Raw genomic sequence first — 66,849 nt, 5'->3', positions numbered from 1 at the left:
AGACCCAGACCGACCCCACGGAATGACTGCCACATCCACGACTGCACCCCCATGGGGCTCCGCCCACACCCCTGACCACCCCCACGGGGCTCACCCCACACCCCCGAACTGCTCCACACTTTCCAACCCACCCAACCCCCGCCCCAACAACCCCCCCAACCCCCGACATCAGTCGCCCCCCCAACATCTCACACCCCACACCCGCCCAACCTCCGATCCCCCATGCCCGGCCTCCAATTCCCCCCCCCGACCTCCGACCCCCCCCATCCAGCCCCCAGACCTCAGAGCCCCCCCGAAACCCCCTGGGCCTCAGAGCCCCCACCCCCACCAGGACCTCAGACCCTGCCCGCTCCCCACAGGCTTCTGACCCCCTTGGACCTCCGTCCGACCTACCCCCTGACCTCAGATCCCCCAACGATAACCCCCCCAACCTCAGAACCCCCCCACACCCCCCCCACAACCTCACCCCCATCAGACCTCCGATCCCACCCCCCCCAGACCTTTGACCCACCAGTCCACCGGACCTCCAATTCCCCCAAACCACCCCCCAGACCTCGGAACCCCCTACTCCCAACAGACTTTTGACAACCCCCACCCCCCACTCCTCATGCACTTCTGACCCCCCCGCCACTGGACCTCCGACTGACTCCCCTGACACTCCACCCCAGGACTGCCCCCGGACAGCCCCACCCCACAAATCCTATCCACTTAACTTAGACACTTACCTTCTCCCTGGCCTCTCAATTTCCTCGGCCCTTTGAACTTACCTGCTTTACGGCAGCAAGTGCCATGAAAAAGGGGGCGTGGCCTCCTTGAATCCGCCAGAGCTGCACTTCGCCGGGGCCTGCGAGGTGTCTTTCGTTGCAGGCCCCAAAAAGCTCCGGTGAAAGGAAGGGTCAGCATAATTTTCAAGACCAGGACAGTGTACATTTATTTCTTCTAATTCCTGCGGACCAGTCCCCCAGTTGGAAGTTACGTCCCATGATGTTTCTTTGTTGTTAAATGTGTAGCATGTAATATGTTAGTTGTTAAAGGTTTTAGGATGAGAAGAACTTGCTGTCATTTCAGCACTGTTGTAAATAAAGCTTTACTATGTAAAGTTTTCTTATTTCCAAGGGGAAAGTGTGGTGGCCTTTGAAGCAATACAGTGGGAAAAATTTTAATTTCTTTAAAAGGTCTGTAGAATATGTAATTGTTTTTAAGTATGTTTCAAAGGACTTTTAGGAATTTGTATCAATTATAAAGGGATCGACTGTAGTTTTCTTGAAGACCCTCGACCTGGAAGCAGAACCAACAGGAAGTTAACATGCAGATGTCGTGTGGCTGGCAGACATAAAGGAGAGCTACAAGCAGGAGAGCTGGAAGGTGAATGTGGTCAGCACACAGACGCAGACAATAAGGGCTGGATTCTCATCCTCAAGGCATCTGGAAATTTTCCAGCTCAGTCCACCAGCCTCAGGAGAAAGTCTCTTTTCATTATTGGGGGGACAGGTGCGGGCTGCAGTTGGGCCAGACGACCCAGGAAAAAGTTTGGAGGCAGCCACAGGGTCTGCTGGGAGCAGAGGCGGGCTGTGTAAAAGGCCTGTCTCAGTGCTGTGGGGCTTTGTTCAAATTATAAAAAAAACAGAAAGGCCTTCCAACCCTCGCCCATCATACCCCCTACACATTTCCCATGCCACATTCATGCTATCTCATGCCTCTAACCACCCCCATTTGGCCCTCATGCTTCCCATGCCAAGCTATGTGCCCCAAACAAACCCTATGGTCCCTCATTCTCTCTATGCTAAGGTATGCCCCCCAATCCCTCTGGCTCCTCAGGCCTCCATGCCAAAGTATGCCCCTAAACAACCCATATAGCCCCTCTTGCCCCTCCATTCCAAGCTATGATGCTCCCATGCCCATTCACACACTTTCCACTACATAGAAGCAATGAATGCTATAGTGACAGTAGGATGTGAAAAAAAAGCTTTTAAAAAACTGTCATTCATTGACAACTTTCCACTTTCTTAAAAAAACTCCTTTTTATTACAGGGCAATAAAAGTGTCAATCATCCAGACCCTTTAAAGTATCAATAATTGTATCAGAAAATGTAAGCACTTATAACCTCTTTATCTTACAGAAATAAACATTGTGAAATTGACTGCACAGATCAGAGACCTAAACCAGTGTTTCAACAGGATAATGGATTTCTGGGCTGTCACCCAAGAATACATAATGAATCTACCCTCAATCTGTTCCACCTACAAAATCACTTGAGAGCTGACCTACTGGCAATTCAACTACAAGAACAATTGCAGCTTGCTGAGAATCCTTTGCTTTTGCCCAACTTACACTCCATCTGCAGCATCGATTCAGCTAAGAAACTACAGGCCTGCTACCAAAGAGACTGAAATGCTTTCAACTTGTAATTGTATTGTTTTTCCTCATCTGTATCTATTCTTTGGCCCTGAACTTCCATGGAGTGGCAATCAGAGTTAGACTGCCACTCTGCTCTTAGTTTGTTACCTTAAAATCTAGCTGCTCCTTTCTCACCTGGCCTTCCGACTCAGGCCAGGTGAGAACTGTCTAGTACAGCAGCTTCCCAATGCCTTGTGTCAAGGGCAGCAGAGTCGAAGGTAAGGAAGCCATGCCCTCTTTTTTATGGCACTAATTTTAAGGTACAGCTAGTTTGAGAAGCCAGGGAGAAAGTAAGTTTGTAAGGTAAATGGGTAGGATTGGGGGGTGGGCAGGGGGGATGGAGGGGACAGTTGGTCAGGGGTGTGTCAGTTGGTCCGGAGGGCAGTTCAGTTGGTCAGGGGTCAGGTGGTGGTGGGGTGGGTGTAAACACATAAACTCTGCTCGTGACAGCTTTTATACTTGTCTGCTAGCATTTTCAGATTGCATTGAGATATGTAATACTAATGTGTAGGAACAGAATAAATTAAAGATTCTTTGCCAAACACTTTAATGTAGAGCAGTTCAGAACATTAACATTCATTTTATCATGTATTGTGAAAGGTGTGAACTTTGCTTAAAATTAATTAACACTGTTTAATGATTAAGGATCAAATATCGACAGAATCCAGTTCTGAGAATGCGTGGAAAGATGACAGGTTTTCCTAAAAATGCCCATGAGGAGAAGATCTCTTCATCCAGCCCATGAAAAATATATCAGTATGACAACATGAACAAATAATCGCACAAAGAGATCTTTGTTATTCCAAATTCTTCAAGCTTACAGGAGTACTTCTATTGTTATCAGAATTCTATGTTTTGAGGTTAGAGCTCTCCTGCTGGATATAGTTGCACTTCCATGGAGCCCTAGAGAAAGTTTAAGAGACATTTGGACAGTGAAATTTAACTATTAAATCATTTCAAAACTATTATTTCAAAATTTGAAAAAAATAAAACCTTGCATTGTATACTATCATCTGTAACCTCAGGATATCCCAAAGTACTTCATAGTGAATTAAATATACTGACTGTTGTAACGTAGGAAAGTATGGAAGCCACTTCGCACTTAAAAAGGTCCCATGAACAACAATGAGATGAATGACTTGATAATCAGTTTTAGTGATATCGGGCGATATTGGATGTTCCTTCAATTCTACCATGGAATCCTGTGCCCATCTGACAGGGCAGAAGGAACCTCAGTTTGATGTCTTATCTAATAAACAGTATCTCTGATAGTGCAGCACTTACTTAACTATTGCTTAACCATACTGTTCATAATCTCTATATCTTATTCAAATATGAGATCAACTTCTGACCCTTCATCCTCTCCATCACAAAGACTGCCTGCTTCAGCCCTGGCTCAGCCCACCTGCCATGAACCCTAAATCCACGCCTATGTTACCCACAGACTCGATTATTCCAATCTTTATTTTTTGACTGGCCTTGCAATCTCCACCATATGTAAACTTCAATCCATCCAGAACTCTGCTCTAAGTTGCCATCCCTCACCAGGTCCTGCTCATCCATTATCCCTATCCTTGCTGTCATGAATACAGTGGCTGAACTCCCCTAATTAATCCTCATGTTTAAGTTACTTCATGATCTCACCCCTCCCTGTACTTAACTATGTAACCTACTGCAGCCCTGCAATGCGAACTCCCTATCAATTCTCTGTTCCCCTGACTCTGCCTTTGCCCCCAACCCAGCCTGTCTTTGGCAGCCATGCCTTCAAACATGTGGAATTCCCACCATAATTGCTTCACCTCTCTGTGCCTTTAAGATCCTCCTCAAAACCTAATACTTTGAGCAAGAGTTTGGTCACATTTCCTGATGTTGCTGTTCTTTGGCATCCATTTGTGCCTGATTATCCCTTAGCGAAGGCACTTCAGATGTTTGATATGTTAAAAGTGCTACGTAAACACAAGTTTATTTTGTTGTATAAATAAGAAAATTAATCAAGTTAAGCGGACAGAAAAAGTATTATGTCCTTTAAGGCGGAGGATTGAGCCATAAATATGCTACTCTTCCTTCATATGTGCCAGAGTTCAAATGTCCCCAGGTGAAGTTTAAGAACCATCTGCAAATATCTAAACTCAGTTCCTTGTCTGGCTCGTTGAATTAAAATAAATCTATTCCTCATTCAAAAAAAGTGTACAAAACAATTCAATACCTTTTCCAGCTGCTTTTTCTGCATTGCTAAAACTCACAAGTTAGATGGCTATTGACCTGTTTATTCACCTTCATATTTGAAATGGTATTTACATGTATGATAACTGGCAATAGAAACACCAGGTACCAATAATATTCTTGATCAGTTCTGTACATGTTTCCGGCACAATAGAGAAGATAAAAACAAAAAACTACTGCGGATGCTGGAAATCCAAAACAAAAACAGAATTACCTGGAAAAACTCAGCAGGTCTGGCAGCATTGGTGGAGAAGAAAAGAGTCGACGTTTCGAGTCCACATGACCCTTCAGCAGAAGGTATTAGTTGTCAGTCTTTCCACCCCACCCCCACTAGAGCTGTACCTTGAGTGTCCTGCCATCCATTCTTAATTAGCACTTTTCTTAGATAATATCACCACCTTCAACACCTCTTTGATCCTTTTGTCTGTGACATCTTTTGATTATCTGCTCCTATCACTGCTTGCTTGTCCCTACAACCACCCCACCTTCAACTTCTCTCCCCCCGCCCCCCCCACCTTAAACCAGCTTATATTTCACCCCTCTCCCAACTATACTCAGTTCTGCTGAAGGGTCATGTGGACTCGAAACATCGACTCTTTTCTTCTCCACCGATGCTGCCAGACCTGCTGAGTTTTTCCAGGTAATTCTGTTTTTACAATAGAGAAGATGTCTGATACAATCCCAGAAAATACAAGTGCCATGTTCTGTGTGATACACCAGCAATGTAAAGTGGTTCCAGCAAATCCATCGCCACTTGCAGCTTATCGCTCTGTCAATACACCCCCAGCTGCTTTGTCACTGGTGTATTTCAGATGAATAGAAACAAGTATGGTATCCAATATATAAATTAAATTTGGCTAATGTCAGCAAAATTTTCTTGCATTCATCACTGTAATTTATTCATGAATTTTGAATTAGTTTCTCTTTAATTCAAACTGAATTATATTTAACATTTTTATTGATCCGATTATTCATAGGTTGCTGAGATACAATTTAAATAACTTAAATGTATGTATTTCAAAGATTAATCAATGGATTTTTGTAATATTGAATATTTGCATATAGACGAACAAAAATGAATGAAACTAACTCTGAGAAGAAATAATACTAAGTGGATTAACTGGAACCTTAGTGGAATGTTTTGAAGAGTTAACTAATGTGCTAGATAAGGGAGTGTCAATGGATATTATTTATATGGCCTTCCAGGAGACATTCAATAAAGTTCAACAATATTTCAACAAAAATGAGAGAACATGGATTCAGAAGTAACATATTATATTCAAGACAGAGATCAGCAGATTTTTGGATACTAAGCAAATTAAGTGATTTGGAGATAGCTTCAGGAAGTGGAGTTGAAGTAGAAGATCAGCCATGATTGTGTTGAATTGCCAAACTAGCTTGAAGGACCAAATGGCCTACTTCAGCTCCTACTTCTTACTTTCTTATTGATGTGGGTAGGGAATTGGAACATAGGAACAGGAGTAAGCCATTCAGCCCCTCAAGCATGTTCCATCATTCCGCCAGAACTGATGAAAGGTATCGATCTGAAATGTTAACTCTGATTCTCTCTCCACAGTTGTTATCATATCTGCTGATTATTTCCACCAATTTCTGTCATTCTCCTTATTCTCTCCTGCTCATCTAGCTCAAATAACTTATCCACACGGACAAAATTCAATCCTTCCAAAATTTAAGAGAACTGAATCATAAACCCTTGGCACTTACAATTTTTTAACAGTAAATACCCAGCTATATATGCCTGTCTTGATAACAAAGAGCCCTTAAATAAAGAACCAATCAATCCTCTAAACCTTTTCCAGGGCTTTGATACCTCGTGAATGGACCAAAGTTCGAAACAGTATTATGGATGTAGTTAGACCAAAACATTGCACAAGATAAGGTTCTGATACAACATGTTGCTTTTGCAATGGCCTCACGATAATTGTCATTGTCCTTCAATGACCCTTGTACTATAATCGTCAGGAGCTTTTTGACTTAGCTACCTTTTAGGGCACAACCCAATTTCAAGCATTTTAACTTGGTTGGAATAATGGCACTAATAAGAAACTTTGACACAGTTAGCAGTTGTTTGATATCAAATCACTTTATGAGTAACACATTCTACAAAAATAGAAGGCACAAACAAGATTAATACATCACTTCAGTAGGAATTTTGCCTTCATAGGAAATTATAGATCATAACATGAAAGCCCTAAAGCACAGAACAAAATTTAATCATCAGCATTCCAATTAGTAGGATACCCTGAAGTTTATCATTTTTAATCACTCACAGGGTGTAGGCATCACTGTCAAGGCCAGCATTTATTGCCCATTCCTAATTGCGCTTGAGAAGGTGGTGAGCTGCCAACTTTAACCATTGCAGTCTATGCGCTGTAGGTACATCCACTGTGCTGTTAACTAAGGATTTCCAGGATTTTGACCCAGCGACAATGAAGGAATGATGATTTATTTCCAGGTCAGGATGGTATGTGGTTTGCCAGTGGTAGTGTTTCTATGCACTTGCTGCCTTTGTCCTTCTAAGTGGTAAAGTTCACGTGTTTTGGAGATGCTTTTGGAGAAGTCTTGCTGCGTTGCTGCAGTGTGTCTTGTTGCATCCATGGTGTGCCATTGGTGGAGGGAGTGAATTAGGTGTGTTATACAAAAATAGATTCTGCAAGACTATTTCAGTCTTTAAAATTGCAGTATGCTGTACTTGATCTTATAAGTGTCTGTATTATATTCCATAAAGGTTATGAGAAATGCATTGGCCTTATTTGGATGTAACCATTAATTCTTCCCAAAGATTTTCTTTCTATTACTTGTTTACAATCCTGATACAACCAGGATGTTTAGCCAAATATTACTGGATGATTTCTCAAAGTATGAAAGTGATCTTGAGTTTTAAAGCAGATTGCTGAGGCATGAATATGACAGCTCTGAATTGTTATATAGAAAATGCAACAACTGCAAAAAAATATGACCGGAATACTCAGTACAAAGTAGAGTTTAATGAGTCCCCCCTATCCAATGTGTTTTTTCACTAACAGTGTTCTAGACATGTACAATTGTGATGTTGAACTGCACCATTAAGACTGGAAACATCACTGAAAGTTAAAACTCTGCCTCCAGGTAATGACTTTCCTGTAGTGATGCTTGGGATTTCTCCAGGAGTCAAAGCACGGTTCCAGATTGTGAATCCAGCCAAATTTCCTACAAAGGACTCAGTATAATCAAAGCCTCCTCCCATATTATCCTGCTCCTGGCCTATTATAAGTGTTCCACCAGCTGGAATCTCATAGCCTTTTTGGAATTTGGAACCAGCTGCTGCCAGACGTCTGTCTATGTAGTACCAGTACTTACCCTCAAAGGAAGACCAGATGATGCAAATGTGATGCCACTGGCCATCTAACAGTGGTATCACAGGAAGTTCCCTGAATGCTGGATCTCCGATTACAAAATGCATGGTGGTTTGTTTGCTTGTATTTCTGCCGTACAGTACCAATTTGTTGTCATTATCCTCTGTTGCATATGACAATATAGTTCCTAAATAGTTTGACTTGGTTCTGAGCCAAGAGCAGATAGTCATTTCAAATAGCCCAGTTGAAAAGCCTTTGCCAAAGGTTGCATAGTTCTCAGTGGAAGAATTAGGAAAATGCATCACTGAATTCACATTGCAGACTGCAACAAGAGAAACAAATTAATATTCAAATGTGAGAATTACAAGTAATGTATTTGCACATCTAAGTGATAAATATTAATTGGTCCTTACTTTTCAGACCTTATTTGTGGTACCTTAGCACTAAGTATGCCGCAGTTTGTTGCACATGATACCAGATATTATCATCCATCATGATGCAATTGAATTATTTACACAATCTATAATATTTCAAATTTTAAGTGTAAACAGGTTGTGGGCTTTTCCAGCCTTTGCAGAAAGTTAAACTAAATCCTGCTTTCTGTGAAGAAAGGTACAGAAACAATGTGTTTTGAAGACCTTAAATCTCTTAACTTAATCAACTACACAGGAACTCTGCCAAATATGGGTCAAGCTTGAAACTAAATATACATTTCATGTAAATACAAATTTACATTTTCATGATAGATACAGAAGTAAAAAGAATGACTTTATTAATTAAGAGCACAATCACAACCATCAAAAGTGAAGGTTTTATTGGTGCTCAGGGAGAGTCTGTCTTGCCTATGTTAATAAATATTGAGAGTACACTTTAGAGCAGCAAATAGAGGGAAAGAGATTAAGAATAAGGTTTATGGGCAGGTTGAAGGTTTGTCGTAGTATCAGAGTTGTAAGAATGGAGAACTCTAAGGTAGGCTCCTAAGGAAGGCTGGAATAAGAGTGTGTATAACATACCAATTAAACAAAGAGTCCTTGATGTGTTTTAGAGGACCCTTCCCAATCTGACATTTTGTAATCAAATTGGGAAGTCTCCTAAAACATATCAGGGACTCTTAGCTTAATCAGTATGTTGTGCGGACTCTACCCTAATAGGCAAGGTTAAGGGGTGTGTAATAGATGTTCCAAAATTATGAAAGGTATTGAGAGGGTAAATAATCAGAGCTTATTTCTTTAGTGGTGAATTAGTAACAAGGGCCCAGACCTTGGATTATTAGTAGAACAAATGAGAAAGTTTGGAGAAATGTTTCACAGGAAGATTATTATAACATGAATGCTTGAGACAGAGAAAATAATATAAATACTTAACCAATCTTTTAAAAGTTAAGAAGGAAGAATTTAAAGACATATAGCAAAAGGGCATGGAAATGAAATTAGGATAGATAGCTCTTGCTGAAGAGTTGTCATAGCCTGAAGCCAAAAAGGCCTCTGTTTGTGTAATAATTTCTGTTTTTATGGTCCTCTGATAAATCAGCATCTTTGATCTTAATTTTGTAAACAATTTCAGAGACTCTTAATTGCCAGAAAGATTTGTATTAGTAAACATCATCCGCATCAATATAGATACAACCATTCACTTTCTCTATTATTCTATTCATTCTTAGAAATAAAGATCCATTAAATCCAACTCAACTATATGCAATCATCATGCTATGTAAAATAATGTTTTTGTAATAACGTCAAATTGTAAGGAAGAGGGCTATTTTTGTTTGTGTTTTTGAAAATCTAACTTTTCTCTTTGTATTTATTAAGTCTGAGATTTTGGTTTAATTTAGTGCCTATCTATTTACACTATTGTCAAATGTTAATCTTTCAATTGGACAACAATCTGCTACAAGATGCTCAGTGTAAGGTGCTACGACTTCACCAAAGATTCTTAAATCAACTTACTGCACTGAAGCTACCAGTCTCAGACCGGTATCTTGTAGAGTGCAGTATATGGTCAGTGGATTCAAGTTCTAGTATTATCTTATTTTCTTTCTAGATTGTCATGAAGCAGAGAAACTGTGCATGCTTGCAGGTTTGCCATATGAATAGAGCTCTGCTTACTGGGGTGCTAATGTCTAACATTAGTAAAATATGGGTGGGAGTATTCAAACTGTCGTAACAGAAAATAAATCATACAAACCTTTAACAGTTCCCAGGTGATCCTATGGATTGTCTACTCTGCTTTTCCTCAGGCTGAAGCTACACAAATTGAGACTCATGTGTAAGGTTTCCTCCTAACAGGCTTTGACACCAAGACATGGTGCTATTCAGGTATCAATGCACACCCAAAACTGCCTTGTTTTTCTGTTATATCAAAAACCTGCATTCTCAGAAATATAAAACTGCAGATTTATGAATGGGTTTACTTTTATAAAGTGCCTTGGGACATTTTACTATGTTAAAGGGATTAGATACATGTAAGTTGTTATATCTACTCTTTTAGAACATCATCTTCAGCTATGTGTGTAGATTGTGGAATTCAAGTTATACAACATGGAATTGGACAAACATCTGAAGAAAAAACATTTGCAGGGCTACAGAGAAAGAGCAGGGGTCTGGGATTAGCTGGGTTACCCTTTCAGAGAGCTGGCATGGACATGATGGGCCAAATGGCCTCCTTCTATACTGTAATCATTCTTTGATTCCAGGAATCAGAGTTCTCTGTATGCATTGTTATGCTTTGTGCATTCTGAGTCATCCTATTTATACACCATTAGAAACCTATATTTTTGTGGTGACCTTTCAGTAATTTCATGGCTAATAGCTTTATCAAATGTTTTTATGCAGAGCTTTTATGGCAGAGGACTACACTACTGGAATTAACAACTTAAGCAGCAACCACGTCAACTGTTAGGAATAGTTTTGATGGGTGGTTGAAGGGAAATAAAGAACAGGAATAAGGCAGGCACTTGGGATTAGGACTACTACACTGGAGGATCAACATTAGTGCACATTGGTTGGGTCAAGTGGTTTCTCTGTTATAACTTCTATATAATACATTTTTTGTCAAGCCTCCCAGTATTTTCTGTTCAACTGCCCCACTGTTCTAAAATCTGTCACTCTCTTGCTAAGAAGGTTGCATGTATTTTCCATTTACTATTGACACACTTTATCTTAAATTGTCCCCTAAGCCTCAAATCCTGTGTCCGACAGAAGAATTGTCCTGAACCTAAACTCTACGAAGCTCGTTAAATGATCTCGACCAGGTCTCTCCTCATCCTGCTCTTCTCTGGGGATGACTGTCTCGGTTTAGACAACGTGCCCTCATAATCCCCCCCACCTCTAAATTCATTAATTAGCATTGGAGCTGTTGTTTCGACTGGAGGTAATAATCTATAAACTTTCTGTCATACCGAGAACAACAATGAACATCGCATTTCCAGATGTGGCATCACCAAGATCCACATCACTTCCGACTTACAAGTCACAGGCTTGAGCAGATATTTCGAAACTTTCCATGTTTTGTTTTTTTCACCACATGTGCACGTTGAACCTGTGATTTTAACAACGCATTCACCAAAATGTCCCCATCTCTTTCCTATTCATTTAGTAAGCGAACCAAATTTCATGACTTTACACTTATTCATGTTGAACTATCTTAGTCTCTGCTTACTGACATTGGTCATGAATAGTTGAACGATATTAATATACATTCCTCTGCATTTATAGAAAGTTAATTTAGATGTTCCCTGGAAGTAATTTAGTAGCCACATGCTCTGGACCTCTGACCTTTCGCCATTCTGCAGGCTCCGGTTTCTTAAGAGGGCTGCTATTCTGGGGTTGGAGTTGAGGTAAATTGTTGGGATGGGAAAATACTGAAGAGTCAGCACTTAAAGTATTAGTTTTAATGAAACATCCAATCATTCTAATGTTACCTAAACGAAATGTCCCGGAATGCACACAGCAGTGCTGCTATGTTCCCTAGCAAATTATGTTGATGTTTCAACAAAAAAAAGTTCCTCATTTGTGTTACATTCCCCCTTTGCAGTCTTTTAAATCCTGGTTTAAATATTTTTTTTAAAAAAAGTGTTCCAGCGCGAACAGGGACAGAAGTACTTTTAGATATCTTGTTATCTTTGAAGGCTTCGATTTTATGGGGTGGAATTATATTAAACTAACCCAGGCGAAGGTCGACACAAGTACATTTGTAGAAATGCTCAGGAATGGTTAAAGTTTTAATTCAGGATGGTTAATTTTTGCTCAAATCAAACTTTGCTCTGTAAATGTTGAATGGCCTGACCCTCTTTTCAGACTGCTGTTGGAATTCAAACATACTTGACCCTTCTTTTTTGGAGGCCAGCTGCTTGGCCATGGGCGCCTGCTTAAGCGGTCCTGCCCGGTGCTCCAGCGGCTCGGTCGCTGCTGCCGACTTCACTGGACGAGGCTTCGTCGAGAGGGCGTCGTTGTGCGGGGCACTTTTCACCCGCTCCTCGAAGCTGGCTATTTTAACGCCTTGACCCTTAACCTCGTCGCGAATGCTCTCCATATCTTTTTGCAGTTTGCCCCCGCCGGCGGCCAAGGAACGGATTTCGTCCCCCTGACCCTCTACCGCGGTGGTCAGCTCGGACACGATCGAGTTCTGCTCCTTCTTGTCTTTGGACATTTGTTTGCTTCGCTCGCTGAGGATCTTCTCCAGGGTCGACATCTTCAGATCCATTTTCTTGATTTTCTTCTGCAGTTTCTTCATCCAGGATTTTAAGCTGCCGATGCCGCTGTCTGCAGCGGTGCGGAATGTGTTGAGGGTGACAGTGATGTTGTTGTGCTGCTCTGTCAGCCACTGGAGTCGGGTCTCCACATTGGAAGAAATATTGAAGTTCTCCGAGATGATTTGTAACCGGGTCAAGCTAAGTTCTTGAAATCGCCGAAACTGTGGGAATAAAATTTGGAGGGATACACATTAAAAGGAAGTTTCACCAAAAGCCACCCTAAATATATATATATTTTTTAAAATAGAGAAAATTAGACCAATTGATCAGAATATATGGTTGAAATCCCATTATGAAAGCAATTCCGTTTCCGTCCCTTGCCAGTGATTGACTGGGATGGGGAGGGTGGAGAATGGCTCTGGTCAACCCACACGTTCAAAATATCGAACGGGGCAAATCTGAACCGTTTGCCATTTGTCGAGGTGCAAGGCGACCTGAGCAATTCTACCCCCCACCCCAGCCAGGGGAACTCTATGCCACAGGTTTGCTGACCAAAACCAGTCCCGCCGCGGCAAAGTCTGCAGCCAGGTGTGTTCCCCGGACTCACCTGCTCCTCCAGCCGTCTGAGCCGTTCAAAAAACGGTTTCCTTTGCTTCGCACTTTCAGCTTGCTGTGAGCGGCTGACATGCAGGTTACAGCAAACCCACGTTATGAAAATCCAGTGGAACTTTTTGCTGAAAGCCATTCCGAGCGGCCGAACAGCTTCCCCTGTATCCCTCTCAATAAGGGAAACCTGCGAATGAGCCGCGGTGGTGTTGCTGCGGGCCAGGGGTGGTGGTGGGGGGTGGGGGGTGTGCTTTATATTTGGCAGCTGGATCGTTTACATGATTGGTGAGTTTTATCTTCCCCCCCCCCCCCCGGGGTTCTGTTACAGGGGAGAATGGAAATAACGGCAGTCAGTTAAAAAAAAGATGAGATTTGCAGACTCTCTTTTCCAAAATGCATTGAAATAGTTTCCAACTGGCCACATTGTGTTTCGGCAATGAGATCCGATCTCCTTGAAGTTTTACAACATTGATCGGCTGTGCCTGAATAGTTTTTCAGGTGTACCAAGCAATGCCTGTAGATTGGATAGTGAAAACAGAAAATACTTGAAGTCCACAGATAAGTCAGCATCTGTAAGAGGAAAGCAGGTAGTGAAGCTTTTTGGGGAGAGGGTTACACTTCGGCGTCTGATCAGGGGCTTCCAGCATTTTGAGTTTTTTTCCTTTTTATATTCTGCAGCTCGCTATTATTTGCGTTTCGCTTGAATCACAGTGCTTCGAATCGTTTAGGTTAAACAGATTCGACCAGTCAATATGAGCTACTAACGGAGCAACGGGGAGATAGGTAATTGTTGAAGCAATGTTTTCACCTTACTTACAGAGCACACACTTGTTAGAAACCCTTAACCTCTGTAAGTCAAAGGGTGGAAAACCAGACGAGATTTGTTTTTTTCCAGTTGAAACTTCCTGCATTTGACCCTCTCGAATTCGGTTTCCTTGCAATGATGCGGATGTAGCCGAGTCTGGAAAAACGATGATTGTTCAACGAACTGTTTTGCTGGACATTCATATGAAGCAGACTTGTGAAATAATAGAACAATTGTCATCTGTACTTATTCAACCACTCAGACTTCCTCTACAGTCCTTTGCTATTACACCTCCACCGGTCCACGATTTAGCCAAGAATATTAACTATTGGATTTACCAGTGTCCTAGCGGAAAGAACATTATATGGCTGTGGCTAGAACTGTAAATTGGTAAAGTGGCGGGGCGGCGAGTAAAAATAACCAAACCTCAAGAAAATCAATTAAATTAGCTTCACAGCATCGGAATAAAATGGGTGTGGGGAGCAGAGGCAATAATTCATAGTGAGCATCCAGATGTAGCAATGACAACTGAAACATGGCTTAACCGCCCAATTAAAACGGAGATGAGCAGGAATTCCTTTTTTTTTGTTCATTCAAGGGATTTGGCTTTCGCTGGCTGCGACAGCATTTATTGCCCACCTCTAATTGCCCTTGAGGTGGTGATGGTGAGATGCCTTAGTGAACCGAGGCAGGCCATGTGGTGTAGGTACACCCACAGTGCTGTTGGGAAGGGAGTTCCAAGATTTTGACCCAGCGACAATGAAGGAACTGCGATATATTTCCAAGTCAGGATAGTGAGTGACTTGGAGGGGAACTTGCAGGTGGTGGTATTCCCATCTATCTGCTGCCTTTGTCCTTTTAGATGGTAGTGGGTTTGGAAGGTGCTGTCCAAGGAGCCTTTGTGAATTCCTGCAGTGCATCTTGTAGATGCTGCTGCTACTGTGCGTCGGTGGTGGAGTGGACTGTTGGAAACTATTTCAATGCATTTTGGAAAAGAGAGTCTGCAAATCTCATCTTTTTTTAACTGACTGCCTTTATTTCCATTCCCACCATAACAGAACCCGGGTGGGGGGGAGATGTTTGTGGATGTGGTGCTAATCAAGTGGGCTGTTTTGTCTTGGACAGTGTCAAGCTTCTTGAATGTTGTGGGAGCTGCACTCATCCAGGCAAGTGGAGAGTATTCCATCACAATCCTGACTTGTGCCTTGTAGATGAAGAACAGGCTTTGGGGAGTCAGGAAGTGAGTTACTCGTCGCAGGATTCCAAGCCTCTGACCTGCTTTTGTTGCCATTGTATTTAGATGGCTAGTCCAATTCAGTTTCTGGACAATGGTAACCCACAGGATGTTGATAGTGGGGGATTCAGTGATGGTAGTGCCATTGAACGTCAAGGGGCAATGGTTAGATTCTCTTTTGTTGGAGATGGTCATTACCTGGCATTTGTGTGGCATGAATGTTACTTGCCACTTGTTGGCTCAAGTCTGGATATTGTCCAGGTCTTGCTGCATTTGCACATGGACTGTTTCAGTATCTGAGGAGTCACAAATGGTGCTGAACATTGTGCAATCATCAGCAAACATCCCCACTTCTGTCCTTATGATAGAAGGAAGGTCATTGATGAAGCAGCTGAAGATGGTTGGGCCAAGGACACTACCTTGAGGAACTCCTGTAGTGATGTCCTGGAGCTGAGATGCCTGACCCCCAACAACCGCAATGATCTTCCTTTGTGCTAGGTATGACTCTCGTCAGTGGAGAGTTTTGCCCCGAATCCCATGGACTCCAGTTTTGCTAGGGTTCCTTGATTCTGCACTCGGTCAAATGCTGCCTTGATGTCAATGTCAGTCACTCTCACCTCACCATGTTTGAACCAAGGATATAATGAGGTCAGGAGCTGAGTGGCCCTGGCAGAGTCCAAACTGGGTTTTAGTGAGCAGGTTATTGCTTAGTTGGTGCCGCTTGTTAGCACTGTTGATGACCCCTTCCATTATTGTTGATGACCCCTTCCATTACTTTACTGATGATTGAGAGTAGACTTATGGGGCAGTAATTGGCCAGGTTGGATTTGTCTTGCTCTTTGTGTACAGGACATACCTGGGTAATTTTCCATATAGCTGGGTAGATGCCGGTGTTGTAGCTGTACTGGAACAACTTGGCTCGGGGTGCGGCAAGTTCTGGAGCACAAGTCTTCAGTACTATTGCCGGAATATTGTCAGCGTCCATAGCCTTTGCAGTATCCAGTGCCTTCAGCCTTTCTTGATATCACGTGGAATGAATTGAATTGGCTGAAAACTGGCATCTGTGATGCTAGGGACCACCGCAGGAGGCAGAGATGGATCATCCACTCAACACTTCTGGCTGAAGATTTTTGAAAATGCTTCAGCCTTATCTTTTGCACTGATGTGCTGGGCTCCCCCATCACTGAGGATGGGGATATTTGTGGAGCTTCCTCCTCCAGTGAATTGTTAATTGTCCACCACATTTAACGACTGGATGTGGCAGGACTGGTCAAGTGGGCAGAGCAGTGACAAATGGAATTCAACCCAGAAAAGTGTGAGGTAATGCATTTGGGGAGAGCTAACAAGGCAATGATTACACTATGAATGGTAGGACCCTGAAAAGTACTGAAGATCAGAGGGACCTTAGTGTGCATATCCATAGATCCCTGAAGGTAGCAGGGCAGGTAGATAAGGTGGTTAAGATGGCATATGGGATACTTGCCTTTATTAGCCTAGGCACTGAATACAAGAGCAGGGAGGTTATGCTGGAGCTGTATAAAACGCTGGTTAGGCCACAACTGGAGTACTGCGTGCAGTTCTGGTCACCACATTATAGGAAGGATGTGATTGCACTGGAGAGGGTGCAGAGGAGATTTACCAGGATGCTGTCTGAGCTGGAGGGTCTGAGCTGTAAGGAAAGATTGGATAGGCTAGGGTTGCTTTTCTTGAAGCAACGAAGGTCGAGAGGGGACCTGAGAGAGGTGTATAAGATTATGAGGGACATAGATAGGGTGCATAGGAAGGCACTTTTTCCATTAGTAGAGGGGTCAATAACTAGGGGGCATAGATTTAAGGTAAGAGGTAGAAGGCTAAGAGGGGAGTTGAATAGTGGTGGGAGTCTGGAATTTACTGCCTGAAAGGGTGGTTGAGTCAGAAACTTGCATAACATTTAAGAAGTATTTAGATATTCATTTGCATTGCCATAGCCTCCAGGGCTATGGGCCAAGCGCTGGAAATCGGGGTTAGTGTAATCAGATCTTTGTTGACTGGTGCAGACACGATGGGCCGATTGGCCTCCTTCTGTGCTGTAGATATCTATCAGTCTATGAGTCTATAAGATTGCAGAGCCTAGATCTGATCTGTTGGTTGGTGGGATCACTTAGCCCTGTCTATTGCTTGCTGCTTATGCTGTTTGGCACGCAAGTAGTCCAGTGTTGTAGCTTCACCAGGCTGACACCTCATTTTTAGGTATGCCTGGTGCTGCTCCTGGCATGCCCTCCTGCATTCTTCATTGAACCAGGGTTGATACCTCTGGCTTGATGGTAATGGTAGAGTGTAGGGTATGCCAGGCCATGAGGTTATAGATTATGTTCGAGCACAATTCTGCTGCTGCCGATGGCGCACAGCACCTCATGGATGCCCAGTCTTGAGTTGTGAGATCAGTTCGAAATCTATCCCATTTAGCATGGTGGTAGTGCCACACCACACAATGGAGGGTATCCTCAATTTGAAGTCAGGACTTCATCTCCACAATGACTGTGCTGTGGTCACTCCTACAGTTACTGTCATGGACAGATGCATCTGCAGCAGGCAGATTGGTGAGGATGAGGTCAAGTTGGTTCCCTCATCACTGGCCACAGACTCAGTCTAGCAGCTGTGTCCTTTAGGACTCGGCCAGCAGTGATGCTACCAAGCCACTCTTTGGGATGGACATTGAAGTCCCCACCCAGAGTACATTCTATGCCCTTGCCACCTTCAGTGCTCTCTCCAACTAGTGTTCAACATGGAGGAGCACTGATTCATCATTTGAGGGAGGGTGGTGCGTGGTAATCAGCAGGAGGTTTCCTTGTCCATGTTTGACCTGATGCCATGAGTCTTCAGGGTCCAGACTCCCTCCCCACCACTGTGCTGCCACCTCTGCTGTGTCTGTCCTGCCAGTGGTAGAGGACATACCCAGGGATGGTGATGGTGGTGTCCAGGACATTAGCTGTAAGATATGATTCCATGAGGATGATTATGTCAGGCTGTTGTTTGACATAGTCTATGAGACAGCTCTCCCAATTTTGGCACTAGCATCCAGATGTTAGTAAGGAGGACATCGCAGGGTCGACAGGGCTGAGTTTGCCGTTATTGTTTCCAGTGCCTAGGTCGATGCAGTGTGATGCACCCGGTTTCGTTCCTTTTTTGAGGCTTTGTCACAGTTTGATACAGCTGAGTGCATTCAGAGGGCATTGCTGTGGGTCTGGAGTCACATGTAGCCCAGACCAGGTAAGGACAGCACATTTCCCTCCCAAAGGGCATTTATGAACCAGATGGTTTCATGGTTATCATTAGGCTTTTAATTCCAGTTTAATTATTAATTTAATTATTGAATTCAAATTCCACCATCTACCATGGCGGGATTCGAGCCTGGGTCCCCAGAGCATTACCCTGGGTTTCTGGATTATTAGTCCAGCAGCAATAGCACTATGCCATCACCTCCCCTTAGAGAGCAGTGAATCTTTGGAATTCTCCAGTCCAAAGAGTTGTGGAGGCTGAGTCATTGAATATATTGAAGGATGAGATAAATAGATTTTGAAATGTAGAGGAGTCAAGGGTTATGCCAAACAGGCAGGAAAGGGGAGTTGAGGCCAAGATCAGATCAGCCATGATCATATTGAGGGAGTGTATGGCCTACTCCTGCTCCTACTGCTCTAATTGATGTAAATAACATGAAAATAAAAACAGAATCAACATGGATTTAGACAAAAGATAGGAAGGAATAGATATCATTAATAGGGGAATATACTATTAACCAGTTAATAGTGAAAGGGAAGTACCTCACACTTCATTCATTCATGTGTATGCTCTGCCTGAAGGCAGGTCCTTGGCTCATTGTTTGCTGATGATTCATCCTGAGCTGTTTTCTTGGCAATTTTTGTCCGTGGTGGTTTGTCATTGCCCAATGGAAGGGAAGATAGGGTAGAAATATGAAATGAGTAAGAGGCATAGAATAACAATCATGGAAGATGTTGGCTACTCCCAAATTCTGCAGTGAATAACTTAAGTCCTGGCTCCCCAAAGTTTGTCCACTATCAACAAGGCACAAGTCAGGAACATGATGGAATACTCTACACTTGCCTAGAGAATGCAGCTCCAATCACACTCTAGAAGCTAAATACCATCCAGGACAAATCTTGTTTGACACACATCAACCACCTTAATCATTCACTCCCTCCACCACCGGAGCACAGTGGCAGTAGTGTGTACCATTTACAAGATGCACTGCAGCAACTTGCCAAGGTTACTTTGGCAGCACTTTCCAAACCCACAACATCTACCATCGAAGAAGACAAGGGCAGAAGAAGCATGGGAACACCATCATCTGCACGTTCCCCTCCAAGTCACTCACTATCCTGACTTGGAAACATATCGCCATTCCTTCACTGCCACTGGGTTAAAATCCTGGAACTTTACCCTAACAGCACTGTGGATGTACCTACATCACATGGACCGTTCCTGCTCAAGAATATGGTTCACCACCATCTTCTCAAGGGTATTTAGGGATGGGCAATATGCTCACATCTCATGAATGAATTAAATAAAGATCTAGAGGTGGAGGGTAAGTCCAGAGAAAGAGATAATGATGTACAAGAAGACTGGAAGGGAATTTTTGAATAATGGAGGGCAGAGAGTAGAAGTATTGGGCATCATGATATCTGGATCAGATAATCTTGGGGAAGGCAGGGTCTGGCAACTTGGTATTGAGATCCATTAAAATACACATATACAAACCTCAGATAGCATAATCAGTCTGTCAAGCAGCCTACTGCTTTCACTGTAAAGGCTCACACGTGGATAATGAATAGATTGTGAGGTAATGGAGATATATATTAATGCACAGACATACACACACACATATTCACTCAGGTAGATTTTATGCTAATCAGTGTTAGGATTGCCAATGTTAATGAATGTGATGTTTTCCATTTCAGGAATCTCATAAAGAAAGGTTAAAGGTAAAATGCAGTCTACTATCCCAACAGCATGTTTTATATGATTAAAACTGCAAAGATTTCTACATATTAAAAATGTCAAGGTATACGAGGATAGTGCAGGAAAATGGTATTGAAGTAGAAGATTAGCCACAATCTCATTGAATGGAGGAGCAGGCTTGAAGGGCTGAATGGCCCACTGCTGCTCCTACTTCTTATCTTCTTATGTTATGTTCTTATGATTGTTCTTACAGTACATTTGCTGATTTTCTATTTCCTCCACTGGCTGTCTTTGTGACTTCCCTTGTGGTTGCAAACAGAATTTGTGGAGAGTGGGGGCTGTCGGTGGTGGGTATTTGTGGCGAAATTGTGTTGTATGCCCAACCGTCAGCTCAGATTCCTTACCACATCTGCTCTGTTACTACGATTTCTTCTTCCACTCCTTTAACATTGGCTGGTGTACCTCTCCACCCATGAACCCCTAAACTACACAGTCAACATCTCAATTGCCTCTAATGCTCTATTAGCCAGTCTCCCTTCTTTCATCCTCTTCATGCACCATTGATTCAAATCTCTTCAGCTAGATACTCAACCAACCTCCCTGCCTTCAAAATCTCTTCAAAATTGTCTTCTTAACCATACCTTTGTTCCCCCCATTCTAACCCTCTCCATTTTCCCCTTTCCCCTCTGTTTCTTTCTTCCATAATGTGTACTAGAGAACACAATTAATTATTGTGAGATAACCACTTTTGTTGCTCCACATCTGGTACTGTTTATTGGTAGTCTGGAGCATGTTGGCACAGTAGGCAGAGTTTTGCCTGTCATTTAGATTTTTTACATGCTTGACACCACTCGTAAACCATCAGATGATTATCCTAGTCCTGATGCAAGGTCCCAGATGAACATTTCTCTGCTACACCTGCTCAAATTGGAATCAATTTTCTCCCCAGGTTATGTAACTTCATTAGTTGCTGATCAATCAATCAGAAAGCAACGATTAGCACATTTCTTAGCTAATATCACCACCGTCAACATCTCTTTGTCCTTTTGTCTATGACATCTTTTGGCAATCTTCACCTACCACTGGCCGTCTATCTAGCTCTACCTGTACCACCCGCCCCCCACCCCCAAACCAGTTTATATTTCACCTCTCTTCTATTTTTCCTTCATTCTATTGAAGAGTCATACGGACTCGAAATGTTAACTGTATTCCTCTCCGCAGATGCTGTCAGAGCTGCTGAGTTTTTCCAGGTATTTTTATTTTTGTTTTTGTTTCAGAAAGCAATGAGGCTCTTTATAATCATACCAATAAAATAAGATGAACAGTAAGATGAAGTGAAAAGGCAGTGCTGTGGAATTCCATTCCCTAGGAACTGAGTAGAGGCACTGGGTGATTATGTGAATTGTGTATGGAAAATACCATAATTCTCAGTTAAAATTTATCCCACTGTGCAATATATACAGTGTTTTAAAGCACAATACTACAGTACTACCATCATGAGCCAATGAGCCTGGTTCACCCAGCTGCAATGCCACTGCTGTCCACTAGGCTGTAATACCGACATAGACCAGCTGGTGGCGCTGTACGCGGCTCCTCATTTCCGGTTTCTGGTTTCCGGTGGAGAATGGCGGCTCTGCGGAATGTGATGAGGGGGCTTTGCTCAGGTCTGTGACTCCAAAATACCGCAAATTGGGTGGGAACTCCGGCTGCGGACTTGGAGCTCATTGCCCTAAATCAGACCGTGTTTATCCCCTGGGCCAAACATATGGCCCAGGGCGGAGTCTGGGGGCTTAACACAGGGAATTCGGTAAATTATCTGGAAATTCAGATGTATTATACCCTGCTGAATGCCTGTACCCCTGCTTAGTGCCAGCCCAGCGCCTGTACCCCCGCTTAGTGCCAGCCCAGCGCCAGTACCCCCGCTTACTGCCAGCCCAGCGCCTGTACCCCCGCTTAGTGCCAGCCCAGCGCCTGTACCCCCGCTTACTGCCAGCCCAGCGCCTGTACCCCCGCTTAGTGCCAGCCCAGCGCCTGTACCCCCGCTTAGTGCCAGCCCAGCGCCTGTACCCCCGCTTAGTGCCAGCCCAGCGCCTGTACCCCCGCTTAGTGCCAGCCCAGCGCCTGTACCCCCGCTTAGTGCCAGCCCAGCGCCTGTACCCCCGCTTAGTGCCAGCCCAGCGCCTGTACCCCCGCTTAGTGCCAGTCCAGCGCCTGTACCCCCGCTTAGTGCCAGCCCAGCGCCTGTACCCCTGCTTAGTGCCAGCCCAGCGCCTGTGCCCCTGCTTACTGCCAGCCCAGCGCCTGTACCCCCGCTTAGTGCCAGCCCAGCGCCTGTACCCCCGCTTAGTGCCAGCCCAGCGCCTGTACCCCCGCTTAGTGCCAGCCCAGCGCCTGTACCCCCGCTTAGTGCCAGCCCAGCGCCTGTACCCCCGCTTAGTGCCAGCCCAGCGCCTGTGCCCCTGCTTACTGCCAGCCCAGCGCCTGTACCCCCGCTTAGTGCCAGCCCAGCGCCTGTACCCCCGCTTAGTGCCAGCCCAGCGCCTGTACCCCCGCTTAGTGCCAGCCCAGCGCCTGTACCCCCGCTTAGTGCCAGCCCAGCGCCTGTACCCCCGCTTAGTGCCAGCCCAGCGCCTGTGCCCCTGCTTACTGCCAGCCCAGCGCCTGTACCCCCGCTTAGTGCCAGCCCAGTGCCTGTACCCCCGCTTAGTGCCAGCCCAGCGCCTGTACCCCTGCTTAGTGCCAGCCCAGCGCCTGTACCCCCGCTTAGTGCCAGCCCAGCGCCTGTACCCCCGCTTAGTGCCAGCCCAGCGCCTGTACCCCCGCTTAGTGCCAGCCCAGCGCCTGTACCCTCGCTTACTGCCAGCCCAGCGCCTGTACCCCCGCTTGCTGCCAGCCCAGCGTCTGTACCCCCGCTTACTGCCAGTCCAGCGCCTGTACCCCCGCTTACTGCCAGCCCAGCGCCTGTCGCCTACTTAGTCCAGTTCCAACTGCTTTACTTCACTTACTGCCAGTACACAGCACATTGCGCACTACCCCACTCACTACTAGTTGCCAATAGCCCAGTCACTACATAATGATAATACACAGCTCACTGCCAGTATATCCTCTGATTTGTTTTTTCTTCATTTAATGCAGGCGTTTTCAGTATCTCCATAAACCTCTGCTTTTACCCTATAGACGTGTTGGCTTCTTCTTCATTCCCCCCAATTTTGTGTTTGTCACCAAGGAACTCTATTTGTTGTTTCTCAGCCCAGCGTCTCAATCTACTTGGAGCTCTTTGCTCTTGATTGTTTGCAACCTCCACCCTCATCCATTTGATGTCATCAGTAAATTTTGAAGTTTTGCCTCTATCTGTCTCCAAGTAATTGATATGTAACATGAATAATAAGGGATCCTAGGTGATGCACTAAATACCTCATGCTATTTAACAGTTTCCCTGACTCATTTGTTGCATCTATACCAATCCGCTTCAATATCTACCTAACTATTCCATATGTTTCTGCTTTATAGACCATCTTCCTGTAACAAAAGCCTCCCTGAAATGTAAATATCTAATGTTCACCATGTTCCCTTTATCCACAAGCTCAGTTAGCTCAAAGAAATACAGTAAAGTCCTGCCATTCACAGGTTACATCCCTATGAACCCTTGCAAATGGCAAAATCATGAACGATGAACATACTTCACAATGGGAGTCAATTAGACATAGATATTAGATCCTAAAATTTTACATGTATAAAGGATCAAAGGCAATAAAAATTATGTTTTCAATAAATTTAAAGACAAATTTACTGGAGAAATTGTTAAGTAAAACAAAAATGTAAAATTGGTCACACTTAATAGTACTTGAGAGTGGAGGTGGACTGTGATCAGGGACTAAATCGCAGCAAGAAGGAGCAGCCATGTGCGAACAATGGCAGACAACACACGCAGTACACATTTCCTACTGCAGGAAATACATCATGGACACCTTCCATTTTTTTACCTTTATTTAGGCAGTTTTTTTTGCGGCATTTTCTAAAGATGGCTCCTGTTTTTTATTTTTAAAACCACGGATAAGTGAACATTTGGCTCCAGAATGTGTGAACTGGTGTACAAAGACTTTTGCGCAGTTAAGCGAATTTGTGAAAGAGGAAGTCGTAAACGGTGGGACCTTACTTTGTTGTCTGCAGAATGTACAGCATAGAAACCAGCCATTCAGTCCAACTGGTCCACATCAGTCTTTCTGCGTAACACGAGTGTTCTTCCAACCCTCTTCATCTAACCCTTTTGCGATAACCTTCTATTTCTTCCTCCCTCATGTACTCATATAGCTTCCGACCTCCCTGAAACAAATATTTTTGTTTCTATTCCCACCGCCACCAACTCCCCTAGCTATTCAGCTGCTTAATTTCTGGTAGTTTAAAATTCTCCTCAGAAAGTCATATTGATGTTCAGACAGACCTCCCTAACTCTTTTTCAATTGTTCAGCAGTTCAGCATCTGTAATCTCAACCTGACTTAGTGACCTGGCATGGATTCCAACAACTAGCTTCCCTTGATCCCTTATCTCAGTCCATAACACCTTTATACTGAGACCAGGTTTAATTATTTACCTTTCATTTGTTTTATATAAAATGCAGTGTTGTCTCCGGCCGATTCTATCTGTCCTTTTGCACCAATTTATGCCCTGTGAGATTGCCACCGTACTGTGTCCGTATTTAAACACAAGTCTTACATGTAATGTAATCCTGTCACTTTGGAACTGCAGGTCACCTGGATTATTCGCAGTGTTCCTCATGTTTGTATTTTAAGACACTCCTTGGTGCAGCCACCCTTAAGTTCCTACTCCTTTTGATCGGCCTTTCTTCAGTTTATTCTTATTCTGCTGTAAAGTACCTACTTTCAGTGTGCTTGCTATTTGGTACACCTCTATAATCCTTGTTTCTTGCTCTTCTCTCAACCTATCCAGCTGTTCTATTTATCCTCTCCACCAGTATATTGCTTCCAGTAGAGTTCAGATGCTTTAGAATTTATTATTAGTGTTTACTATCATAGATTTGTTTCTGGGACTTGTTACTGTTTGTTGTTGGGCCTATTTTTTGCTAGTTTCTTCCTGTTTTTAACATTGGGCTATTTTAGCGGGAATTGTTATTTGGTTTATAGTTGGGAATAATTTTTGTGGTCTATTATCATGCTCTGTCATTTGTTATTATTTGGAAGCTGGTCTTAGGCTTGTTGCTGCTTTTAGATAGCTTAAGGTTTCAACCTTGTAAGAGTTGTAAACATTTGGATGTTAGCTAAACTGATTTACAATGAATGAGAAACTGTTTTGATTAGATGCTCTCGTTCCTTGAGCATTTAGTAGCTGTGGAATTTTTTGTGTTTCAGGACACCTCTCACTTTATGGTATTAAAAGTTTACAGTATAAACCAACAGGGATTTTGTGCCAGTTGCCATGCAAATCATCATACCAGAGGAGACTGTTCACAAATAAGAACATGATGGTGGAACTGGACAGCAACACAGGTAATTTCAGAAGTACATGTATGTATGTGTATAATGTGTTGTAGTTCAAACAGGTAATGTGTAAGAATGGCACATGACATTCAGTTAATTGAGAGATAATTCTACGTTTAGGAACATTAATTGTATCATTTATTTTCCAATATAGAATTATAGATGTATAATTTCAGTTCAATCCAGTCTGAATTTCACTCTCTCAGACTGTGAGAGTGAAATTCAGACGCTTACATTTTTCTTTCTATCATGGAGTAATTGCAACAGAGGCCTTATGAAGTAGGCTCTGAGATAATTGGGCTGAAAGATCCTCCTCATCTGTCCCTATTAAAGTTCAATGAGTGGTTCTTTTGGACAGAATCATAGAATGTTACAGCTCTGCAGGAGCAATTCACCTAGTGCCACATCCCCGACTTTTTCCCGTGGCCCTGTGCATTCTCCTTTTTCTGATAATCCAATTCCCTCTTGGCTGCCTCAATTGAGCCTTCAAATGTTATATGCTCTGTGGACATCCATTGGACAGCAAAGCACAACAGTGGCACCGCCCCTGTTAGGCATAGAGAAAACTGTACCCTGCCCATGTATATTTTATTCTCTAATTGAATTGACAGCATCAGACTCAAATACCCAAATGAGTTGGCTTAATTTACTGAAAGTGGTATGTGCCTGTTATGCTGTCCACACCCATGCACTCCATTGCCTAGGAATGGTACATGTCAGTGGTTGGGTAATAAGCCATTATGGTAGTAATTCAGGATGTAGCTTTTGTGTATGGGGAATAAGAGTTTGCTACACACAGAAATTACATGAGGGCCATGCATGACAACCATTGCATGCATTTTATAGTTTATTAATCATTAGGGTAGTTGGCATTAATGATATGCATATATACATACATACACACACACACACACACACGTCCGACAGCTCGTAAATACACAGCTCAGAAGGATAATGAAAGTTAGTTAAGCTATCCATTCTTGAAAGCCACAAAAATGTTTGGATCCAAAACCAAGATGAATGATGCAAACTGTGGAAAAGAGGCTGAAGGCAAAGCTGAGACCCTAATTGAATGGACACTTCAGACAGCTAAACTTCCTCAGTCATAGGAAGTTCGAATGGTAAAGTTTATTGGAAATACTTGGGATTTTTTTCATAACTATTGAATTTCTTAGAGTTTATAACACAGAATTATTTATGAATATCACCCAGGACAGAGACTACCATCCATCACAAACTTTTTTTAAGGGACAAATCTTTTTCTTTACTTTCTGTAGCAATCTTCCAACTTCCTCTACCAATTTCAAATGTTGCCTGTCAAGGCACTCGCCCAAATACACCTTTACCTGAACAGTTGTATCTTCAAGTTTCTCTTGGTGGGCAAAAGATCATGAATATTCCTTAAACACCCCCAGCTCCCAAAACAAGAGGAAAGACTAAGTTTCTCTTATTTCTGGACAACTTCCCTTATTACTGTGGCCTGGTTCCTGATCGCCCCCCCCCCCACCCCCCCACCCCCCCACCCCCTGCCAGAACGTCACTGTGGTTGGGAATGGAATTCAGGACCTCCTTCCCAACCCCCTTATACAGTATGTTGTTCATAAGCTCTCACAGGAGGTTAGTAGAGAGTTGAAAGTAACTTATTGGCCTAAATGTCCCAGTCCTGCTAGCTGCAGAAATCGTCGCAGATGGGATGGAAAACTTAATGGCACGTTGCAGGTCTGGAAGATCCTGTATTGTTGCTACAAGCTTCAGACTTGGACACAAGTGTGTTGTCTCCTTAAATATCCCAGAGGCTATGTTAGCCTTCTCCCCAATGTGGAATAATGGGAAATTGTCAGAAAAGATTGCCTGTGCTGAATGTAGAGTTTGGCATGAAAAAGGGTTCACCAGATTAGGCGTTTCCAATGGTTGTTGGCAAATTACATTTCACTCAACAGGACTAATATTATTGTCTACAAATGAAGCTATTCTTCCAGACCCTTGGAATGGTTTGCAAACGTCAGTGTGAACCACTGGAAGTCTTCCCTAGCCACCCCACATCCCCTTGCAGAAGCAACTCCAAACTTTGTGCACTCTTCCATAACCAATGACAGGACAGAAAACCTGAAGGAATCCTTTGGATCATGAGCTAGACTGACTGTTAGGAGAAATGGCAAAGGAAATGCAGTCAGTCTTTTACCACTGCCTGCAGCAAAATTCATAAAGACAATTTCAAAATTAGACCTTGCACATACTCTGCAAGTTCCACCCCTCCACATCAGATGACTGCTGAAAGGACTTGTGCAGAAGGGGAACTCTTGGTCATTTTGCCACATCTGGCCATTCTGAAGAGCACTTTGGCAGATCATCAGAAACTGATCTCATGATTCTAGAAGATGTAGCAGAGTACTTTCTAGGCCTGTCTCCTGTAGAGAAAGGACCCCCTCACTCCCCAAAAAGTAGCACAACTCATTACTAGCTGCAAGAAGATGCACACCCCCCTCTCTGGTGGAGTTTTTTTTATTCATTATTTATGGGATGTGGGCATCGCTGGCTAGGCCAGCATTTATTGCTCATCCCTAGTTGCCCTTGAGAAGGTGGTGGTGAGCTGCCATCTTGAACCACTGCAGTCCATGTGTTGTAGGTACATCCATAGTGCTATAAAGAAGGGAGCTCCTTTTAGACTTTTTTAGCAGCTTGATACAATTGAGTGGCTTGCTAGGCCATTTCAGAGGGCATTTAAGTGTCAACCACATTGCTGTGGGTCTGGAGTCACATGTAGGCCAGACCAAGTAAGGACAACAGATTTCCTTCCCTAAAAGGACATTAGTGAACCAAATGGATTTTCCCGACAATCGACAATGGTTTCACAGTCATCATCCGACTTTTAATTCCAGAGTCTGCCATGGTGGGATTCAAACCCCAGTCCCCAGACCATTTCCCTGGGTCTCTGGATTAATAGTCTGGTGAAAATACCACAACACCATAGCCCCATCTGCAACAATTTGGCAGAAACAGAGGTGGGATATCTGCACATTAAATGAGTGTCCACCTGGAGCTGGGAAATACCAGCCTGAGGCCGTTTGTGAAGGCCCATTGAGCACAAACTACCCCTGAGGGAAGTAACCACTAACCATGGGAGCACTAACCCAACCAGCATGATCATCAATACACAGGGTACTCTCCATTGTCCTGCACCTTAAGTACCTTGAGAACCCAGGGTAAGCAAGCTTTCATGGGCACCTAGTGCAAGCAAGCTGATCACTGATACTTTCCTCCAACAGGCAGCCAAGGAAACTGGGATGCGCAGTAACTGCATAATGTATGTATGAGAGTGTGAATTACTGTTAAATGTACACTGACGAACATTCTAAATTAGTGCTTTCTTAATTGTGCAGAGCTTTTATAAAATATATGTGAAATTGCAAGTATTACCTATAACAGTTTCTGCAATTGTGTGTGTGAATGTTAAAAGAAAGGGAAATATGGCAAAATAGCTATTTGGCTTTACGTATCACTCCCAAAGTACTGCACTGAAATGGCAAACTAGATTATATGCTGAAGTTGTAGGAGCTGAGTAGTTAATTAGCTAATCTGGTTACTGTAGCCCCAGTTCAGTTTACTATAAATTCAGGGTTATTTAGTGCAGCCTTGGCAAACGGAGTGCAATTGACTAACTGAGTGAAAACTTGGAGTTTGGTGAGAGGGGAGTTCGGGGAAGGAAGGACATGTTTGTTTCCTTTCTCTATGTTTCTCACCCCATAGAAATTGGCCCTTGCCGGGGTTTGGTGAGAATCTGGTAAGTGGGTAAGTTCTGTTCTATCCCTAAGGTTTAAAATATTACACAATTTGGTGGTAAAGTTAAAATATATAAGAAAGCAATATAAATAAATGATTAATATAATTAAGTAATTATTTTAAAACACATTAAGGATTGCAGGGTAGGTGATGTGTCAAGGCTGCAGCATGTTGGAGCTCCTTCCCTAAAAGGACATTAGTGATCCAGGGTCTGCAGTAAGTGTTTATGGCTTGAGGAACTTTGGCTCAGAGTCATTGAGCTGGAGGCTGAGCTGCAGACTCTGCGACACATCAGCGGAGGGGGAATGTGGCCTGGATGCTTTATACCAGAAGGCAGTCACACCACTTAGGATAGGGTCTTCTGGTTTGGTCAATGACCAGGGACAGGTGGGTGTGACTGCAAGTGAGGCAGGTCAGAGGACCCAGAGGGCAGGAGTGCAGAGGTATGGGCCTCTGCAATTGTCCAACAGGTTTGAGGTTCTCTCAGCTTGTTTGGATGAGAGTGCGGATTGCACAGTGGATGAGCAAACTGACCATGGCACTGTGGTACAGGAAGTGGAGTGAGCAAATAGGAATGTAGTGGTAGTAGCAGATAGTATAGCGAGGGGGAATTGACACTGTTCTCCATGGCAAAGAGCGCGATTCCAGATGGCTTTGTTGCCTGCCCGGTGCCAGGGTTCGGGAGATCTGCTCAGGGCTGGAGAGAAACTTGCAGTGGGAGGGGGTGAAGCCAGTGGTCGTGGTCCATGTAGGTACCAACGACATAGGCAGATGAAGAAGGAGGCTCTGCATAGTCAGTATGATGAGCTGGGCACCAAATTAAGCAGAACCTCAGAGGTAGTAATTTCTGGATTATTACCTGAGCTGCGTGAAAATTGGCATAGGACAAATAAGATTAGAGAAATGGGTGTATGGGTCAAAGACAGGTGTGGGAGAAGTGGGTTCTGGTATGTGGGGCACTGGCATCAGTATTGGTATGTGACATTTAGGAAAGGCAGGAAGTTAGGAAAAGGTGGAGGGGTGGCTCTGTTAATTAATGATGGTATTAGCACATTAGAGAGGGATGACCTAAATTTAGGAAACCAGAATGCAGAAGCAGTTAGGGTTGAGATGAGGAAAGATAAAGGCAAGAAGTCACTTGTGGGAGTGGTGTACAGGCCACCAATTGAAACTACATGGTAGGACAGTGTATAAAAGAAGAGATAATGGGAGCTTTCCTGCAAGGTACAGCAATAATCATGGGGGATTTTAATCTACTTATAGACTGGAAAAATCAGATAGGCAAAGGTAGCGTAGATGAGGAGTTTATAGAATGTTTTCAGGATAGTTTCTTAGAACAGCACTTTCTGGAGCCAACCAGAGAGCAGGCTATACTAGACCTAGTTTTGAGCAGCGAGATTTGATTAATTGTGCCTTAGTGAAGGCACACCTAAGTAGCAGCGATCATAATATGATTGAATTTTACATTCCTTTTGAGGGAGAAATGAGTGCGTCCAAGCCTAGTGTTTTAAACTTAAATAAGGGCAATTATGAGAACATGAAAGCGGCTAAAACGAACTGGCAGATGAAGTTAGGGATGTGTCAAGACATTTAAAGGGATATTTCAGAACACACAGAATAAACACATTATAGTGAGAAAGAAAAATTCCAAGGGGAGGGTGCACCATCCATGGTTAACTAAAAAAGTTAAAGACAGTATCAAACTTAAAGAAAAAGCATATATTTACGCCAAGACGGGTGGCAGGTCAGAAAATTGGAAAGAATATAAAAAACAGAAAAGAACGAAAAAAAGATTAGTAAGGAGAGAAAAATTAGAGTATAAGAGAAAGCTAGCTAGTAATATAAAGACAGGTAGTAAGAGTTTCTATAGACATTTAAATAAGAAAAGAGTTAACAAAGTGAGCATTGGTCCTATAGAAAGTACGTCTGAGGAATTGATGATGGAAAGTAGGGAGATGGCAGATGAATTAAACAGGTATTTTGCTTCAGTCTTCACTATAGAAGACACAAGTTACATCCTGGAAATAACTGCAAATCAGGAAATGGAAGGGAGGGAGGAACTCGGGGAAAATTACAATCAACAGGGAAGTGGTATTGAGCAAATTGTTGAGGCTGCGGGCTGACCAATCCCTAGGTCCGGATGGACTTCACCCTAAGGTCTTGAAAGAAGTGGCTAGGTAGATAGTTGAAGCATTGGTTTTAATTTTTGAAAATTCCCTAGATTTGGGAAGGTTCCATTAAATTGGAAAATAGCAAATAGAACTCCTTTATTCAAAAAGGGAGACAGAAGGCATGAAATTATAGGCCAGTTAGCCTAACATCTGTCATAAGGAAAATGTTAGGTGCTGTTATTAGAGACGTTATAGCAGGGCACTGAGAAAAATTCAAGGCAATCAGGCAGTTAACTTGGTTTTGTAAAAGGGAAATCAAGTTTAATCAATTTATTGGAGTTCTTTGAAGGAGTCACGTGCTGTGGATAAAGGGGAACCAGTGGAAGTACTGTACTTAGATTTCCAGAAGGCATTTGATAAAGTGCCACATCAAAGATTTTTGCAGAAAATAAAAGCTCATGGTGTAAAGGAGAGCCCTTGATGGGATGGATGTGGAGAGGATATTTCCTCTTGTGGGAGAATCTAGAACTAGGGATCACTGTTTAAAAATAAGGGGCTGCTCATTTAAGACGGAGATGAGGAGAAATTTTTTCTCTCAGAGGATTATGAGTCTTTGGAACCCTCTTCCTCAAAAGGCGGTGGAAGCAAAGTCTTTGAGTATTTTTAAGGCAGAGCTGGATAGATTTTTGATTAATAAGGGGGAAAGGTTATCGGGGGTAGGCCAGAATGTGGGTTGAGGTTACATTCAGATTAGCCTTAATCTTATTCAATGGTAAAGCAGGCTCGTGGGGCTAAGTGGCCTGCTGCTGCTCCTAATTCATATTTTCGTATGTAAGTTCTGTGATGGGGATTAAACCCTCTGGCACAGAGGGCAGAGTGCTTCTAACTGAGTCAAGCTGACAAGATGGAGACCGTGTTTTGAAACATCTCTGCTGATAGTTGCCCCAGAGTGGGCAGAGAACCTATTAGAACAGTAGTGGGCCAGTTATCTGTACAACTACAAGTTTTAACAATTGGGTGTACAAAGCCTCCATTCCCTCTGACCAAAATTATTCTGCCCTTCCAGCGTTCATTTTATCAGTTTGCCATCAGCTTGTGATATTTTTGTTTTTGAAATGCTAATACAGCATTGGCAATGTTATTTTTTTCATTATACAAAAGGACTAATAACCTCTTTAGTGCATTAGTGAGCAAAAACCTTTTCTAAAACTTTTTTTTAGGTGTTGCGGTGATTCAGATGAAGAAACCTCCAGTTAACAGTCTAAGCCTGGAATTCCTCACAGAATTTGCCATTAATATGGAGAAACTTGAGATGGACCGAGAGTGTCGGGGTGTAGTTCTCACTTCTGTATGTATAAAAATCTGAACAATAATTCTGATTGATTGAATCATAGGATAATACAGCACAGGAGGCCATTCAGCCCATTGTGCCTGTGCCAGGTCTTTGGTAGAACTATTCAATTATACTCACTTCCCTGCTTTTTCCCCATAGCCTTGTTTTTTTCCCCTACAAGTATTCTTCAGTTCTCTTGAGTGTTACTATGAATCTGCTTCCATCATGCTTTCAGGCAGTGCATTGCATTCCAGATCACAACCACCCACTGTGTAAAAATAAATGTTCTTTTGCCAATCTCCATAAATCTGTGCCCTCTAGTTACCTACTCTTTTGCCACTGGAAACAGCTTCTCCTTATTTACTCTATCAAAACCATTCATGAATTTGAATATCTCTGTCAAATTTTCGCTTAATCTTTTCTCCCCTTAAGAGAACCCAATTTTCTCTAGTCTCTCCACATAACTCATAACTCAATCCTGGTACCATTCTAATAAGCCTCTTCTGCATCTTCTCTAAGGTCTTTGTATCCTTGCTAAAGTGCGTTGCCCAGAATAGAACACAACACTCTTGCTTAGGCCTAACTAGTGTTTTATTAAGGTTTATCATTACTTCCTTGCTCTTGACAGAAACATAAGGATGGTTACAGCATAGAAGGAGGCCATTCAGCCCATCATGCCTGTGCAGAGTCTCCGAAAGAGCAATTCACATAGTGCCATTCCCCCGCCTTCTCCCCTTAGCCCTGCACGTTCTTCCTTTTCAGCTAATAATCCAATGCCCTCTTGGATGCCTCGATTGACCCTGCCTCCACCACACTCTCAAGTAGTGCATTCCAGATCCTAACCACTCGCTGCATCAAAAAACTTTACCTCGTGTTGCCATGGCTTCATTTGCTAATTACTTTTAAATCTATGACCTCTTGTTCTCGATCCTTCCCCCAATGGGAACAGTTTCTCCCTATCTACTCTGTTCAGACCTCTCATGATTTTGAATACCTCTATCAAATCTCCTCTCAACCTTATCTTTTCCAAGGAAAGCATTCCCAACTTCTCCAATCTATCTACGTAACTGAAGTTCTTTACCCCTAGGACCACACTCCTCTGCATTAAATTTCTTCTGCCACTTGTCCGCTCAATCCACCAACTTGTCTATGTCCTTTTGAAGTTCATGCTATCCTCCTCACAGTTCACAATACTTCCAAGTTTTGTATTATTTGAAAATTTTAAGTTTTGCTCTGTACACCAAAAGCGAGGTCATTAATATATATCAGGAAGGGCAGGGGTCCTAACACAGACCCGTGGGGAACTGCACTATAAACCGTCCTCCAGTCTGAAAAACAACCATTAACCACTACTCTTTGTTTCCTGTCACTCTGCCAATTTTGTATCCATGTTGCTACTGTCCTTTTTATTCCATGAGCTCGAACTTTGCTCACAAGTCTGTTGTGTGTCACTTTGTCAATGCCTTTTCAAAGTCCAAATACACGTTGACTCTCTCTGATATGTCAACAAAAAACTCCAACAAGTTAGTTAAACACAATTTTCCCTCAACAAATTTCTGCTGACTTTCCTTAATTTAGCTGCATTTGTCCAAGTGACTACTAATTTTGTACTGAATTATCATTTCCAGAAGCTTCCCCACCACCGAGGTTAAACTGACTGGCCTGTAGTTGGTGGGCTTACCTTTACACCCTTTTGTGAACAAAGGTGTAACATTTACTATTTTCCAGTCCTCTGCACCACCCCTGAGTCTAAGGAAGATTGGAAAATTATGGCCAGTGCTTCTGCAATTTTCCACTCCCACTTCCTTCAGTATCCTTGAATGCATGTCATCTGGTCCTGGTGCCTTATCAACCTTAAGTACAGAGAGTCTATCAAATACCTCCTCCTTACCAATTTTAAACCTGCTTTTCACCATGGCCAGCAGCATTTTCTTCCTTGGTAAAGACAGATGCAAATATTCATTTAATACCTCAGCCATGCCCCCTGCCTCCATGCGTAAATCCCTTTTTGGTCCCTAGTCGGTCCCACTCCTCCCTTTACTACTAAGCTTCTGTTAATAAAGCCATCAGTTCCATGTATTTTCAAAGATTTGTGTACATATACTCCCAGGTCTCTCTGTTCCTGTACCCACTTTAAATTAGTTCATACTGTCTCCTCACTAGTCTATCTGTGTCCTCCTGAAATCTCTTACTATCCTCCTCATTGTTTACTACATTTCTGAGTTTTATGCCATTTGCAAACTTTGAAATTATGTGCTGTATCCCCAAATCCAGGCCAGTAATTTATATCAAAAAGAACTATGAGAAAGCAAGCACATTACACATAATAAGATATTGCAATAGATCATTATAAAAGGATTGAGGTCTGCAACAATTCTTGTACTTTTAATGTGAGTATTCCAAGCTTACTAGTGAAGGTGAGCAGCTAAATTGGTAATGACGGAATGAATTCTGTGTAGTAGCTTTGTATGGTTGATACCTCTGATAGTATCAGCCACCTGGAATAATTACTGGTAGGGCTTGTAATCACGATAAACTGAGCCAAAAACTGGCTTTGATGGGCAGTATGTGCTTGCTACTGAACTGGATATCCCTGCTCAGTATATGATTGCCTGCATTGCTTTGATGGCATACAAATCATCGTGAAGAAATTGGCGAGTGCAGTATTTGTTTCTGTATTTTCACTCATGTTTACAATTCAATGGCAGCATATGTTCTCAATCTTCATATGTGATGTTTTATACGGGATCATTAATGGAATATGACCTAAGATGCTCGTCGGGACCCTGGCAAAAGTCCTGACCCACTGACTCCTTGGGTATTGCCCAGGAAGGTTGAGTTTCTCAGGACACTCCAAAAAAATCTCTGACTCTGAGTTAGAGTTGGAAACTTCAGAGAGTTCCAACATGCTCACCTGGTTAGTTACTCAGGAAATGTAAAACAGAAAAATCCTAGTCTAACTCCTGGGTAACTATACAATTGACCGCCCAATCACTGACACTGACCACCCCCCACCCACGACTGCTCCTTCAACCTCTCCCCCGCCCTCAACTCCCGCCAGGCAGGACCTGACTTTTTATTCATTCAAGGGATGTGGACATTGCTAGTTGGGCCAGCATTTATTACCCATCCCTAGTTGCCCTTGAGAAAGTGGTGATGAGCTGTCTTCTTGAACCGCTGCAGTCCATGTGGTGTAGGTACACCCACAGTGCTGTTAGGAAGGGAGTTCCAGGATTTTGACCCAGTGACAGTGAAGGAATGCCGATGTATTTCCAAGTCAGGATGGTGAGTGACTTGGAGAGGAACTTCCAGACGGTGGTGTTCCCATCTGTCTGCTGCCTTTACCCTTCTAGTGGTAGTGGTCATAGGTTTGGAAGGTGCTGTCGAAGGAGCCTTGGTGTATTCCTGCAGTGCATCTACACCCCTGTCCCGACCCAACCCAACTGCCCCTGGACACAGCCAACTAGGCCCACCACTCGACTACCCTCTGACCCACGTATCTACTCACCCACCTACCTATATACCACCCTACATCTCTACCAACCTGCCACCATACCCACTTACCTCACCCACTTATCCATCCTAGCCATTCACGCATTCATCCATCATCAAACATCCATTCACTAACATTCACACTGGTCATTTAAACTTACCTTACAGCAGCTAGTAAAAAGGGGGTGTGTGTCCTGCACTGATTCTCTTCGCTGCTCTCTGCGTGGATTCCTGTGCTGAGAGAGTTCTTCTGCGACATGGATTGGAAGTTTGGCCTTTTTAAATGTACCTAGGTAAGTGGATAGGTTCCGACGCTGATCGGAAGACTTGAGCCAACGTTTACAATTGAGTTTTCCACAGCAGAATGGATCCAGATGTTCCTGATTTTAAAGTTGCTTTCCGCTCAGTGAATGAATTCAGTGTACACTTGAATGCTTTGCACCAGAAGCTCTAAGGTTCATTTCCTGGAATTATACTACTTCCACTGAGGTGGCTACAGTTGGCCTCAGCAGCCTTCAGGAAAATCATTCAGTGCTTCCACTGAAGCAGATATAATGGACAGGTACTCTAGTTGGCAGGATCTGGCTAATAGTGTCCTGCAGGATTTGCATTGGAGCCTCAACTATTTACCATATTTATTAACGACTTAGATGATGGAATAGGAAGCCACATATCCAAATTTGCTGATGAACAAAGATAGGCCACAATGTAAGTAGTGTAGATGAAAGCAAAAAATAACAGAAACATTAATAGATTAAGTGCATGGGCAAAACTACACAATGGATTTCATTGTGAGCAAATGTGAGTTCATCCACCTTGGACATAAACAGATAAAACAGGGTACTTTCTAAGTAGTGAAAAGCTAGAAACAGTGGAGGTCCAGATACATAGACCATTAAAATGTCATGAATTGATACATGAAAATAATCAAAAAAGCTAATGGAATGCTGGCCTTTAATCCAAAGAACTAGAATACAAGAGGGTAGAAGTTATGCTTCTACCCCAGTTAGACCACACCTGGTATACTGTGAGCATTTCTAGACACCGTAACATATGAAGGATATATTAGCGTTGGAGGGGGTGCAGTGTAGATCGACCAGAATGATACCTGGACTCCAGGAGTTAAGCTACAAGGAACGATTCCATAAACCAGAGTTGTATTCCCTGGTATTCAGAAGCTAAGGTGTGATTTGATCTAAGTTTTCAAAATGTTAATGAGAACAGTTAAGGTAAATAGAGAAACTATTTCCAATGGAAAATAGAGAAAAAAGTGCAAGTGAAATATTGTAATTTTGTTAAGCAAAAGAAAAAGTCAGTGTAAATCTATTCATGTCGTGTTTTGCCCATAAATGTCTGACAAAATTGGTTTGCTGTGTACTGGTACAGCATTGTTTATGCAGTCATGAGATTATTGAATAAAACAATGCTCCCTGTGAACATTAGGTATCTGCATTGAAGTGCCAACAGCAAAGAACATGAAGTAGAATGAGAAATTTCATCTTAAAAGACTACAAACTAAAATTACAAAATGATCCTAGCTTATTTCCAATATAGATTGTTTTTTTGTTTTGCGAGGAAGAAATTTAATCATAATACTTTAATTTTAGTCTATTCCTAAGATCTTTTCTGCTGGTTTGGACATCAATGAGATGTATGGGAAAACACCAGAGCATACGGGGGAGTTCTGGAGAGCTGTTCAGGAAATATGGTTGAAGTTGTATGGATCCAATCTGGTGACGATAGCTGCAATTAATGTAAGTGACACAATGGCCTTCACAATTTGCAAATTATTTGTGTAAATTGTTTCCTTGCACTGAGACGGTATACAAAATAACTGTTAAAAATAATAGTAAACGATGGAAAAATATTAAGATAAAAGCAAAAAACTGCGGATGCTGGAAATCCAAAACACAAATAAAAATACCTGGAAAAACTCAGCAGGTCTGGCAGCATCTGCAGAGAGGAACACAGTCAACGTTTCGAGTCCGCATGACTCTTCAACAGAACTAAGGAAAAATAGAAGAGAGTTGAAATATAAGCTGGTTTAAGGTGGGTGGGACAAGTAGAGCTGGATAGAGGGCCAGTGATAGGTATGTAACTTCATTAGTTGCTGATCAATCAATCAGAAAGCAATGATTAGCACATTTCTTAGCTATTATCACCACTGTCAACACCTCTTTGTTCTTTTGTCTATGACATCTTTTGGCAATCTCCACCTATCACTGGCCCTCTATCCAGCTCTACCTGTCCCACCCATCCCTTAAACCAGCTTATATTTCACCTCTCTTCTATTTTTCCTTAGTTCTGTCGAAGAGTCATACGGAATCGAAACGTTGACTGTGTTCCTCTCCGCAGATGCTGAGTTTTTCCTGGTATTTTTATTTTTGTGATGGAAAAATATTGTTCCACACACAGTTCAGACTCACTTTCAACGTCAATTTGTAAAATCAAAAAGGTTTCTGAAGGAGTAAATCCAACAATGCTTCCAACATTGTGAAGTAATAATTAACATACAAAATTGTGTGCGCAAAACCGGCTAACCTTGCATTAATTTAGAAGCATCATCAATTTAATATGAAAGCAAAATCTATTAATTCTGTCGTAGCCAAAGAATCTTCAGCAATGACTTCTCTTGCCATCCACGCATTGTTTCCTCTGGAACAACGTTCCCTCTAAGCTGCGTGGCAGTACAGCACCCTGAAAGCCCCAGCACAGGCCCTGCACAAGTCAGCCCTTCAAAGTTACTACACGTTCAGGGCCATGTATTGAAGAAATCGCCCACACACTCAAGAAACCTAGCGGGGATGCTGCTCTGGAGCCAGCCAAGGATCTGGCTTTGAATCCTTCCTATTTGTCATCTGTATACCACCCCTTGGCGACATCATCTGAAGATAGGACGTCACATTCCATATGAACGCTGACAGCAAAGAGCTCTTTCTCCACCAATGTCTCTGTCCTTCATCTGCCTCGGTATTGTCAGACTGTTTATCCTGAATGAGCCATAACTTCCTTTAACTAAACGTTGGGAAGACCAAAGCCATTGACTTCAACTCCCACCAAAAGCTCCATTCCCTAACCATTGGTTCAGTTTCTCTCCCTAGCCACTATCTCCTTCTGAACTTGATTTTTCACATCTTCATGTACTATTTGACCCTGAACTGAGCCTCCAATCCTATATTCTGTTCTTCGCAAAGACTACCTTCTTCCACCTCTGAAATATTCCTCATCTCTGTCCCTGCCTCCAGCTTATCTGTTGCTGAAACTATCATTCATGTTTTTGTTATATGCAGATTCTACTGTTCCAATACTCCTGGTCAGCCTCCCATCTTCCACCCTCCATTAGTTTGACCTCATCCTAAACACTGCTGCCCATATCCTAATTTGCACTGAGTCCCATTCACCCATCACCCATTTGTTCGCTGATGTATTTTGGCTCCCAGTCTACCAATGCTTTGATTTTAAAATTGTCATCCTCATGTTCAAATCCTTGACTTAACCTCCCTATCTTTGTAACTTCTTACGATCCTGCAAGATCTCTTGTCTTCCTCCAATTCTGGCCTCTTGTGCATCCCTCACATCCTTTGCTCCACCATTGGCAATTGCACTTCTACCTCTCCACCTCTCTTCCCTTATTGAAGCTGCTCTTTAAACTCTTTGACCAGCCTTCTAGTCACCTGTCATAATTTTTCCTTTCTTTGGTTTGCTGGTAATTCTTGTCTGATAGCACTCCTGTGAAGTGCATTAGGATGTTTAACTATGGTATAGGTGCTATATAAATGCAAGCTGTTACTGTTCATTCAGCTGTAATATTACTGGAGTCCTTTCACGGTGATCATCATTCACTGTTGCAACAAAAATATTTAAAAATTAAATCCAAATAGATGAGGGAAAAGAAAACAAAAAATTGGTGCGGAGAAACGTTTAGACCAGAAGAAGTCACATGAGGTAACTGGTCCTTGTTAAACCCACAGCCATCTGTATCACTATTGCTGCCTAATCACTGTTTCAGTATACTGCAAACCCATATCAATATGACAGCAACCAAGAAACGAAGTGGACCCAGAGCAGTCTTTTTTGTAATTTGCACAAAAGTAGTTTGAAAGAAACAAGGCAAATGTATCACCATTGTCTCCTTGCTCCACCTGCCCCTTCCCCGTTTGCAACAGCATAAAACCCATCACATTTCAGTTCCAAAGAAGAGTCATATTGGGTTCGAAATGTTAACTCTGTTTCTCTCCATAGCTGCTGCCAGACCTGCTGAGTTTTTCGAGCATTTTCTGTTTTTATTTCAGGTTTCCAGCATCTGCAGTATTTTACTTTTACCTGTTCACTTTACCTCATTCGAGCAAAGCTTCCAAAAAATAGAGTGCCTTACAAAAATAATCTGCCCTGCAACATCGGAACCAGTAAGGTCAATACGTTGGTTTCAACACCAGGCCTGCTTCAGTATGTATATTTATTTTACTGTGTTTCCTGTTGGCAGCCACTTATTGTACAATGGGCATTTTATTCCAAAAATCAACAATTGTTGCTTTAAAGAAAAGCATGGTTAAATATGTAATCCAGAGACCCAGGGTTCGAATCCCACCACAGCAGACAGTGGAATTTGAATTCAATAAAAATCTGGAAATTAAAATCTAATGATGACCATGAAACTATTGTCGATTGTCATAAAAACCCATCTGGTTCTCTAATGTCCTTTAAGTAAGGAAACCTACTGTCCTTACCTGGTCTGGCTTATATGTGACCCCAGACCCACAACAATGTGGTTGATTCTTAAATGCCCTCTGAACAAGGGTAATAAATGCTGACCTAGCCAGCGACACCCACATCCCATGAACAAATTTTTTAAAATGTCGCTGTTGAAGTAACACATTTGGTGCTGTTGATTTCTGCCCATCTTTTGAAATTTGCCATTCCCATTATTGTTGCAGGGAGCCAGCCCTGCTGGAGGGTGCCTCTTGGCTATGGCATGTGACTACCGAATCATGGCAGATAATCCAAAATATGCAATAGGCCTAAATGAGACCAAGCTTGGAATTGTTGCACCATTCTGGTATGTCCTCACAAATTGTAGCAGTTGAATTTTACTAGCATTAGTTGATTTGCAATGGAAAAAAAGTTGTTTCTCCTCATGATGTTTATCTCTGCTTCACTTTCACCCTTGAACGTTAATGGAAAAATCCATTATTTTTCTCTCTGATTCTTTCTCTTGCTGTCATCTTGAAATGTGTCTGACTATTTCTAATACTTCTGTCTCCATTTCTCTGTAAGTTTGATGCCTCCTCTGTATTCCTCTTTGTGTTTTAACTTGTCTGTACTTTGTATCTATTTTTCCTTGTGTGTATGTTTCCTTGTCTGGCACACAATTCATTCTCTGAAATTGTAAAGCATACACAATGTATGCACGTTTTAATCATGAGAGCAAACCTCAGTTGCAGGATCAGTTTGAGTTGCAACAGCTGATTTGGTGCTCCAAGAGATTTGGTCAGGAAATTGCTACACTTCATTCACTAACGTTCTTACTGCTAGCCTCAACTGGACCTTGCATTTTAGTAACTGCTGTTTTGTTCTGGGACAAGACTCTATTACAAATGACAATTCTCACTTGCAGTACAGAAGCTGATCTCAAAACAGAGTAGCAAAGCCAGGTAGGAGCTGCATCTAGGGCTAACAAGAAGCACATTAAGGAGGTAAAGTATGAGTATGAACTGGATGGTGGGGTGGGATGGGGGCAGTGACAAGGTTGGACAGGTAAAATGACTGAAAAACTGGGAGGAAAGTGTTGGAGGGGAAGAGTGCCTCTGTAGGGCAGTTGAAGGGAGAGTTCCTTTGAAAGGAATTGGAGGTTAAGTGCATTTAAGCTGCAAGTGAGTACGTTTATAAATTTGGAAATTTGAGGAAATGCCTCTGTATTGAGGACTTTCAAGGGCCGAGTGCTTCCAAACTGGGGGAAAATTTGAAAAGAAAGTACCTATGAATTGAAGGAGTGTGCCTCTGAACTAGCAGGGAATGGTGTTAGAGGGAGACGATGTCTGAGCTGAGCACTTGGAAAGGTAGAGTGTATGAACTGGGAGGAGTTGGAGGGGGAAGGTGAACTGGGAAGTGTTGGAGGATGAGAGTACCTGTGAAAAGAGAGGCAGTGGACTAGAGGGACAGTCACAGAACAGGCAGGTGCGCACCTATGAAGGGAAAGATTAATGGTTGAGGCAGCTTTCTGGAAGTGTGGGCCTGTTGAATATAATCAAATAGCACATTCCCTATGATTTATTTTTAGAATGTAAGAATGTCACGATGCTATTAAAACTGTTATGAAGCAGAATGGAGTAGTGCTCCTGTTTGCCTCAGAAAATTGTAAGGGAGGTAGCAGAACTTGACCAGATTTGTGGTTCAGAATTTGCTTTACTGTACATACTCGAGTGATAGTCTGTCCCATGTAAAAGTTGACCCCTGACGTTTGGCCAAAAATCCTTAATTCTTCATAAATCTCGTGTATAAGTCAACCCTAGTTTTTGAGGGATAGTGGGGATAAATCAAGTCTATAAATAGAAACTCTTCATGTAATTGGTAGTCCGGACGAGAATCAAAACCATAAATTACAACTGGGGCTGAATGGAAAGGAGCTGGAATTGAAGTTATTTATTATTTAGCAATAATATGACTAACTACTGAATTAGGAATTTGAATTGAAGTACATCAAAGGAAATGGAATGTGCAAAACTAGAATAGTAAATAACACAAAAAGAAAGTGTTGGATACAGAATGACAACAAGGAATCGGAACATGAAAAAGAAATTCTATCAGTAAAATATTAATAGAAACCTGCACTGTTGCCTTCGTTCTTTTCATGGGTTTCACCCACCCTGCCATCGGGCAGGATCCTCAGGAAGTAGCCCCCGTTTTTACAGTGGAGTCCCTTGGGCTCCTTGAATGATCCCAGGGAGAAGGGGCTTCTTCCAGCATTAGCGAGAGTTGCCCAGGTGCACAGGGAGAGTGGCAATGGAAGTGGTGAGTGGGAGGATTGGGAGAGGAGAGTGGCAAGTGGGAGGGAGGGTTGGGAGTGAAGTGGTGGGAGGGAGGGAGAGTTGGGAGATGGAAGTGGTGAGTGGGAGGGTTGGGAGAGAGGAATGGCGAGCAGGGGGGAGGGTTGGGAGAGGGAAGCGGCCAGTGGGAGGTCGGGAGAAAGAAACGGAGAGTGGGAGTTAGTGGCAAGGAGCATGAGAGAGTCTTGAGGGGTGGGAAAGGCCGCTCCAAAATTTCACCGATCAGATCACGCACGCTTTGTTGGCCCTGACGCGAAACAACATTAAAAGTCCCTAACCTAAGATGATGCACGGATTTCAACAACTCAAAAATATTACTTGTGTATAAGCTGACTCCATGCTTTTTGGCTAAAAAATTTGCTCTCAACAAACTTGACTTTTACTTGAATATAGACGGTATTTTTTTTTGGTTCAGTACCCATATTTTTTTCTAAACCCACTTCTGCTCATCTGGTATTTAAAAACCCTCTATACATTTAATTTCCCAGTCCTGTCTTCAAGGCTCTATTTGGAAGGGAATGAAGGAGAAATAGGTTGTGTCTGGGAGCAAAGAGAGGGTGAATGTGCTACCAAATAACTGTGTGAGAGAAAAAAAAATATTACATTTTCCAAAAAAAGTAGTGATGATTGAGTTATGCTTTAGTGTCCTCAGTGTCATGTTCTCACATTGTAATTGTTTTTCCATAACCATTTGATTAAGTTGCTGAACTTTTATTATTGGTTTTGGTTCTAAGCTGTAACTTATTTTTTATATCATCATCAAAGGTTCAAGGACACCATGATAAATGTCATTGGAAGGAGGGCCACAGAGCATTCTCTCCAGCTTGGTCTCATGTACAGTACATCAGAGGCCTTGAAAATTGGACTTGTTGACCAACTGGTAGCACAAGATAAAATTATGACAACAGCTTTGAGTGTAATGTCAGAATGGTTGGCTATTCCAGGTAAAGCTGTTTTGAATCTGAAAGTGGTAAAACGTATGATAGTTATGATTAATCTTTTTGGAAAATATTTTGTTATTCGTGAATAAAAATACATTTTAAAATATTTACATAAAACTAAGTTGTAATTTTTGCTAAAAATGTGCTGAGTGTACTTAGAAACTGCTTTGCAATTACATAAAGTAGAATTACGGTATACAGGAAGTTTTTTTTACAAATTTAGCCATGGGTTTCATATAAGTGGTTCCTCTTCACAGCGAGGAAGCCTTTAAAATGTCGAGCATGTCATAACAACCTTGTAACTCAGGCTCCAAGTTCTTAATGTATAAAATATATTTTGCTTGCCCAAATTAATAATTGAACTTATCTCTTGGCACCTCTCCATCGTCGTTCAGCTGAGATCCGGCAACATGGCAGATTTGAGTTATGTGATTTCCATGCCATCATGAAACGGTATTCCAATGAGTCAGTATATCAGCATATTTTTTACAAGTTGGTTGGCTTTTATGAGCTGTATGCTGTTTGATAACTAAGTTGTTTTGTGTATAACTTTGTTACCTGCTGTCCGTTTGATTGTAAAATGAGCTTGGCTCACTGGATGTCCCCAACTTGACTACAATAATTAAAGAAAAATACCAAAGTTTAATATTTGACTTGACATGCCATGGTAAGTTGGAATTGTACATTTTTTTTTCAATTCCCAATCTTCAATAAAGTGGAAGAAATAACTATATTAACATATTCATTGTAGTTGGGCCTTAGTCTTCTAGTTCTGTTACCATTTCTTCTTAATCATTTATTTCGCAGGTCATGCTCGGCAAATTACCAAATCCATGATGAGGAAGCCAACACTCGATCGACTTTTGACCAACAGGGAATCGGATATACAAAATTTTGTGAATTTCATCAGTAAAGATTCCATTCAGAAGTCGCTTCAGCTGTACCTGGAGATGCTAAGACAAAGAAAAGGCTGAGTAAATGTGCCCTTAAACAGGGTTCCAATGTATTTGTACACATGATGTGATGGACAATAATTCCTAGGATTCTTTGAACAATTCTCCTTTCAATGAATCTTTTCATCCTTTTTCAAAATGACTTTGCAAAATGTATACAATTTATATCCTAACTCTTTGTGATATCAAACCTGAAAATTGCTAATTCTGCTGTCAATGTCTTGGCAGAGTTGATTGTTTAATTTAATCTGGGATAATAAATTGCTTGTTGGGTGCATGATTTTTTTAAAGTAATTAAACACATCTACAAAATGTGCTTTTTACTTTTTTAGTTAAATTTAGATCATGAGTTTCATATACTCGAGTGTTCACCAATTTATTTTTTGTTGAAAAGCTAAATGTTGTTTACATTTTCTGATTTATGGAGTACTTATTGAAAAAAAAGTGTGTTTCAAATGAAAAAGAAGAAATTGCAGTTATCTAGGCCTATATTCAGAAACAATTTACAACATTAGTTATAATATGGGCTATTTAAAATTTTTATACTAATATTGTCTTTTTGAGTTATGTTAATGAAGTGGTGTGGGTTCATGAGGATATAGCAATTGTTAGAAAATGGATGTAACAACAGAAGGAGACATTGCTGAAGCGTTCTGGGTGGAAATTAGTAAAATGACAAAATGACACACAGCAATTGTTTTCATTTACATTTACATTGCACCTTTAATGTAAAAAAAAACTCAAGTTAATTTACAGGGACATATGGCGAAATACCAAGACAAAGAAGCCATGATTAGGAGAGGTGACCAAAGTTTGGATAAAGAGAGTCTTATTAGGAAGACAGGAGTTGGTGAAGGGCTTTAAAGAGAGAATTGTAGAGCATGAGGTCCAGATGGCTGAAAATGCAACTGTCAGTGATGGGGAAAAAGGATGGAGGATGCACAATGCTGGAGTTAGAAGACTGGAGAATATGCAGAAGGGCTGGTGAAGGTAACAAAGATAGGAATTGGGTGAAGTCATGGAGGTATTTGAACAGCCCAAATTATGTAGGAATGAATTATTTAAACAGGAAATAGTAATGTGATAATCAGTGATAACATAGTTGGGGACAATGCAAAGCCTGAGGTAAAAGTTGAAACCTTTCGTAGAGCAAGTCAGTGACAGCTACTAAAGACAATGTGAGAAGTAGATACAATATAGCTCAGATTAAATAGTAACCTGGTAGCAGTGAGTTGAGTCCGGGGGTAATTTTGCATTAAGGCCAAAAAGTAACTTTAGGGTGGAAAATCTTAAAACAAAGAACTGTATTTATTAAAAGGCAGTAATAGAAAACAAGAGAAAATTGAAATTTTAAGAAACGTAATAAATACGTCAAGAGGTATGAAGACCACCCCCTTCTCCAAGCGCATGCCCTAAGACGATGGACTTCCATTGGATTGGTCCATGATTATGCTTGGCAAAGTACTCCAGTGGTTTGCCATTGCCTTCTGTAGTAAGGCTGACCTGGAAATTGTCCCGCTCTTACCATCTGCCTTCAGGCGTATTGGAAGGATTTACAGGTTGATAATTAACCTATTTGCCCATGTTTGAACAGGCCATCAAGTCCTGGAGTAGGACTTGAACCCAGAGTTTCTGGCCCAGAGGTAGGGATGCGACCTGCTGCCCCACAAGACCCCTGTATAAATAAAGGATATGACCTGATAAACAAGTATACAAGATTGAAGTGTCAGCTTTTAGTGGTAACCTACTGTGATGGGTTCAGAACTGGCTGGAAGTAGTTGTAGATGAACTTGAATCTACTTGGAGTTTGATCACAAATGGTGTCCCAAAGACATTTGTGTTAGGACTATTACTGTTTACTATATTTATCAATGATCTAGACATAGGCGTTGAGAATCACTAACAATAACTTCCCCTTCCACTCACATGGATCTTATCTTGACCCACCTTCTATTTCTCATCTGCATACTTCCTCTCGGCAACATCATCCGAAAACACGTAAGGTTCGCATATACATTGCCAACACCAGCTCTACCTCACCACTACCTCTATTGACCTCTCCACTGTCACAGATTCATCTTGCTGCTTTCCTCCAACTAAATATTGGGATAACCTAGGCTGTTGCCTTGAGTCCCTGCCACAAACGATTCCATCCCTCTCCCTGGCAACAATCTGATGCTGAACCAAACTGTTCACAATCTTGAGGTCCTATTTGATCCTGAGCTGAACTTCTTAAAAAGATTTATTAGGATATGGGTGTTGTTGGAAAGGCCACTCAATCCCAGTGGAGTGCTAGTGACTGCCTCCATGCAGGACCTTTATTATTAACAACTGCCTTCCTACAGAATGAAACTATTCCCCTTATTCAACCCAAAATCTGCTCACCAAACTCACAAGACGCAACCTTGCTTAGTAGACTCCTGTGCAACACTTAAAGGCATTTTGAAAGTCTAGAAGTACGAATATATGAGCAAATGGCGTACAGAACATAGCTCACATTTCTTGTACCCTGTGGTGAAATGGTAAATAGTGTGATTCATTTTGAGGTCATTAGTGGTGGAAACGCTTGAGTGTGTTAAATGAGCCCTCATCCATGCCTTTGTTACCTCTAGTCTTGGCTATGCCAGTGCCCCCCTTAAACTTGAATTCATTCAAAACTCTGTTGCCCATATCCTAACTCACATGAAGTCCTGTTCATCCATCACCCCCATGCTTGCTGACCTACATTAGCTTCCACAGCAGCAATGCTTCGATTTTAAAATTATCATCCTTGTTTTCAAATCCCTCCATGGCCTCACCCCTCCCTATCTCTGTAATCTCCAGCCCCACACCCCTCCCACATATCTGCGATACTCCAATTCTGACCTCTTGCTGTTTTAATTTTGCCATCATTGGTGGTTCTGGCCACAGCTGCTTAGATCCTAAACTCTGAAATTCTCTCTCTAAACCTCTCTGATTCTCTCTCACCCCCTTTAATATACTCTAAAACCTACCTCTTTGACCAAGTTTTTGGTCACCTGTTCTAATATCTCCTTACATGGCTTGATATCAAATTCTCTTTGCTCCCCTGTGAAATACTGTTGGGATGTTTTACTATGTTAAAGTTGCTATCTAAATGCAAGTAGTTGTTGTCAGTGCTCTGGAATCAGAGGGACCATAATGAAGAATAGCAGCGTGCATTTAAAAACTCTCTCATGTCTCACTGATTGGAATTTCTTGGAAAGTGGATAAAGCAATCTAGTCGACAATTTAATTGGACTTCCAGAAAGCATTTGATAAAGTTCCAGATATTAGCATTTCATAGATATCAAATATCATGGAATTTGACATACATTAGGTAGTAAGGCTTTATGGTGATAGTTTGAAATTGGGTAGTTGGCTTGAAATCTCCAGTGCCATTGCTTCTAATATTGCCTCAATATTGTACACTGTTTTATATTGGCTGTAGGGTTAAATTCAAGTAATCAATAAAGTATTATTCTGTTTCTGTGATACAGTTGTGTTTAATATGGTATGCTCGTTGATGTAAATCGTCAACTTAGCTAAAAGTTAATTGCTGTTGGTGAGGAATGTTTTCAGATCAGCAGGCGCATGTAAACTTCCAGCTTCGATGAGAAGAAACCATGTTGAAATGTAACCAATGTGCGCTCGGCACAGGACTTTTGGGAATTCTCTGATTTGCCTGTTATTACTCCGGCTGTTTCCTTGCTAAAGTTACAACAGTCGAACAGGATATCCCTCGTGGAATTTCACTGCCCCCCACCACCCCACCAAAAATATTTTCCCTAAAAGATTTCCTCAGCCATGATCCATTGATGTGCAATGCTGAAGGAAGAAGTGGGATTTACAAGCACCAAACCCTGCCACATTCTGTTTTTTCCATGAGTTGTATGAATTCTCTGGAAGCTGTTGGTGCAGGTGTATGTTGCAAGCTATAGCTTGCTACCTGTTGGTTCACAGTGACATGTCTGGAATGCACCATGAATTCCAGGACCAAGGCTTCTTATGTAGATTCAGGTCTCCTATTTCAGGCCTTTCAAATACAGAAGATTTTAGTGTTCAGTTTGACCATTTAGAATTTTTTTTCAGATGGTTGTTACAAACCTTATTCCTGTCATAAGTCCTCAAATCACTCAAGAATCAAAGATAGCAGCCAGCTGAATTTGGAACAGTTTGGTTGATTCTCCCCCTCCTATGCTTTATTGGTAGATTCTGCTGACTGTTCATGTGTGATTTGTTGTTTTTATATATCCTTGGTACTTGCACATTAGAAGTTTGTCTGCCCCCTGTTATTGCATTCAATTATTATTCTGCAAATCTGTTCAGCTGTGATTTATCCTGTTTTATTAATGTGAAATGTGGAGAGTAATCGGAAATTTGCTTATGTCTGGGAGTGATGGTTGAAACGCACACTAGAGGCAAATCCTCTGTGGCATTGATCGATAAATCAAAGGACATGCTAAAGTTTGTCATTTGAAGTGTGACCAGAAGCTAGTGTGATGCTGACAGAAAATAAGCATTCACATGCAATACTTCTAACATAGATAGATATCTGAACATGCATTAGTAGATCTCCCACAGTATTGGTCACCGTAAGGTGGGACCAGGATAGCTGCCATAACCGAATTAAGCATACAGATTTCTGACATATTTATAATTCGAGTCCTTAAATCTAAATTTACCATTTCATTACTGAGACTGAGAACTTTAGTGAAATTATAAATAGCAGCTGATTTATCAACTACAGCATTTTTCACTTCTGAACCAACAGCTACAATTCTGGAGAGGGGCAAAATACATCCATTACATAAAGGAAATGAATATTCACAAAATTTACCAATATACCTGGTTCATTATCGTGGAGTGTTCAAATTACGCTTTTTCTATATATTTTAGTGGGAACTCTATTCCACACAGAGTTAGTGATGAGGCACATTGAAAGAAATCATTTGCCTTTTATACAGTGCCTTTCACACATTCAGGACTTCCCAAAGTGCTTTCCAGCCAATTAAGTACTTTTGAAGTGGAGTCACTGTTGTAATGGGAAACACCCCAGATAATTTGGTCCCAAAAACAGCAATGAAATAAATGACCAGGCTATTAGCTGAGCGATGAGTATTGGCCAAGATACTGGGAGAAATCCCCTGCTCTTCTTCAAATAATGCCATGGGATTTCGTGTTGTGCCGATTTGTGAGAGCATATACGCGCATAGGAACGCAGGAGTAGGCCATTCGGCCCGTTGAACTTGCTCCACTACGCAACTAGATCACGACTGATTGTCTACCTCAGCGCCATTTTCCCACACTATCCCTTGATGTCATTAGTATCTAGAAATCTATCGATCTCTGTCCTGAACATACTCGATGACTGAGCTTCCACAGCCCTCTAGGGTAGAGAATTCCAAAGATTCCCCACCCTCTGAATGAATAAATTCCTCCTCGTCTCAGTCCTAAATGGCTTGCCCTTTATTTTGAAACTGTGTCCCCTGGTTCTAGACCCCACCAGCTAGGGGAAACATCCTTTCTGCATCTACCTTGTCTCATAAGAATTTTCTAAGTTTCAATGAGGTCACCTCTCATTCTTTTAAACTCTAGAGAATACAGGCCCAGTCTCCTCAATCTCTCCTCAAAGGACAGTCCCGCCATCCCAGGATTTAGCCTGGTGAACCTCCTCTGCCCTCCCTCTATAAGTATATCCTTCCTTAGGTAAGGGCCAAAACTGTACACAACATTCCAGGTGTGGTCTAACCAAGGTTCTATACAATTGAAGCAAGACATCTTTACCCTGTATCAAATCTTCTTTCAATAAATTCCAACACACCATTTGCCTTCCTAATGGTTCATCCAAATAACTATACCTCTGAGAGTGTAGCACTCCCTCAGTGCTGTACTGAAGTGTCATCCTGGATTATTTGCTCAAATATTTGAAGTCAGGCTAGAACCTAAAACCTTTTGACTCTGAATGAAAATGCTATCACTGAACAAAGTCTCACACCTTACCTGAAGTCCTATATGATGGCTTGGTAGGTTGTGAGATCATGCTTGTGATTCACAAACAGTGAGCTTTCAGTTATTGCTGTGGCATCGGATAGAGGTTTAGAAAAAGGACTGTTACTTTCTCACAGGATGGGAAGAAAAATCTGAGGTCTTGCACACAGCCTACCAGTTTGCTAAGGCTCAAATTTATTGCCCATCCTCTTGAATGAGGCATGTTACATAGACCTAAACTTGAGTTTTCGGAGAGAATTTTTATATAAAATAAGTTACGAAAAGAAACAAAGTTTGAAATAAAATAATTCTGTCATATTGAGATGAAGTTTAGATAAGTTTAACTCCAGTCAGGATTTAGCTTTAACTTGGTCATCATTTAGGTCCCAACTGTTCTTGAGGATCACAGATGCAACCTCAGTGACTTTCATTAGTCGCGTCTTCAATTTGAACTGATTCAGTTGATACAAGCTTTGTGTCTGATTTTATTAGTGAGAACTCCTGCTGCAAGCTACTTAAGTGTATTCAAAATGTACTTTTCAAACCAAAATAATGTTCATTGTGTTGCAAACCTGGATCTGCTATAGCTACCTTTTCAGCTTCCGTAACATCAGTGTCTGCCTTTAGCATTCTGAGCATCTTACTTTTACGGCAATTGAGTTGGCACGGTATTATATCAACTCAAACGACAATAAAACCCAGCAATGCATCAATAGCAATCCCTTCAGTTATCAACTAGATAATCATTTCTTTCTTAAATATATCTGTCATCTCTCTGAAATTGAACTTAATTAATGCTAGAAGTTTGGCTCAAGTTGTAAACTGTTTTGAGAATGAACAGAATGAGGACTTCTAAAATGGGAATTAGGTGGGAGTGGGAATTCAGTGCAGAGGACAAAGGATGAACAAAAGCTAATTGCTGAATTATTTATTCATACTTTGACACTTAACTGTATGCTTGTTAAAGGGCTACTAAGCAAAACAAAAATAGAAATTAATAAATATGAGACAACAGCAATAACCTAACTAGCAGCATTAAATAAGTAATGAAAAAATAAGTAAGCAAAATGTTACTTCAATAAGGCTACGAAATCTTTGGATTTCTACCTGAGCCATGTAGTAATTTGTGTAGGAATAAACACATCAGGAAAGTAAATATGTGGCTGGAAAATGGGTTCTATTTCATGGGACGTTGGCATCGGTGCCAGAAGAGGCAGGAGTTATACCAACTGGAGATAAGGGCCCCACTGGAACCTGAATGGGACCTTGTGGAAAGAATAGATAGGATTGTTTGTTTCTTTTGGAGAACAGTGTGGAGCGTTGGAAGGATTTCGGATTTACAGGCTGATTAACAACTTGATAGGCCAAATCATAAATACTCTTTCCTTGGTCTTCAATTTCAGGAGTGCTTTGAAACCAGAATCTTCTGGCTCAGAGGCAGGAGTGCCACCAACTGAAGCACATGACGACCCCATGAGTTGTTGAAAGAGCTTTAAATCAATAGAGGGTGGTGGGTGTGGGGGGCGGCAAGGTGATGGTCCAGGTGGAAATAGTAGGAAAAGAAGGGATGTGCGATGGGCACGATACAAGAAGTGCTAAACTTAACATAAATACTCCAGAAACAGGAACAATTAAATAAAGTATTAATAAAATACCTGCTAAAATAATGAAGGAATGTTGAAAATAACATATAAATTTGCCTGTAGAGAAATGTAGAGAATCAGCAACTAAATGTGTAATAGCTCAATGTGAAAAATACACTATCAGCCTAGATGGACAGAGTGGAGATAACTCTTATTTGAGGAACCATGTACATAAATGCACATATTCTAAGAAATAAAATCAGTTAGAAGCACAAATTCATTATCCTTTAGTGTGACTATTATCTGTATTCCATGACAGGCAGGAATACAGAGGTGAGGAAGAGATGCTTTAGTTGATGTCATAGGACCCTGATTAGTATGCACATGTGAGCCCTGCCTGAGACCACCAGTCGCTTCATCCGCAATTAAATCCAGCAGCATTGAAATAGAAGATTGAGCTGCTCCATTTTATCTGCTCACCTGTTACACTCCTGACCTGTGGATTGTTGAGCTTACAGCAACCGCTGTTTAATAATGTTGGGTAAAATCATAATAGCCTTCAAATTGAAGGATGCTAAATTTGAGATGATATCATAACCAAACCACACTTAACTCTACACTCGCACTAACTATGAATGGATGCGTAAAATAATGCACTATTAATTAGTGCTTTGGACAACAGGATGTTCAATGCAATCATGCCATTATCATGTATATGGTATATTTAGTAATGTAACAAAACATTATTGTCAGAATTATCTTTTACCTATCATAAGCACATTTTGTAGTGATGGTAGTAGCAGTATCTGCAGAGTCTGGGATAAGCCATTGGAATTAGCAATCCTTACAGAGTCAAATGTAAGTCCAGTCAGTTGGTTTGACATAAGAACAATCTGCATTTAGATCCCCCATGATCAGCATGTTCTGTGTGGACCATAAACGAAGATACTTTATTTTAACTCATTAAAGCAATGAATCTTCAGTCATTAATATTTCTAGATTTTATTGCTTACATCAGTTCCCAGCATCAAAAAAAACATCATAAAGGGCATCGATTTCCCTTGACTGCTGATGAAGATGTTGCGTGCATTGGCATGATACCAAAGTTATGAATGACTAAAGAAGGGAAAAGGATGCAGAGGGGAAATGTGTAAGCTAAGTGCTCATAAGAATGAACATTTAATCCACTTTCGCAAGTGAAAGAAAATATCTCAATTTTCTTCGGAAATAATGACAGGAACAGAAATTGATCTATCTGGTTTCCTGCTTCTGTGTTTAAAATAAACGTCAGAAAAATCATCTTTACCCCATCTCACTCACTGGAAGGCTTTTGGCTGGCGTTCCCCAGGCAACATGGCCTGGAGTTCCTGCGAGGTTGCTCCTTTTTCAGTGCAATTTTCCTGAAATCAACTGGATTTTCCTGAATTCCTGAAACCAGCCTACAACAGGAGGAGGAGGCATCACAAATATCCCCATCCTCAATGATGGGGGAGTCCAAAACATCAGTGCAAAAGTGTTTTTTTTGTGGTTTTTGGAGCTTGTGTGACTGCCCCCTATTCTTGTTTTCCTCTTTTCCCTGATTGCTCCAGTTCCTAGTCATCATGCTTGAATACTAATTAGCTGAACATGACACAATATCAAACATTCTGCCTGTAATATGCCATAAATTGGATTAACAGTGGACTTAAACAGCATCACATAAAAAGGTATGCTTTTTTGAAGTCTGACCACAAGGCATAAAATGAAAACAGGCAAATATAAATATCTCTCAGCTTGTTATTGTGTCCAAATGTGAATTGCTTTGTTAATGCAGTTGTAAAGTAGTCAAAATAACTTATAGCTACCTGACTGTAGCTCCTGGTCTACGTAGCATTAACAGAATTCATGCTGGCACTCACTGTCATGATTATAGTGTAGGAGCAAGTGCCTGTTGCACTGCTGGCTTCCTGACAACGCAACTGGGGACCTAACAGTGTACAAGGTTAGCACGTGTTGAAGCTAGCCTTCAGCTCTTCAAGGCAGATTGTCCCTCTTAAAGAAAAGCTGCAATACTGAACAGAAGATTGACAGAAAATGATTTTGAAACACTGAAGGTCCAAAAAAATGGTGCATCAGGCAAAAAGGAGAGGATTCCAATATCTAATGATGGTGCATTGGAGGTTTTAGTGACTCAGTTGGTGTCCAGGACAGAGGCCGTGTTTCTAAGGGAACCAGGAGGCCCCCAGGCCCTCAGCCTCCAAAGTGAGTGAGAGCAAATGGCAAAGGAGGTGAATACCTGGAGTCTGGACTTGTGGACCTGGCAGCAGTGCTACAAAAAAGTTTCATGATCTCACACATGTGTCCAAGATCAGTGAATGCCACCTCATATGGCATCTCACACACCACACCATCAACCACTCAAGTTGTCAGTGCACCACACTGCTCTCACTCAGCTGCAGAACTCACTAGGACATAGACTCATGTCTAAATTTCAGTTGCTCCACCTCACCCTCACACTCGTCCAATGATGTTCACCTGACACTTACCTCTCACTGCATATACCCTCCACATACTTATGCCTGGCATATCATCAAAACAGAGTGCAACACAAGCATTGACACTCTGCCTCTTGTTGGGCAAGGTCAGCCCTCCCTCCCCTGCACCCCCCCACCCCAACAGCAGAGAGACCCAGGGAAGTGGTGGAGGCTGGCATGACACCATCCCTTGAGCCTCCATTAAGAGACCCATAAAACCAGGGGCTGGCAGTAACAGAGCCTGTGGCATTCAATCTCACCAAGGCCCATCCAGGATGAGAGTAATTGTGTGCCTTATGCCCCATTCTCAATTTCTCCTTACCCTCATCCTAAGATGTGGAGTGGTGAAACTGTAGAAGGTATGACCGTGACCTTACTTCCCCACAAACCTCACGCCTCTTCACCCCCCCCCCCCCCCCGCCAGTCCCTCACCTCCCCCCATCCAGCCCCTCACCCTCACCCCAACCCTTTATCCCTGCTTTTATGCTTTCAGATACACAAGAACTGCTGCCTGGACAGTCAGCAAGAGGAAGAGCGAACCCATGGCGATGATGAGGAGGCACCATCATTTGATCTCACAATCCCAGCCACCAGATCTGCTGTTGTCACTGTGTGAGCGTTAGAATGTAATCTACAGTCAGGTTCGGCTTCACCCAGAGAAGTGGCTGAATTATATGGCAGTGCTGCTCCCCCGCCCCCGGAAAGTCGGTGTCACACCGACCGATGTTCAACAAGGTCGTCCTGCGCCCATAGCACACTCCAGGCGGCCTTGAGGAGGTAAGGGTCAGACTCCTGCCCCTCAGTGGGAGGAAGTCCTTCTCTTGAGGCCTGCTGACCAATCTGATTGGCTGGCAGCTCTAGCAGTGCCAGTAGCATCAGAGCTGAGTAGTGGGTGCTGCTGGAACTGCAAAGGCCCCAGGATGAAGACAACTCGGATCCCGGAGAGAGATAAGTCGGGGATATTGGAAGGGGAGGCATTGGGGAGCCCGATGGTGGGGTTGCTGGGGGTGAGAGGGGTGGGGCCGATGGGGGTGGTGGCAGGTTTTGGAGGGCAAGTGGGGAGGAACAAAGGGGGGTTAACATCTTGGGGGTGTGCCCCCCTTCCTTTCCACCTTTCAACAAAGCAGTTTAAAAACGGCCTTAAACTCCCGCCCACCTGCCTGCCATGTGAACTGTACTCTGGCATCGCCAGCGTAGTATTCAGGTCAACTGGCTTGTAAACAAGCCCAATTGCCTGTTAATTGTTATTTTTTTTAATGGCAGGTGGGCTGCTGATTTCAGCGCCTGCAGCCTACTGTTTCATGGGGAATGATTCAGGTATGTGTGGAAAGGAAGATGAATGTGGATGTTGGAGGTCAATCATCTCAGTCCAATGACACCACTGCAGCAGTTCCTCAGGGTAGTGTCCTAGGTCCAACCATCTTCAGCTGCTTCATCAATTACCTTCCCTCTATCATAAGGTCAGAAGTGGGGATATTTGGGAATTATTGCACAATGTTCACCACCATTTGTGACTCCTCAGATACTGAAGCAGTCTATACCCATATGTAGTAAGACCGGGACAACATTCAGGCTTGGGCTGATAAGTGGCAAGTAACCTTCGTGCCAGGCAAGTGCCAGGCAATGACCATCTCCAACAAGAGAGAATCTAACTATCTCCCCGTGACTTTCAATGGCATTACCATTGGCGAAACCCCACTATCAACATTCTGGGGGGTTACCACTGACCAGAAGTCGATCTGGCTACAAGAGCAGGTGAGAAGCTGGAAATTCTGCAGAGTAACTCACCTCCTGACTCCCAAAACCTGTCCACTATCTACAAGTCACAAGTCAGAAGTGTGATGGAATGCCCTCCACTTACCTGGATGAGTGCACCTCCAACAATACTCAAGAAGTTCGACACCATCCAGGTCAAAGCAGCCCACTTGATTGGCACCCCATCCACCACCTTAAACATTCATCCCCTCCACATGCAGTGGCAGCAGTGTGTACCATCTACAAGTTGCACTGCAGCAACTCACCAACATAGGCTCCTTTGACAGCACCTTCCAAACCTGTGACCTCTGCCACCTAGAAGGACAAGGACAGCAGATGGGAACACCGGAACCTGGAAGTTCCCCTCCAAGTCACTCATCATCTTGACTTGGAAATACATTGCTGTTCCTTCAAAATCCTGGAACCCTCCCTAACAGCACAGTTGGTGTACCTACACCACATGGACTGCAGCGGTTCAAGAAGGCAGCTCACCACCACCTTTTCAAGGGTAATGAGGGATGGACAACAATGTTGGCCAAGCCAGCGATGACCATATTCCGTGAACGAATTAAAACAAGGCTGGTAGTCTAGCCACCCATCATACGTGCCCCCCCTCCCACCTGAAAACATGCCCGAGGGGCGGTGGAGGTGTAAAATCCAACCCAAGGAGAAAGCATGCTCATGTGATAGCTCCCCAGAAGAAGATGTTGCAGACAAATTCTGTCGCAGGAAACTGAAGATGTTGAAGGGGGTAGCATATAGGAGAAGACTGATGAGTATGCACAACAGGATGCTTGGTGCATGGCAGGTAAACCTGACAGCCTCCTGTCACTGTCGAAAAGCATGATTCCAATGTGACACAGGGTTTTGTGCAGAGCTTGGTGCCCACTCTTTCCACTGTGTAAGGGATGGCCAACTCTTTGTCAGCACTCAGGGACCCAGCCATGGTGCAGCACCTGTTGGCTGACATTTCAGCTTCCACAGCAGCACAGGCAGAAGCCACCCAATGTCTGGGTCCTGCAACGGAAGCTCAGATTCTGGTCATGAGATCCTTGCTAATTTTCATGAAAGACTATCTTGCTGCCATGCAAACTCAGACTGTTATCATCATTGATGTGGATCAGTGCTCAAAGGGGCATGCGAGCTCTCATTGCAGTCCAGCAACTTGTCCTCTAACAGATTACTAGGATTGCTGAGATGTCACCCTGTGACCTTGGAGGTGGCACTGTGGAGGATGAACCTGCCATCCTCTCTCAAGATGATAGTATTTGTCCTCCTATCACTGTCACTCCATCAATGCCCTTTCTGGTGCTTCTCGAATAGCCAGCCCAGGCTCCTGCCATCCAGGCCGGAAACCAGGTCCAGGGCTGCTTGAGGGTGTCATTCAAGGCCATCTGCAGACTCCCCCAGTAGAAGTCAGCAGCCTTTCACCAGTCACTGGGGAAGCACTGTGCAGGAGCATTAAGATAAACAAAGGGCATCTACAAGGCAGGCTCTAAGGGGTTGCACAAGAGCAAATAGTTCATTATTGTTTGTATAATTGGATGACTGTTGGGTAAAGATGTTATGTGGAGGTTTTTGTTGGTGGTTTTTATTCTTGGATAGTGGCCAAAGGTAATGAGGCATCTTAGATGGATGTGTCAGTGGGGAATGGTGCGTCATGTTGCTCTGGGGTAGTTGTCTCCTTGGAAGAGGAGCCTCATAATGCACTCTCTGACAGCCTGCCAGCTTGAAGGTGTCCAGGATGCATCCTCCTTGAGTCCTCTTGTTCCTCCTCCTCTTCCTCTTGAGATGGCGTCTGGATCCCAAGAGGTAATGACTGCAATGATGAGGTTGTGGAGGATGCAGCAGACCATCACAAACTTGGAGCCCCTCTCTGGACTGTCCTACAGTGTTGAGTGATCAAGGCAGTGATTGAGGGTCAATGGTGTATTGCTGTCTACAGATCTTGGGAGCAGATGCACAACAAATTTACGAGTCTGCAAGGTTTAGCTCTAATGGATGGAAAATCACAGGGGGGAAGGTTCTGGAATAAATTCCAATATGCACTTTCTGCATTCCAGGAACAATGAATTCAGAAATTTAAACTTTTGTGTTTCCTTTCACATATACGCATTCTTTCTGCTAAATTAGTGTACATATTTCTGTCCTTGGCAGCCAAGCCATTTAGGTATTGGAGTAAATACTCCATAAAATTACAAAGCACAGTAACATGGAAAAGTTGAGAATTAAGGTCTACCAGTCTTACATCAAATAGTATGTCACAGAAGCCCATACAATAGATTGTACTTTCTTTGTGTAATTATCTTTTTGACATCTAAGTTTACCATATTTTAAAAACAAAAACAATTTATTATTGATGACAGCTGTTGTGAAATGTTAATGTATAAATTCAAGATGGTTTCAGAGAGAAAGTAAAATAATTAATTCCAACTCAATATTACTTCATGAGTGGTTCAGCCATATTAATTTTCCATGATAAACATATAGTACAGAACTTGTATTAGCAGATTCCATGTCACATAATAGAATTTCTTATTGCTCAACATGTTCCTATTTCTGTTTTCACCTTTTAAGAAAAATATTTACCTCAAACATTATTTCTGCTTATCTCTTGCTCATATTTACAAATATATTAGACCCTTCCTTTCCAAATCCAGTTTAGCTTACTCCTCATTATGCTTTTGTGTTTTTCACACTTTAGAGCTCTATATGCTTATATATAAACCATTTGTCCTGGATAATTCCAATCTTCCTGGTTAGGCTACCACAGTCAAATTTATTGATAAGGTTAAATTGTCTCATGTGCACATTTTAAAAACTAATCATTAAAAACAATTATCCTACTCGTTCTTGCCATACTGACAGATTGTACTGAAAACAACCTAGGTGCCATTATCTTTGCAACATATTCTTTAAACAAACCCACCATATATTTCCATTTCTTCAGTTCCTAGGCTATCTCTTCGTTGTATGATTTGTTACCAGAGTGAAAAGTAACGAGAGAGAAACAAAACATATGGACAGAATATAACACTCATCGGGCGGGCACGCACCTGACCCGACCAAGAGTAAAAAGACACGCGATATTTCAGTCAGTGGGTGTGCGCAGGAGTCAGCAGCGTGCCTGCTGATAATTAAAAGGCCTATTAAAGCCGTTGAAAAGGTAATTGAATTAAATTTTTCGCTGCCTGCCCAACCTCCAGTTGGTGGGCAGGCAAAAAGGCCAAGTGGCCTTTAGGAAACCTCATCCACTGGCGGGATGAGGTTTCCAACAGCAAATAAAAATAAATTAAATTTTTAACAGTTAATTAACAACACGTCTCTGCTCATGTGACGGAGTCACATGAGGGGACATGTTTTATAACATTTTAGAAATATTTATTTTTAATGTTCTAAACTCTTCATCTCCCCGAGGCAGCTCTGTGCCTCAGGGAGATTTTCCAGAGCGCACCTGCACTGATGTGCAAACTTACACGCTCACCCTCCGCCCCCCCCCCCCCCCGCCCAGCCCGTGTTTCACACCGGGTGGGCCTTAACTGGCTCGCCAGCGTGAAATCGCGGTCTGGCCCCGATCACGGGCAGCAATCAGCTTCTCCACTGCCATCTGCCTGCCCCCGCTAAGCCTGCCCAATGAGGGAAAAATCCTCCCCAATTGGAAGAAAAATATAAAATCATCTAGAAAAGAAAAAAATCTAACCAGGATCTACAGGAAAGGAAATTAGGAAAAAATGAGAGAAGTTGATAATTGGTATGTTTACTAAACTTTTCCCAATTACAATCAGTCTTTCCTTTCCAATAGGCTAAAATTAAACAAACACCCATTGTTGAAAAGAAATCACAAAATGTCCAGCAACATTTTTCTTCAGCACCATTTTCTGTTTAAACAGATAACAGTTACCTGCATTTAATTCATATTTATTGATCTCAGTCGTATGAGGATACATTAGCTCTACTTCAAAGCAGAAAATATTATTATATTGCCATTAGCAACAGTAAGGAAATTGAAGGACTTTCTTTCTGTAGAACTCAGGTATCTGCACAACAAAGGGATGACAAGATCTATATTTGTCAGCGATGTGGAAAAATGAAGCTGGGAATTGGGTAGGTTTTATCTGTACTAGTTATAGTAATCACATCAGCATCTAATAAAATCAAAGCTGTGACAGGCAACAAAGTAAGTGGGACACAATATTCATTCATCATTTCCTTTCATATTGGATATTTATTTCCTTATCCATTCAGTTGTCACTCGTGTCTTTCCTCCTTAAATGGATTTTGTTATGATGAATGTAGCTTTCAATTTGTTTTGGAGGCTACAACATATTGGTCACAGAAAAATGGGACTTGACTTCACTCCTGTAATTTCACTAGCCATAAAATTCTAAACTCAGTTAATTTGTCAGTACAGTGAAGGAGAAATAACCTTTTCATGTTCCTCTGTAGCTTGATGTTGAGCAGTAGCCTGATACATACCAGCACTCTTGGCAATGGATTGGATTATCCCTTGGGGATGGGAACCCTAGCCATGTGAAGAAACTCATTCAGAAAGTGGATATAGTTCTTTTGGAAAAACATTGGCAAGCATATACGGCAACAACCAATACATTTTAGGTAAATTTTGTGGAAAAAATTATAAAGAAATCGTTTAGAATATCGGTCCACATAAAACACAGAGGAAACTGTCACATGATATGTTACAGATAGCATAACAATTGAATGTTTCAAACAGATGGGACAAAATTGTCCTGCATACAAGTGTTGATGGTATATAATTGGTAACTGAGAATATCTATTAAGCAGTATCTATTACACATAGATACTGCTCAAGCTGTAGGAATGGCATTTTTCATATTATTGGTCTTGGTGACAAGTTAAGAAATCTATAAAATGTAATAGTCCAAATTTAGCATTTGATATCTGTGAATGACCCATTTGGCCTTTGTCAATGAACACAATTATTTTCGACTGACAATACCGAAGAATGATGTGAAATACCAATGCTAAGGTGTAAACCACACCTCAAAGAGTTTGAACTTCACACTTCAATGAATGTACCCATAAAGAGAACAGAGGGAATGCGAGACAGATAACTTCAACTGGTGGAAGTTAAAAGCTATTGTTAAAATTATTGAAGGAAAGTGAACAAAATATTAAAACCCACAACAAATACAGAGTGGTACAGAAAATATCTCAGAAAATTATAACTATTAAGACTACCATAAAGTGGCAGCAAAAACATATATTTATAAAATACTTGGAACATATAAAATGTCCCCAAGCACATAACAGAAAGGAGAGAAAAGATACAGTAAGTAAAATGAAAGAATGGGTAACCCATTATGAAAGACTAAGTAGGTATTCAAAGTTTCATAAACATGAGTTTTAAGAAGCTTTCTAAAGAAGGAGAGAGAGGTGAAAGGGATTTAGGGAAACGAATCCCAAGAGTGGGGTTGAGGCAGCTGAAGACTCTACCACTAACAATGAATAAAGTGACAGGAGGTTCACCAAAGTCCAGAAGTAGATGTTTGAACAGTACAAGAGGGACACATGGCTGTAAGAAGTTGTAGAGAAATTCCACAAAGAGGACAACGATTTTAATTTGGATGTAATGGGAGATGGGGAACCATTGTAGATCAGGGAGGTTGGAAGTAATTGATGAGTGAGTCCTAATGGGGAACAGAACAGACTAAAGTCTCAGAAGAAAAGACAAGATTTCACATTTCAGGATTTTATTTCAATAATTTTTCCTCAGAAAGCGTTTAGAAGTGGGTTATTATTAAATATGTTTTAAAGTTTAGTGGGTTCACATATATTTAAATTTATAGAGCCACAGGGACAAAATGGGGTTTTATGTTTTAATGAGCCAAATATATTTTCCATTTCCCCAGTGACTGGGGGTATGAAGTAATTTTATTTGCTTGCGGACAACCGGGAGATCAATATTCTTAGAGTAATATTCTTAGATGCACGACAGAGCTGTTGCAATTTTGGATCTCAGGTTCAGTGATAGCGTTCAGTTACATAGGTAGATCCCACATCCTTTTCATGCCACTGAAGACTCAAATGCCCCAATAACTTCTACAATGGTGTAAACCAAGGGCGCAAGTACTTGTCCAAACTTTTTATAGGTGGGCCAAAAAACACCATCCTATAAGACAAAGCCAGCTATTAATTGTTACATTTCTTTATTTGACAGGAAATTAACATATGGAGCAATAGTTATAATCAGTCACTGAATTCAATCAGTGCAATTTGTCTTCACAGTTAATCACTATTTTCAAAGAAACTGAACATATTACTGCGTCATCTTGCAAGACCACCCTGGGAAGGCTGCAATATGGGTGAAGTCTTGTTCTGCCTCATCCTGTTTCACTCTGACCATGAAAAAAAGAGTTTTAGGTGTTTCTTAAGGCACAAGGAGCCTCATTGAACTCACTGATAGAGCAGTGAAAAGCAATCTAGCAGATGCCAGTGATAGCACCTGCTGCAGCTTGGAACAAGATCATAAGGGCAGCAGTGAGCTTGGGAGCCATAGGCAGTGCTACCCATGCCCTGGGTCGAGGCACAAATTGTGGCTGCAAAGGTGATATAGCTTGGTGATAGCCTCCTTGGTAAAGCGCAGCTGCCAGACACATTGATCCTCGATAATGTTGAGGTAGGGGAAGTCCTCCTGAAAAGTTGCTGTGGTATGGCCTTCTGGGCAGTGCCCTCTCCCTCCCTATTATCCCAGGTGCTCCTGGTGTCTCCTAGCTGTCTTCATGGCTGCTCTCTCTTATCCTCCAGACCCAAAAGTATATCTACCAGACAGCCTATAATTGTGTTAAAAAGCAGCCAAAAACAGTGCGGTTCTGCAGGCAAAAACTTCCCCTCATAAGTCAGAATGGCAATTGTACAAGTGAGAAAACAGGGCAAAAAACATCCAAAAGTTAAGCAGCAGCATAAAATGCAAACAAGCAACTAACCTGCATGAAGTGGATGACCCCTTTAAAGAGTTCGGCTCGGTGCCTGTTAATGCCATGAGTTTCTAAGTGAGTTTAACACATCCTGAGTCAGGAGCTGGGATTGCCCAATTTCACAAAAGAACCTGACAACAAGCAGTGCACGCTTATTTAAATATTGTTAAAACCACCTAAAAGACGCTTCCTTAAGGTGGTCCATGAGATAAGAATTTGTGCGTGTATATGTGGCCTCTTTTTGATTTATGGGTGGTTCAATTTAAAACTAATCCAGCAATCAATGGGTGGGAATTAGAAAGCTTTCCAATTAAATCTGGAGTTAGGCAGGGCTGCCCTCCCCTGTCCTGTTTGTGTGTTGCATAGAACACACTTTGCTGAGTCCACCAGGAAGCATCGGGGCATAAGAAGAGATAAGATGCCAGGCAGTGGAGGCACTCAGGTCAAAGCCTCCCTGTACATGGACGATGTCACCATCTTCTGCTCGGATCCACTGTCGGTGCGCAGACTGATCCACATCTGCGACCAGTTCGAACTGTCCTTGGGAGCCAACGTAAATCATGGCAAGAGCGAGGCCATGTTCTTTGGGAACGGGGCTGACCAATCCTTTGTCCCCTTCACCGTCAGGTCAGACGGCCTGAGGGTGCTGGGGATATGGTTCAGAGGGACTGGGGCATGCGTTAGAAACTGGAAGGAGCGAGTGTCTATGGTGGAAAGGAAACCAGGTATGTGGGAGCGACGGTCCCTCTCCATTGCGGGTAAGAACCTGGTCATCAGGTGTGAGGCACTCTCGCTGTTGCTGTACGTGGCGCAGGTCTGGCCCATTCCACACTCCTGCGCGATGGCGATCACCTGAGCCATCTTCCGCTTTATCTGGAGGTTGAAAATAGATAGTGTTTGCGGGGACGTGATGTACAAGCCTCTAGATAAAGGGTGAAAAAAATGTCTAACATCGCCCTCATCCTGATGGCCACCTTTGTGTGCAGCTGCATCAAGCGTTGCGTAGACCCTCAGTACGCAAACACCAAGTATCACTATATGCCGAGGTTCTACCTGTCCCCGGTGTTGCGAAGGATGGGTCTGGCCACGCTGCCGCGGAACGCTCCAAGTAGTTGGACAGTGCCAAACCACCTGGCCCTTGTGGAAAAATTTATGCAGAGAAACACCTTTGACCACAAGTCCATCAGGCAGTGGTTGGCACGCAACGTCTTAGAGGCCCTGAGGGAAAAGGAGATGGTGGACCCTGTGGGATGGTTCCCTGGGCAGACTGTCAAAGTCATTTGGCAGAATGCCTCATTTCCAGAACTTTCCAACAAGCACCAAGTTGTAGCTTGGCTGTGGTGAGAAAGGCCCTCCCCATCAGATCCTTCCAACACTCCAGGAGTCTCACCCCCTCTGCACGTTGCTGTGGTGGGGAAGAGGCCATTGTTCACCTCCTTGTGGAATGTGCCTTTGCAAAGAAGGTCTGGAGAGAGATGCAGTGGTTTCTGTTGAGGTTCATCCCGAGCAGTTCTGTGACACAGGACTCTGTGCTCTACGGGCTGTTCCCAGGGACGCACAGCGAGACAAACATCAACTGCAGCTGGAGGATCATCAACTCGGTGAAAGACCCTCTGGTCTGCCCAAAACCTGTTGGTCTTTCGTGCAAAGAATTGTCCCTGACCAAGTGTTGCAGACTGGCACATTCCAAGGTCCAGGACTACGTGCTGAGGGACGCACTAAAGCTTGGGGCAGCCACCGCAAAGGCGCAATGGGGAACGGTCGCTGTCTAAGACCTTTCAGCCATAGTGCACCAAGGGGCTGGGAATTGTATAGATCCCTCGGGCTGTACGACTCACAATGAATGTATACAGTGAAAACTAAATGGATCATAATTGTATTGAAGCACCTCAGAGTGCAACATGATGTATCTCGATAACTCCAATCCCATTGCACTGTCTGACTGTCTGTAATGACCATATAGAAATGTCTGTAATGTTCATTGATTGTGTCGAAGAACCTCAAGATCTATGTGGGAAAGTTGAATATGATTGCACTTTTTGTGATGGCCATTTAGAAATGTTTTGTAATGTTCTTTCAGATATTTTATGAATAAAGTATATTTTTCCAAAAAAAACCTCCAGCAGACAAGAACCAAACGTAGCTTGGCTGGTGGTGAGAAAGGTCCTCCCTGTCAGATCCTTCCTACATGCTTGGAATCTCACCCCCTCCACATGTTGCCCTTGAGGTGTCTGTGATGAGGAAGAGTCCATTGTCCACTTTCTTGTGGAATGTGCCTTTGCAAAGAAAGGAGAGATATGCAGTGGTTTTTGTTGAGGTTCATCCTGAGCAGCTCCATGACACAGGACTCTGTGCTCTACAGCTGTTCCCAGGGACACACACAGAGACAAACATCAACTGCAGCTGGAGGACCATCAACTTGGTGAGAGACGTTTTTGGTCTACCTGAAACCCGTTGGTCTTCCAGTGCAAAGAGTTGTCCCTGACCAAGTGTTGCAGACTGGCACATTCCAAGGTCCCAGATTAAGTACCGAGGGATGCACTAAAGCTTGGGGCAGCCACCGCAGAAGCGCAATGGGGAATGGTCGCTGTCTAAGACCTTTCAGCCATAGTTCACCCAGGAGCTGAGAATTGTATA

The 66,849-nt window shown here is 42.4% G+C and overlaps 2 protein-coding genes across 3 annotated transcripts; one reads left to right on the top strand and one right to left on the bottom strand.

Moving 5' to 3' along the window:
* Positions 1 to 6,703: 6,703 nt before the first annotated feature.
* ptx4 (pentraxin 4, long) lies at positions 6,704 to 13,412 on the bottom strand. Its single transcript, XM_078557656.1, has 3 exons — positions 13,275 to 13,412; positions 12,297 to 12,888; positions 6,704 to 8,299 (listed from the first exon to the last, which is right to left on the bottom strand). Exons 1-3 carry the CDS (start codon positions 13,410 to 13,412, stop codon positions 7,662 to 7,664), a joined length of 1,368 nt encoding a protein of 455 aa, XP_078413782.1. The 3' UTR covers positions 6,704 to 7,661.
* An 8,450-nt stretch (positions 13,413 to 21,862) lies between these two features.
* On the top strand, positions 21,863 to 48,904 carry eci1 (enoyl-CoA delta isomerase 1). Of its 2 annotated transcripts, none has more exons than XM_078558705.1 (7): positions 21,863 to 21,932; positions 25,636 to 25,773; positions 32,876 to 33,003; positions 38,088 to 38,234; positions 41,415 to 41,536; positions 44,289 to 44,467; positions 45,272 to 48,904. In XM_078558705.1, exons 1-7 carry the CDS (start codon positions 21,893 to 21,895, stop codon positions 45,436 to 45,438), a joined length of 921 nt encoding a protein of 306 aa, XP_078414831.1. In that variant the 5' UTR covers positions 21,863 to 21,892; the 3' UTR covers positions 45,439 to 48,904. The 2 variants fall into 2 exon arrangements, with proteins under 2 accessions (XP_078414831.1, XP_078414832.1); XM_078558706.1 differs by lacking the exon at positions 21,863 to 21,932 and adding an exon at positions 23,268 to 24,412.
* The last annotated feature ends 17,945 nt before the right edge of the window (positions 48,905 to 66,849 follow it).

This window comes from Cetorhinus maximus, chromosome 15, assembly GCF_964194155.1.
Source record: "Cetorhinus maximus chromosome 15, sCetMax3.hap1.1, whole genome shotgun sequence".
In the NCBI taxonomy this organism is placed as follows: domain Eukaryota; kingdom Metazoa; phylum Chordata; class Chondrichthyes; order Lamniformes; family Cetorhinidae; genus Cetorhinus; species Cetorhinus maximus.
Note: the sequence above shows the minus strand (reverse complement) of the source record. Positions and strands in the feature narration are given on the sequence as shown.

Bases quoted from the DNA above. Each gene is read 5' to 3' on its own strand.
- ptx4 (XM_078557656.1), bottom strand. From the start codon at position 13,412: ATGGCTTTCAGCAAAAAGTTCCACTGGATTTTCATAACGTGGGTTTGC. The intron at 12,889-13,274 runs GTGAGTCCGGGG...TTATTCCCACAG, and splicing joins TCAGACGGCTGGAGGAGCAG to TTTCGGCGATTTCAAGAACT. The intron at 8,300-12,296 runs GTATGTTTGAAT...CTCTTGTTGCAG, and splicing joins CTCCAAAAAAGAAGGGTCAA to TCTGCAATGTGAATTCAGTG.
- eci1 (XM_078558705.1), top strand. From the start codon at position 21,893: ATGGCGGCTCTGCGGAATGTGATGAGGGGGCTTTGCTCAG. The intron at 33,004-38,087 runs GTATGTATAAAA...CTTTAATTTTAG, and splicing joins GGGGTGTAGTTCTCACTTCT to TCTATTCCTAAGATCTTTTC. The intron at 44,468-45,271 runs GTAAAGCTGTTT...TTTATTTCGCAG, and splicing joins AGAATGGTTGGCTATTCCAG to GTCATGCTCGGCAAATTACC.